Source organism: Nyctereutes procyonoides, unplaced genomic scaffold (assembly GCF_905146905.1).
Source record: "Nyctereutes procyonoides isolate TBG_1078 unplaced genomic scaffold, NYPRO_anot_genome, whole genome shotgun sequence".
NCBI lineage: Eukaryota > Metazoa > Chordata > Mammalia > Carnivora > Canidae > Nyctereutes > Nyctereutes procyonoides.
The window spans coordinates 19,608,862-19,669,809 of NW_026575020.1; the positions used below are offsets into that span (position 1 = coordinate 19,608,862).

Below are 60,948 nucleotides of genomic sequence, written 5' to 3' on the forward strand. Positions count from 1 at the left end.
AATGGGGACTATTAAAACCATAGAATATGTATTTACAGAATTATACTGAATAATGATGTGGAGAAAGTCTGTGAACTAGCTATACACTTTGACAATGTAAACATAATATACCTATCAAAAATTGGGGAGGATGGAAAGAACATATAAAAAGTAGAGTAAATGTGATGAGTATCTTAGAATGATTAAATGAGAATGAAAAAAATGTGACTTCAAATCAGATGCAGGGGGTCAGGGAGTGAGGAAGAAGGAGAAAAGGAAAGTTTGTTATTACTAATATTCATAGTAGGACACCTATGGATAATAATCCAAAAAGTGTAGGGACCAAGGGTAATATTTAAAAGTCTTGCTATAAGGTAACTATTACAACAAAAATATAAACCTTTTTGAATACAAGACATACAGTAAAAGAAAAAGAGATAGAGGGAGAGATTATATAAATGAGTGAAATAAACTAGTAAAAGGCCATATAAATAAATAGAGTATAAAACTATACCAGTAAATAATAACAAAAAGGATAAACCATTCAATTAAAAGGAGTTCCCATCTTTTAGAGATACATACAGAAATAATATGTAAAGAAATAATGTCTGAAATTTGCTTCAGAATAACATGGGATGAGGAGAAGCAAGCAGGATTAGAGATGAGAGAATGATCACCCATTGATAATGGTTGAAGCTGGGTAAGGGCTACAGGGTCTATCCTAAAACTAGGGAAAGTAAAACTATCCCAAAACTAGGGAACAAAAACTGTTCTGTTTTGTGTTTAATATTTACTATAATAAAAAGTTTAAAAATAAAATATGTTGAGGGATGTTCAAAACGTTTTAATGAGCAAACAAAGTGTTTGTACTCACAAACTAACTGTGGAAACATATACATTAAAAGATGAACAGTAATGTTTCTCTGGGCTGGAATTATATTGTGGGTGCTGTTTGTATATTTGTTTACACAGTTTGGGCTATAGAGTCTTGTTTTTCAACCATAAATATGTATTTGGGAGCGATGGAAGTTAATTTTAAGAAAAAGATTTTATTTATTTACTTACAGAGAGAGAGAGAGTGCACGCAAGCAGGGGGGAGGGCAGAGGGAGAGGGAGGTCTTAGGTAGACTCCATGCTGAGCAGCCCTTGCTGGATCTCACCATCATGTCCTGAGCCAAAATCAAGAGTCGAGGACTTAACTGACTGAGCCACCTGGTGCCTGAAAGTCATTCATAAAAAAACAAGTCCCGTCCTGAAAAAAATTGAGAGTGGCTGAATGCCATGGGAATTGTGGCAGAGGGGTCCAAAGAACCTGGTTTTACTTACATTCTCTGATAGAAACTTTCAAATCCATACTCAAGAGTTCATTACTATTTAACACATTTCTGGAAAGATTGAGGACCAAGCACATGTTCCCACTGGACTGAAGAAATCAGGCAGGGCTCTTACCCTCACCTCTTTCCAGGGCTGGTGAGCACACATGGCCACTCCCGTTGCCGATGCCTGTCCTCCTGATCCACCATAGTCCTGGTCTTGGGAGCACTGCTCCACACAAATACTTTCATGATCAAAAAAGACTCAGCTGAAATTCAGGTGATCCTTGTCATATAAAAGTTCGAGAAATACTGCTCTAATCAGGACAACTGAGTAGGCCAATTACATTTGTCCTGGAAATAACCACGTAAATGAGGTTTTCAAGGGTTGGAGGCAGAAGTGGGGAGGGAAGTTGTCAGATGAGACATTTGCATTTTTGGGAAAACAGTAGCCTGATTGGAGCTGCACTGTAGGAAGCACAATCTCTCATTTATGTATAGAACTGGCTGGAATTCAATACACAACACATAATTTTACCGGACAGAGAAAAAGGGGAGGATTGCAATGGTCTGGGTAGGTAATCAGGGTGGTAGCAGTGGATATAGAAACGATGTAAAGGAAATGTTGAAAGAAGAAATGTTGACAAAGTCTGGTAACTGCACTGTGGAGGTGGGGTGTGCTAAGGCAGCCAGAGAAATCATCTTTGGCTGTGAGCCCATAAGTTTCAGACAGTACAAAGAGGAAGAAGAGAAAGCAGAAGACAGAGAAGAGAAAAAGCACAGAGTTAGATCACAGGAGAGTTTCAGGAATGAAAGGATCCTGAACAATGTCAGATACTGCAGAGATATCAAGGAAGTTGACAGTTGCGGGAAATTATTAGATAGTCCACCAGGAAGTTATAGGTGCCATTGGAGGCAGTGTGTGTGTGGTGGGGGGAGGTAATTGGTGGTGATTGTAATGATGCTGGTGGTGGGCTGAAGTTATCCTGAAAGGGCTCAGGAGTGATTGGTGGTGAGGAAGAAAGACACAGAAGACAGAGGCAGGCTTCAAATCAGAAAAATGATTTCTCAGAAATGAGAAGATGTATCAGGTGACGGGCATCAAGGAGGGCATTTTGATGGAATGAGCATTAGGTGTTCTATGCAACGGATGAATCACTGCATTCTACCCCTGAGGCCAATAATACACTATATGTTAACTAACTTGAATTTAAATAAAATCTAAAAAAAAAAAAAGAACAAGAAGATATATCTGTTTGTAGGTAGAAGCTAGTGGAGAGACGCAGTAACTGATGGAGCGGGGTCAGAGCAGGAGGTAAAGGCCTAGAGAGTGCAGTTGGAGCGGCTGGCTGTGGCAGAAAGAGTGGAGGAAGGTAGGGAGGCACAGAGATACCAGCACGATGATGGGTGGTGACAGTTTAAATGTGCCCCAGTATCTCCTGATCTGGACTGTTCTCCATGTTTATCCATCTTCATTTCTGTCCCTTCTTTTATACTGCACATACCCAGCCCTGGATTTCTCACTTTGTGACTCTCTTGTTCTGAGATGGGTGGGGGGCTGGTCTTTGCCTGGACTTACTGACTCTCTGGAGCTCTGTGCTGAAGACAGGGAGGACTGCCAGGGAGGAGGACACCGAACTTCAGGTAGCTAGTTGAAGACATCATTTGGTGATAATGCAGCAATGTCAAAGGAGCTGAGATTTACACCCTCCTGGACAGTGAGCCAGGCCAGAATTCAAGGTCATCATCGGCATCTAGGAACCTTGAACCTTGGGCTTGCAAAGTAGCTGACTTTGCTGGAAAAAAGACTCAACAAAACAACACAGACCATGTGTGTTTTCCAGACAAGTTCTTTGAGACAAGGGGACTATCTTCTCAGGATAATAAAGACATCTACCAGAGAGAGAGGAGGAGGGAGGAGGAGAGGTTACTCAAAAACAAGTGTGTGCAAGGTACTTTATTAAGCACCACAACTGAGGTGCAACAAGATTAGTTTGTTCAAGGATAGATACAGAGCTCCTAAGTAGGATTCAAACTCAGATATTTTTGGCTTCATATTTCACGACTTTTTTTCTATAATGCTCTGTCTCTTCATTGGGACCTCGGCCTGAGCGTCATAGTGCATTTTTGATACTGAGGAGGCACTTCAGGAAAGCTCTTCACCGGAGATGTATCAGCAGAGGCTCTTGGCTCCCATGCTGCCCAAGAAATAGTGTCAAGGGAAGAGTCTGGCTGCTGGGTGCTACTGGCTGCTGAGCACTGCAAGAGCAGAGCCCTGGGGGAACCACCTGCATTACAGGGTTTGGAGGTCCTTGGCTACATAACCATGGTGTAGCTGCAGAAGCTTCTGGCTATTGGGTGCTGCTGTCTCTGTGCACAGCAGGAGCTGAAAGCTTGAGAAGCTGCCAGCACAACAGAAGCTGAGTGCCGCAAAAGCTCCAGATGCTGCAGGAAGCAAAACTCTCCCTCCTGAAATATTTCGCTAGTGCCATCTGCTGGTGAAGCTTCAGTGCTGACTGGCAAAGGAAAAACTGTTTAAAGGGCCCAGATCCATTTCCATGGAATAGCCTAAAAGGGTGAGTTTGGAGCCAAGAGGCAATAAATCAATAACTGGCACAGACAGTTTGTGTCTTTCAAGGAATTTGGCCATTTCATTGAAGTTGTCAACTGTACAACAGAGATAGTACAGAGAATTCCTGTATACCTCTCACCTGGTCTTCTATTATTAATTCATATATAACCACGGTAGTTTTGTCAAAACTAAAAATTCAGGGATGCCTGGGTGGCTCAGTGATTGAGCATCTGCCTTCAGCTCAGAGTGTGATCCTGGAGTCCTGGGATCGAGTCCCACATCAGGCTCCCCTCGAGGAGCCTCCTTCTCCCTCTGCCTATGTCTCTGCCTCTCTTTCTCTCCATGTCTCTCACAAATAGGTAAATGAAATCTTAAAAAAAAAAAACCTAAAAGAATCAATATTGCTATTAGCGAAGAGTACAGAATTGCTATTACAAAAGTAACCAAAGTACAGAATTTATTTGACTTTCACAAATTTTCCCACTAATGTCTTTTTTAAGGTCCAGGATCCAGTCCTGGGTACCATGTGGCATTTATTTGTTACTATTCCTTACTCTGGTATGTGACATCACCCTAATCTACTCTGGCTTGATATTTTGTAGAACATCTGCCAATATGTATTTGTCCGACGTTTTCCTCATGATCGGACTGGGATTATAGGTTTGTTTTCTCTTCTAGATTTTACATTTATTTCTTCATGAGAGACACAGAGCAGAGAAGCAGGCTCTCTATGGTAAGCCTGATGTGGGACTTGATCCCAGAGCCCCAGGATCATGATCTGAGCCACTCAGCTGCCCCAGGATTGTAGGTTTTGAGGAAAAATATTGCAATCAGGAGATGGAGCCCTGGGGCCAGGAGTGGCTGGTGAGTTCCACATTCACATGGCCTTGCAAAGGGTCAGATCAGGACTAAGAAGTCAGAACAGTAGAACATTAGAGGCTTATCCGTGTTCAAAGGAGAGACATCCCTGGAAATATCGGGGAAGCTAGGGAGGCAGAGGAGGCAGAGGAGGCATAAAGGAACCAGCAGAAGGTTGGTCAGTAAGCAAAGCGTGGACCCATGCAGGGCCGAGGAGCTGGCACAGGACACAGCACCAGGGGGCGCTATTCCCATGGACCACAATGTCCTGGCTGACCCTGGAGTTAGGCATCACAGCAGCCCTGAAAACATAAGCATACATGCGAATGTGCCTTCATCTCCCCACCCAGGCTGTGGGGCCTGAACATGAAGTTGTACATCTGTTCTAACCATTGTGCTAGAAAAGGAAAGGAGAACAAATCCAAGATCTGAGGGCACCAGGCTCCACACTAAGACTGCCAAATCCAGGGAAAAGAAGGGAAGCAGCATGTACTTAAGTGAGCTTGCACAGCTTCACAAACCACCAATCAGCCCTGTTCCAATCACTAGCTGGAGAAAACCTCTACCCCAGCGGCTCTGTGTGGCTCATACTTCTGAGATATCCCAGCCACTCCAAAACCAGCATCTGCAAGGCCACAAGAACCAAATTCTTATAGAACTTGCTTAAAGTTCCAGGTTTTCAGAAAGTCATAAACTGTATGACAGTCAATGAGCTAATGCAGGACAGTCATTCACTACCTGGTTTTCTTGACATGTCCTTATAAAACACCCAACCCTAGAACAAGGGAGAACTCAGGACCTACAGTTTAGGTGTCAGTCCCTAAGCCTCTTGCCTTCTTGGGGTTTCCCTGGTGGAAGAGCAGTGACCAGAACTGCCCTTCAAGCACTGAATCAGAGTCAATTATTTGTTTTGTAGTGGGGCGCTATAGCCAAGGTGGAGTAGTAGAGAGATCGATTTCAAGTCTTAGCTAAGGCACTTAATGGTATGAGTGCCTGGCTAGGGGGATGTTGTTTCCTTTACACTCAAAATGAAATTGTATTCTCAGTTAAAGTATTCTTAACTATCTCTGCCATGGCCTATTGACTTCCTTTTCCCCAGAGCATTCACCTTCTAGAATTCCAACTAATTATATGGCCTACTGATCTGTAGATCCCAACATCACCCATGTTGGAGTTAAGAAGCTCTTTCTTCTTGGGCTCAAGAGGAAAGAATCTGGCATAAAGGAGAATTGATGTTGCATCTTGAGTCCAAAGGCAGTCTGAAGCAGAATTCCTTGTTTTTTGGGGGATTTTTTTCTTTTACAGCCTTCAACCGATAAGATAAGGCCCACCTACATTGTTATATCAGCTTTATTCAAAGTCTGCTGATTTACTTGGCCAGATGACTTGTATAAGAACACAGTCTACAGTCACAGCCTAGAAGGAGCTACACTGATAATACCTGTGCAGAGAGAAGGATTCTCTTTGCCTTTGGCCAGGAAAGTAGACCCAAATGAGTGCAAGTAGCCTGGCTTAGAAGATGTCAACAAGAAGGGACTGGAAGGCAGGATGTCTTCTTTGCCCTGTTGGCATCTCCATCACCTGAAGGAAGAACTCTGCCCGCATGGTACTCAGTATATCCTCACTGAGATGCTGCTGATTATAGGAACTCCCGTACACACCTTAATTAGTCTCATGACCCAGGATGGATAGCATCAAGCAAGAGTGTGTTCAGAATAAATGTTCTATAAAAGGAGCTACCAGGAATGCAACCCGAAACCTTCAGAAATCAAACATTTATTGTATATTTACATCCAGTGCAATGGTGCAGATGTAGAGAAAGGAGCAGTTAGTAAAGGACTGTGGCTGAGCCTCCCCTTATTCTGGGCACACACTCCCCTTATGCTGGAGTCTTCCAGAAGAGTTTTCTGGGATGAGTTACTGCTCAAGGGAGACAGGGTCTCATCAATCACTCACTACCACCAGAGATGCTGTTCTAAAATACGAATTTGGTGGCCACCTGGGTGGCTCAGTCAGTTAAACATCCGACTCTTGATTTCAGCTCAGGTAATGATTTCAAGATTATGAGATAGAGCCAGGTATAGGGCTCAGTGCTTAGGGGGGAGCCTACTTAAGATTTTCTCCTCTCCCTCCCTCTCTCCCTCTCCCCTTCTCCTCAATCATGCATGCTCACACTCGCTCTCTCTCTCTCAAATAAATAAATCTCTTTAAAAAATAAAATAAATTTAAAAAATACAAATTTGGTCATGGCACTTTGCTGACTTGACTATGCCCAGTGGATTCCTATCCACCTTGCTTGGCATGGCAATGAAGTCCCTCTAGAATTGGCCTGGAGCTCCTGTTAAAGCCTCCTCCAGTCCCCCTATACTGGTATCCTACCTCCCCCAGTGCTCCAACCCCAGCCCTCCCCACCACCAAGGCCATTGCATGCTGGTCCTGCTGCCTGGATGATTCACCTGGCTCCCCCACCACCTGGTGACCTCAACCTCACCCCTCAGCTTCCAGCTCATGTACTTGGCACCACCTAAACATTTTCCCAACTTTCTGGGCAAGAGCTAATAATTTCCCTTTCTGCTCCTGTAGAACTTTGCACAAATCTCTGCCATAGCGTCAGGCAGGTTATATTATAATGGCTTACATGGTCTGTCTTGCTGAACTTGCCTTGTATGTGTTCTTATTCCAACACCAAGCATGGTGCCTTGGTGGCCACCAGCAATCAATAAATGCTTCCTTACTCTAATTTTTATTCTCCATCCTTTACCCCAACCTGCCAGAAGGGTCTCATGTCTAGGAGTTTTAATCAGTGCCTTGGGAATCCAAGAGTGTGGTCCTATGTCTCTAGTCAAGCAGTTGGAAGCAGCTGCATCCCTCCCTAGGAGGAGGGTTCTTTATTCCTTCCCATGTCCTGTGTTAGGTAGGACAATTCCAGCTCTCCTGCCATTTGCAACCAACAGCTCTTCCCCAGGGCTTCCGAAGACTTCTGCGTGTAGAGAGTGGGTGGGTGTTCTTTTTGCTTGAGATGAGGACTGGGGGGCTATCGCTCACCCACAAGCAGATCACCAGTGTCCTTCCACTCATTTCTCAGCCAGCAACCCTGTAAACCAGTCCACACATTTAATGTAACATTTCTTATCCTTTCAGATTGTGGCGTCCCTATAATACATTATCATTGTTCTAGAGCCAAGGCTCAAAAGAAACCCATACCTCCTCACAGTAAGAGATCCCTATTCTGTCCCCAATGACAACAACTGCAATAAAATTTACTCAACCTACGAAGAAGCTCAGAAAGAGAACATCCATATGGATATAATGAACAAAAACCCATAACTGAGAAGTTTTTACTACTGCTGTACAGATAGTACCTCATTCTGTGAGCTTCACATAGGAAAACCAGTCTCAGGTTAAGGTTGGGTTACCTCTTATTTTTAAGATTTTGTTTATTTATTTATTCATGAGAGACAGAGAGGGACATAGGCAGAGGAAGAAGCAGGCTCCCCTTGGGGAAGCCTGATGTGGGACTTGATCCCAGGACCCCAGGATCACGACCTGAGCCAAAGGCAGATGCTCAACCACTGATCCACCCAGGTGCCCCTGTGTTACCTTTCTTAATCTTCCCCAAGGCTGGCTGCTGGAAAGCCCTCAGCAGACTGACCTGCTGTACCAAGTCTGTGAACCCTGGCACCTTTACCCTCCCCAAAAAGAAAGCCTCACGTTGGGGATAAAGGTGATGCTTAGCCTCACATTGGCAGGCAGAGTGATGCACACACACAGAATCCAACCCAGTTTATCACCTTCCATCATGAGGGAATGTGGCTGAGCTGTGCTGGGTATATGAATGGTACTGAGTAACTTCTGATACCCACATAGTAAACTGGCTCCTTTATTTTCATTATGGAGGGAGAATTTTCTGCCTAGTTCAGATGCCTCTTTGGAGAGATAAAAACACAAATCGATGTATAGCTAGAAAAGTTGTCAGCCAATTTCCTCATCAGTGTCTGGTTATCTGACACAAAATTCCCTGGCGCCTTTGAGAATTATGTTCGAGGAGTTTCTCATAAGTGTCAAAAGTAAAAGTCTAAGCTATGTAACATTAAAGCCTGTTTCACATTTGATAAATAAAACACACCACTCTTGGATTTTCCATTTCAAGTTCCCAGAATGGCTCATCCACCATTCCCCTTGCCATAATTGTATACTTACATAATTAGGGATATAGTCTTGGTTCTTAGCCTATCTTTGCACATTTGAAGGGTATTTTTTCAGTAGAAGCTAACCAAACCTAAGAGCTCATTAATTAGAAGTCCCATTTGTCCTTACAAACAGAGCTTAAGTAAACAACCTCAGATTAAAACAGAAAATGTGGACTTTCTCACAGATCCTGTGGGGTCTGTGCTCAGAGTGTCTACCTCACCGAGAAAGTTGTTCTGAAATGAAATATGTTTTCCAAGTCTGTATCCAGCGCTCCCAACTGGGGCCACTAACAATCTCCACAGCCTCTCCAAACAGTTTATACTGTACATATGCCTTACACATGAAGGTTTGGTGAAATGATTATTTGGGAGTAGGGGCAAGAAGCTGAAAACTAGCCAATCTTCTGTGTAAACTGCAGGGAGCTATTAAGTACACTGTTAGACTGGTTTTTATGGGTTTATTGGTTCTATGGGCAATTGTTTTTCATTTTCTCAATCACTTTGCAGTGAGTGGTTATGGCTTCCAAGAGAATAAGGCTTTGGGTTCATTCCACTGAGATTAAGGCCCTTTAAAGATCTGTGATTTTTCCCCCCTCAAAGTCAAGAGTTCATTTGGAATTAAACAAATTTGAAAGATGCTACCTCCCAGATGATACCTTCCTACAACAAGGAAGTCTTCCTTCACAGACTTCCCAATAGTCAAAACCAGAGCAAGGGGAGCAGCCCAAGGAAGCCCAAAGCTACCCTTTCCTACAACTTGTGCCTGTGATATGGAATGTTCTGCTTTGACATACTCAGAAACTTGGCATTCCAAAGAGGCAAATCAAATAATCACACGGTAAGGAGTACTTGAAAAAATCTTTTCCAGCATGGGTTTCTTAGATGGCTTTCATTTCTAAAGGATGTACAGACAAAATATGAAGGGAGAGACTCACAACCACCCAGCCAGACTGGAATCAGAGCCTCAGAATCCTGTGAACCTGTAACACACACATTTATGCTTTGTCAGGTGGAGTCAACCATACCTCATACACAGGATTGAGGAGTGATGGGTGGTCAGGAGATGACATGTATAGGCTGTGGAGAGCGGCAGAGACTCCAAAGATGGTGAAAAGCTTTGGCCAATTAAAAAGTGCTGGAGGTATCACAGTCCCAGATTTCAAGATATACTTACAAAGGTCTAGTAATCAAAACTGTATGGAACTGGCACAAAAATATGCACATAGATCAATGGAATAGAATAGAGACCAGAAATAAACTCATGGTTTTATGGTCAATTAATCTATGACAAAAAGGCAAGAACATACAATGGAAAAAAGACAATCTCTTCAACAAATGGTGTTGGGAAATATGGTCAACTATATTTAAAAGAATGAAACCAGACCATTTTCTTATACCATACACAAAAATAAATTCAAAATGGGTTAAAGACCTGAATGTGAGACCTGAAACCATAAAATTCCTAGAAGAAAACATAGGGAGTAACTCCTTTGACATTTAAATAGAAACATTTTTCTAGATATGTCTCATCTGGTGAGGGGGGGAAGAAACAAAATTAGACTATTGGAACTATACCAAAATAAAAAGCTTCTGCACAGTGAAGGAAACCATCAATACAATAAAAAGGCAACCTACTGAATGGGAGAAGATATTTGCAAATGATATATCTAATATGGGATTAATAACCAAAATATATAAAGAACTTATAAAACGTAAACACATACACCAAAACCGCAAATTATCCAATTAAAAAATAGGCAGAGGACCTGAGTAGACAGTTTTCCAAAGAAAACATACAGATTTGGCTAGCAGACTCATGAAAAGACACTCCTCACTCATCATCAGGGAAATGCAAATTAACCCCACAATGAGATTGTTACTTCACACCTGTCAGAATGGCTAAAATCAAAAACACGAGAAATAAGTTGTTAGAAGGTGGAGGAGGGACAATAAAGTATCCTCCAAACTGAGAGGACACTTTGAGACCAAAAAAAACAAAGCAAGCCACTCCATAAAATTCACACAAAGTTTTACTCAGCGTAACTTATTGACTAGGGCAGGGTAAAGGGTGGAGAGAGGTGGGTAGTCAGGTGGGCAACAATGCAGGTGCCATGCAGCTTTCCTCTGCCCAGTCTGGACCTTATACCACAGCTATTATAGAACAAGGGGATGGTGGTAAGGTCACAGGGTCGTTATCTAAAGTGACCATCTATGTGTCAGAGCGCTCTACTAGTTATCTAAAGTGGTGCCTTCTATGCACCATTTCAGGGAAGATCAGTCAAGCCTTCCTTCATTCCAGTCATGGCATACATTAACCTCCAATGGGCTTAGAACACATAGCCCTGAGGGAGGTCATTGTGCTGGCATGAATAAGATAGCAGGCCAAAGATGGAGTCAGTGTTGTCAGCCATCCTACACAACTATTGGTGAGAATGTAGAGAAAAAAGGACCTTCTGACATTGTTGGTGAAAATGCAAACTAGTATAGCCACTATGGAAAACAGTATGGAAGTTGCTCAGAAAAAATTAAAATTACCATAGGATCCAGTAATTCCACTACTGGCTATTAACCAAAGAAAATGAAAACAGAAAATAAATAAATAAACAAACAAACAAATAAATAAGTGATTGGAAAAGATATATGCACCCCTATGCTTATTGCAAATTATTTACAATACCCAAGATAAGGAAGCAACCCAAGTGTCCATAGATAAATGAATGGATAAAACAGACGTGATACACACACACACACACACACAGCCACAAAAAGAATATTATACAGCCACAAAAAGAAACAAACTCTTGCCATTTGCAACAACATGGATGGATCTAGAAGGCATAATGCTAAGTGAAATAAGTCAGAGAAAGACAAATACCATATGAATTCATTCATATGTGGAATTTAAGAAACAAAACAAGTGAACAAAATAAAGAGACAAACAGACAAAAAACACTCTTAAATACAGAGAACAAACTGGTGGCTGCCAGGACAGAGGTGGGCAGGGGGATGGGTGAAATAATGAAGGGGATTAAGAGTAGACTTATGATGAGCACTGAATGATGTGTAGTATTGTTGAACCATTATACTGTATACCTGAAACTAACATAATACTGTATGTTAATTATACTTAAACTTTTTAAAAAAGTTAGTCACTACAAAATAAATCCTTTTTGAAATTATAAATGTGGGTGAACATGTGGGCATCACAAAGGACTCCGGGCAAACTTTGTTTTTTAAGCTTATATAGCCCATTGCTAATGACAGTGTGGAAAGAGCAAAGATTCAGGCAATGCCCCTCTACCTTCTCTTGTTCCTTGCATTAAATACAAAACATACGTACGCAACCCATACATGCCTTTCTATTGAGACTTAAACACCTGCCCACAAGAAGGCTGCCAGTGAAATGAACATCTTCTCTCGTTGGGACAGAGTATCAGAGCAGTATAGACATGGAGCATTTACCTAAAAGCCAAGATTTCTTCTGGATGGGAAGATTGGCCACTCCACTCACTAGGAGTGTAGCATTGGGCAAGACATCTAACTTCTTGGCCTCTTTGCCTATTCATCTGTAAAATCATGATAGTAAGATTTATAAAGATACTGTAAAGTTTATAAAGATATTCTAAAGTTGGTAGTGAGTATAAAGTGAGATGGTACATGTGCACCGGCCTATGTATGGTGAGTGTTAACTATCTTCCCTTAATGTATATGGTTCTCCAAATCTGGGTGACCACAGAATCCGAAAGCCCCAGGTTTCTCTGTTTTCATTTCTGTCCTCCTGAGATTAGCAGGCAGCTGTTACCTGTGATCTCTTGGGCTTCAGGGAAACTCTAGTTCCATGCTTAGAGAAGATATCCAGTCCATGCTGTTTAAAGCCTTGGTTCTGTGAAGGTGAAGCAGAGCTGAAGGAGACTGACCTCCTTCATGCCCACGGAGCTTGGCCAGAGTGTGTCTCTGGAAACTGAATCCCTCGGGCAACTGGCCCAGGATAACACACACCTGTGTGTGCCGCCTTCTCTAACAAGCTCTTTGCACCAACAGCAATAGAATTCCCCATTCAACAGACAAAACCACTAAAGATTAAGGGCTGCCACGTGAGCAAATGAAAGAACACAGAGTAGCGTGGGTATCATATAGAGCACCTCCCATTCACAGATCAGGACTCAGACATAGCTCACTGTGTTCAGAATTACTGAGGAATTTAGTTGCAGAGGTGGATAGGAGATAAACTAGTTCTTTCCAAATTCTCAGGTCATGCTCTTTCCTCCATATCACCTGCCTTGCCCTTTCGTCTACTGCTCATCCCCAGCAGGACTCAGGTGCACCCGTCATGTTGCAGGGGTCCAGGGTAAGGAGGAGCTGGCATTCTCTACCACTGCCTCCCAAATTCCTTAACTCCACTCACTCACTGAAGTTTTTCACTTGGCTATACCACCTGAGAGACCGCTGGTCAACACTTCTTTCTTATGAATCAGTCTCTTGCTGTTATTTATAGGGGGCAAGGGGAGCCATGCCTAGATAGGATGATTTTCTTCCCCTGTTGCCAGCTTTTATAAAACATACATAAAATGAATTAAAAGTCCATATTTCACAATTACATTATGATCTTGATTACTTTGTTCACTCAACTCTTGCCTATGGACTTGCGCTGTCTCCTGCATAGCTGCTGGTGGGAATATTCATATCTTAGGAGGCTGACTTTGTGGAATGTATGGCCATGCAGCTTAGGTCACGTCGAGCCCGACCATGCTGAGGAGAGGGGAGGCTGGATATAGGATGTGCAGGGGAGGAAATATTCTCCCCATCCTTTTGAGCCTCTGGCTGGACCTAAGAACTAAACTGACATATGACAGATTCATGGGAGAAAAGCATACAAACTTTCCTAAAATCTTTACATGTAAATGGGAGCCTTCACAAGAGGATGAAGACCCGAAGTGACCAGAGCAGGAAGCTCTTATACCATAGAAACAATAAATTTGTCAAGAATTGACATGACAAAGGGGTTTGAGTTGAGGTTAGAAATGGCAAGAAGGTGACTAGGACGACAAGGGTTAGTTCACGAGGTTTGTACAGATTTCCCACATTTTCTACTCTGATGAGAATGTCTTCCTTCCTACTGGTATAAGGAGGGTACCTTTCATATGGCAGTTTTATCTCCTGCTCTCAGGAAGAAAAAGGAGGGTCAGAGTACACATTCTGTCTTGATAATCTCCTTTCTGGTGTAAGTGGAGTTGGACCTCTGTAGGTTATATTTGTAGTTTAAGGAAGAATGTAAATGCATGAATTTAAACATAAAGATTTACAATGAAGAGTAATTTCTCTCTCTATCCCTGACTTTCAGGCTCTTCCACCCTGTTCTCTCTCCAGAGGGACCACTATGTAATTTCTTGGGTTTCCCTCTAGAGATAGTCTTTCTCTCTCTCTCTCTCTCTATCTATCTATCTATCTCTGCTTCTTTCTCCCTATGTACACAAGAATATTTTGAAAATATTTTAAGTTAATGCATGATTTAATGTCAAGATCATTTGGAATGTATATTTGGACTGATACATATATGGTTAATTTCAAGATACATACCTGAGCTGTTTTTTGATCTCCTGATTATACAACTTTTTTTTCTATCCTCTTTATTTCTGTTCCTTGTTTTACCATATGTCATATAATCTTATATTAATTGCAGAGATGGGCAATTAAAAGCTTGCGTTTCCTAAAATCAGGAGTCTTTTTTTTTTTTTATAAAGTAGGCTCCACACCCGATGTGGGGCTTGAAGTCATGACCCAGTGATGGAGTCATGACCCAGAGATCAAGAGTCCCACACTCCACCAACTGAGCCAGCGAGGCACCCCAGAAGTCTTTTTCTGAAGGGTACACATAGTTCCATGAATGTCTATTCATCAGGAATTTACCCTCAGTCACAGGCACCTGCATGTCCTTCCTCTGATACATGTTGGTAGAACACAGTGTGGCAGGGAGAAAGCAAGAATTGTGGATTTTTGCATTCTCTCTGCAGAGTTGGAACCATTCATACCTTAGTCCCGCAGAAATAGTAGATGGATTGCTATATTGTACTTGCATTTGAAATTTCTCCCTCTGTGTTTACTCTGGGCATTTATTTCCCATCAGCTTATAACATTGTAACATTGGTTGGTGCAAGTAATGTAATATTTGTGTCATCTGATTTCCATTTCCTTAGTGCTGTGGACATTAGTATTCAGTCTAAGGGGATACAATTATGTCAAGAATTCTCTGGTGTTGTTTTAGATTTGTTTCATATTCATGGAAGAGACGTCTTTTGTACAGCAGATCTCTTTGTCAGTGTTAACTAGAATGAAATAAGAAAATATGAGATTACAATATAAACATAACCTTTTAAATACTTTTTTAATTTTACAAATAATCATTGTATAAATTTTGGAAATTTTGGAAATGTATAAGGAGGAAAATGATAATCATCTGACCGGAATAGACATTTTTCAAAGGTAGACAATACAAATGGCCAACAGGTACTTTAAAAGGGCCCAGTATGACCAGTCATCAGGGAAATACAGACCAAAACCACAATTAGATATTGCCTCACACCCATTAGAAGGTCTATTATCAAAAAAGAAGTAAACAGAAAAAGACAACAAGTGTGAGAGAGGATGTGGAAAAAAGAAATCCTTGAGCACTGCTGGTGGGAATGTAAATTGGTATGGCCACTATGGAAAACAGTATGGAGGTTCCTCAAAAAATTAAAATAGAGCTAGCATATTCCAGCGATCCTAATTCTGAATATATACTCAAAAGAAAGGGAAACAGTATCTCTAAGAGCTATCTACTCATCTATGTTCACTGCAGCGTTACTCATAATAGTCAAATGTCTGTCTACAGATGAATGAATAAAGAAAAGGTCACACACACACACACTGGACTATTATTCAGACATAATTGCTTTTTTTAATATTTTTGTTTAAATCTTTTTGCAAGGGGAAGGGAAGGATTAAAACATGCTACCAGAGCTAGAAAATCTGTGAATCTGTGAATTCATTTGTGTTATACTGTAAACCATAGTTTTCTGAAATAATGTCTTTCTTCATTTTTTTGGATCTAGACTAAAGGTCAACAAATATCTTCTGTAAAGGGCAGATGGTAAGTACTTTAGGCTTTGCAGGTCATTTTTTCTGTCACAACTACTGAATTCTGATGCCACCAGGCAAGAACAGCCAGAGACAATGTATAAATGTAAGTATTCAAATAAAACTTCACAGATACTAAAATTTGAATTCCATATAATTTTACATATCACTAGGTATAATTCATGTAAAGTGTAAAGACCAGTCATAGCTCATGGGCTATCTACAGAACCCGATGGCCTATGGGCTTTAGGTGGCTAGTCCCTGATCTAGACTATCTAAAAACAAATAAAATCAAAGTTGTCATTACCTCTCAATTTTGGGGTAGTTTAAAAGTAAACATATTTGAAGAAAGAGTTTGAAAATGTGTTTTCAGAGAAAAAACTCCAAACTTGCTTTCAGATATTATTTCATTTGTCTACCTTTCCTCCTTACTGAGACTTTCCCATGGCCTTGGCCCCTGCTGAATCCCTGCAGGCTGCTCAGTCAGGTGTGGCAAAGTGCAAACCAAGAGCTGTTCAGGGTCAGATGTCCTGGAAGCCTGGACAGAATGTGAAAATCCAGTCTAGGGCAGCCTGGGTGGCTCAGCAGTTTAGCACCTGCCTTCAGCCCAGGGCCCGATCCTGGAGACCTGGAATCAAGTCCTACATCGGGCTCCCTGCATGGAGCCTGCTTCTCCCTCTGCCTGTGTCTCTGCCACTCTGCCTCTCTCTCTCTCATTCTCTCTCTCTCTGTCTCTCATGAATAAATAAATAAAATCTTTAAAAAGAAAGAAAGAAAGAAAGAAAAGAAAGAAAGAAAGAAAATCCAGTCTAAGTGGCAAAAGCCAGAGTCAGCAAGGAGGACCACAGGAGGAGACCCCAAGTTCCCGCAGGGCCAGTCAGAATCCTTGTCAGGAGTAAACCTTGTCACATCCAGGTTCTAGAGCCATTGTGTTGTCAACTCAAACTCTTGTCTTTGCCTTTTCTGGAAGGCCCAAATTTGATTTAGGAAGGTTTGACTTTGCTCATTCTCTTCAGTCAGTCCCTGAGCTCAGACTTGGTGCTCATTAAGTCTACCCTATATCTTCCTCCTTCCCTGAGGAGACTGAGCTAAGAGTTCTACTGGTCCCCAGAACAAACACTTGTAGAACCACTCACACTTAGAGACTCTAGAGTAATACCAGTAGTCATAAAAGACAGAGGAAGGAACCTGAGAGAGACATTTCACCTTGTCCTCTCAGAAACCCCAGAATTATTTTCAGTGCTCCACATGCAAGCATTTTAGTATTTTATGCTACTTATGATGCCACTAGTCCAGAAGGGACCCCTTAGAAACTTTAAATAGTGAAAAATTCAGATTGGATAATGCCAGCATAAAAGTATCCTTGTTCTGGATTAGGGATTTTCAGATAAGGATTTTCTGTATAAAGCTTTACCCCTGGAAACTTCAAAGCTTGAACAATTAAAATATAGCATTTCTCCCAGGGTTGTAGTTCCAAAGATGAAGAACAACCATGAAAGCCTTGTGGAAGAGCCTGCACTTCTATGGCTTGGAAGATATGTGAGGAATCTTCCAGGGAGGTGGCCAGAACCTTTTGTCAAGGTGTTTCCTTCCCTCAACATGATCATCATTGCTACTGACAGAAAACACAGATTTGTCAGGACTCTTCCTCTGCTTAAAAACCTATCCTAGAGCCCCATTCACACTCTGTGCAGGGGCTTAAGTGTTTAAGATATGTTTAAGATGTTCCAGAATCTGTCTTGATCCTCCTTTTGTAGATTTCTCCCTGCCACTACCCATAGCAAGTCTCCACTCACTCCTGTGCTCTAAACCTCCATCATTTTGGAACATCTGAGGCCAAGTCCCACTGCTCCCTCTGCATACCTTGTCCTCCTTTTCTTTCTGTTAAATCCTGCTCTCTATCAAAATCTAGTTCAGGGATCCCTGGGTGGCGCAGCAGTTTGGCGCCTGCCTTTGGCCCAGGGCGCGATCCTGGAGACCCGGGATCGAGTCCCACGTCAGGCTCCCGGTGCATGGAGCCTGCTTCTCCCTCTGCCTGTGTCTCTGCCTCTCTCTGTGTGACTATCATAAATAAATAAAAATTTTTAAAAAAATCTAGTTCAGACTATTACCTATTTTCTGAAGATGTTGTTGACGCCCCTTGATAAAGATGCTGACTCCTTCCTGGCTTCCTCAGAACTTTGTTCCCTTGTTCCATAGTTTTTCATTTGTTTTGTGGTTCCACCTCCCTGACTGGACTGAAAGCATTTGAAAAGAGTGACATTGCCAGATTTAGCTTTGCATTCAGGAATGTAACACAGGACAGCTGTTCAACAAATGCTGGTCCCTTTTCTCTCCCCATATCTCCCAAACACTTGCCCTATTGCCAGCCTGAGATAAGCTGAAAGTGCACAGGAGTTGGGAAGCTGTACTGACATCTGGGCTAAGCGCTAAGAAAACTTCACTCTCTGTGTACCCAGGATCAAGCTGCCTCTTCTGAACTCAACTGCTCAGCATGGTTCTCTTCAGGGAAGTCAGGACAACAGAAGAGTTCAGATAAGGTGGACTGAAATCCTAGAGTAAGTAGGACAATTCTGCTTCTCCCACAGTTATCCTAAGGAAGACCAGGGCAGCGTTTTCGCCTGGGGACATCTCTGAAACTGGCTTGTACTCACTTTAGGGACAACACTGTACACATGGCCACAGCCATGGCCACAGCATTTCTGTCCCATGGGACAAGATTCATCTTCTGGGTGCATGTTAACACAAATGCCATAGGTTCCTATGGGCAGTTCTGGTCAGGCACCTATTTCAAAAGAGATGAGACTGGATGCTGTTCAGGTCCTATTTACACTGTAACATCGTCCTCTACCACCTAAACCACCAGGTCTTCCACGTAGGAATCCTCCCTACACTCAGGCATGTCCCCTCACGCCCGTGTTAGTTGAACATCAGCTTATTGTTTAGAAGCAAATCAGGCTTCAGTGCATACTGTGGACATTATTGGTCATGAAAATTCACTGTGAGTTTTTTTCCCCTATGAACCAAGAGATTCTAACAATAGGGTAGAAGTGGGTCCCAGTAGAAAGAAGCCAGGCAAAAAACATTTGGTCCATTTGTATGGTAAGGCCTGTAATTTCAAGAGATGCCTTAACGTCTTTGACCTCACAGGGCCCCAAAGTTCTCACTACTGGTTCTTCTGTTCTTTCTCTAGACACATTCCTCACCAAGTAGGAAAGGCTCCTTACATGTTAATACCCCTAGAAGCCAGATCAGCTGTACCCTTCCAAAAAGACCTTTCAAAAAGACCCTTTTTGAAAACACACTTAAAGGAAATATTTCAGCAAGAAAAGAGGGGAAAAGATCAGGAGGGTGATATGAATATACAGGGATTAAAGGTAAATATATAACCTACTAAATTTGGCTAGTATCAAAAGAAATGACAATTTCTTAAAGTACAAGCATAGAATCCAGAACTAAAATTCTATGGGATATCTGCTTGGTTACTCAGAGGAATGGGGTTGAGGACACAAGTCCAAAGAGAAATGAGGACACATTATGGTAATTGCCTTGTTCTTAAAAAGGAGAAAATAGTAATAAGTTTTAAAAATCTTCAAGGGTAAATTCCAGAAGAATAAAAATAGAAGTATGGCTTCCATTTGGCATATGGGAATCTAGTCCAGCTAATAGAAATGGTAAAGAAAAACAAAAACAATAAGAAAATATAGTAATGGAAATATGAAAGATAGTGACAGAAACAGGTCTTAATTTAACAGTGAGGGTCATAAATATAAATTGGTTAAACTTAGTGATCAAAAGACCACTCCAACTGGATAAAAATGAGAACAATCAATCAATATATTGCTTTAAGAAACATATGAAAAAATTTAAATAGTAAAATAAGGAGATAGGAAAATTTTACTGGGCAAATATGAACTAAATGAATGCTGAATTATCAATCTTGATATTTGGTGAATAGCTTTTACTGTTGAATATATGAGGGAAAATATGTTATTTAGTGTTAAAAGGAATAATGGATTAAGAAGATAATTATGAACATGGACATATATGCTTCTAAACATTTTACCTGAAATATATACTAAGAGACGACTGATAGAGAAGTGTAAGAAATACATGAATGAACAATTTTAGTTGGAAATTTTATCATTTTTCTCTCAGAAATTGAGGGATAATACAGACAAAAATAAAGAAAAATGAAGACAATTTAAATTATAAATATTAACAAAATCAGAGAACTTTATACTTTTCAACTCAGAACATCATTTTTGTCAGGGCTTTTTTGGGAGATCTAGGTTTATCCTCTGCTTCAGGTAACCTGAATCAAAGGCTCTACCCGCAAAACCTACCTCCTAACTGTATCCTTACCCTTCATCACTCCAGGCAAGAGATGGCACTTCCTGACTCATATCACTCAAAGCCCCACATCTCAAGAGTCAGGGTCACTCTCCTGGGTTTAGGCACCTAGTCCTGCTAGATATTAGTGTGTTGCCTTAGAATGGAATATTTCCACACTTGCCCCTGGCCATGCCCCTTCTGAGTCTTGCCCTAATGAAGGCCGCTCCAATAGGGTTGTGATGTGCTGCTACCTGGTCATTAATTTTTTTTTTGCCTGGCAAAATTTGTATTCATAGGATGCTGGAGAAAATATTCTCATGCCACTTGCTCGGTCTGGAGTCATGGACACAGAAGAAGGAAAGGAACTATCTGGGAGGACCTTGCCCCTGATCTATTGGTATTCTGAGTGCCTCTTAGTTACGAGCTCGCTGCCGATACACACTTAGGGACCTCCTAACCTACAGGGAGTCCACCATGATGCCCAAAAAGGAAGGATAACACACCCTGAATAATGCCACAGTTACAGTTTATTTTGGACACAAGCTCTTTAGAAAACAATCGCTCTACTACTTTAGATATTCTTCTTCTAGGGCTGTAATTCCAGGGATAGGTAATAGCCAGGAATGGATTGTGGGAGAGTCTTGTTCTGCCAAGCATCGGATTCATGGATCCATGAGAAATCTTCTGGGGCTGGTATCCAGACATGCTTAATAAACATCCTGTCTATCTTTCATATGGACACCGGAGCCACTCGTCTAAAATACAAATTTGATCATGACATTTCCTCTGCTGAGCAACCACTACCAGTTTTCCAAACTCTTCAGCAGGCTGCTCATTCCTCTTTAGACCCTGGCTCAGATGACCCTCTACTAACCCCCTGAGATGCTGCAACTTCTACCTACCATATCACTTTCCCATCCCCAACAGAGAACCCACACTTTTCCCATCATCTGAACATCCTTCCTCTGGCAAACTTTATGCATCCTTAAAGCTCTCCTGTAGATATTCTTCACTCTCTGACAAATTGTCCAACTCCCCAGGCAAAGACACTAACTCCTTCCTTTGCTGCCGTGGAACTTAGTAGAAATCTGTAAAAAGCACTAGTACTTCTGGATTATAGTACTTTATATGGGTTTGTCTCCCTGACCTGGTTGTGTTTACCTTTTTATCTCAACTTTAGCACAACGCTTGCTTGACACAGGAGATACTCAATAAATTGTGGTTCCCTGTCCTTTCCCTCCTCCTCCCAAGATCACCCATTTTCTGGGAATAGTTAAGCCTCTTTGCCAGGGGAGGGGAAGGAGGGTGAGGAACCCTTGGTTAATAATGACCTGTGATTGTAGACTCAGGATGACTTGTCCCACTTGAGCCCCTCGGGGCTGTTCTGGAATAGGCACTCAGCCTCTTTCTCTTGGAGTTATCCAGACATCTGTGTGCAATGGACATGTGAGCATCTGTCTACCCCAGCAAAGTCCACTGGGGAGTTGTCCATCCCCTTGGACACCTCTTGACTGATTTATACTTACTTGGGGGACAAGATACTTGTAGACATGACCACATCCATTGCTGCAGCATTTCATGCCCTTACGACACAATAGACCTCCCAAGCACAATTCAGCACAAATCCCAGAGAATTCTTTAGGCACCTCTGGACAGATGCTGGGTCTTTCTTGCTCTGCAACATACAATGGTTTCTGTGGGGTCTGGAATAGTTCCTAAGACAGAGAACTAATGCTGGAGGTCTGAAGCTCTCATGCCTGGTGGGACTCCCACCTCTTCCAGTTCTTCCTTCATGTTCCTGACATCTCCTTCAATGTACAAGCTCACTCTTAGGCCCGCATTTTACAGCCTGGTCCTAGGGGGAATGTTTTCCCTGCTCCAAAGCCTTCAGAGTCGGAGGGAGGGGCAAGATGGCGGAAGGGCAGGGTCCCCGAGTCACCTGTCCCCACCAAATTACCTAGATAACCTTCAAACCATCCTGAAAATTTACGAATTCGGCCTGAGATGTAAAGAGAGACCAGCTGGAACGCTACAGTGAGAAGAGTCCGCGCTTCTATCAAGGTAGGAAGACGGGGAAAAAGAAATAAAGGAACAAAAGGCCTCCGAGGGGGAGGGGCCCCGCGAGGAGCCGGGCTGAGGCCGGGGCGAGTGTCCCCTGGACGGGAGAGCCCCGTCCCGGAGGAGCAGGAGCTGCACCAACCTTCCCGGGCGGAAAGGGGCTCGCAGGGAGTTGGAGCAGGACCCAGGAGAGCGGGGATGCCCTCGGGCTCCCGGGGACACTAACAGACACCTGCGAGCGCAGGAGAGTGCGCCGAGCTCCCTAAGGGCTGCAGCGCGCACGGCGGGACCGACCGGAGCAGCTCGGAGGGGCTCGGGCGGCGGCTCCGCGGAGGGGGCTGCGGGGCGGGAGCGCAAATCCACCAGCGCAGGCCCCGGAGCACAGGGCGCCGGGACACAGCCCAGGATCCGGCCTCCCCCGGGACAGGCAGAGGCCGGGAGGGCCCGAGACAGCGAGGACGCTCCTGCCCCGAGCTGAGCAGATCAGCGGCCCCGCCCCGGAGCCTCCAGGCCCTGCGGACGGAGAGCCGAGAGCCCCGAGCCCGTAGTTCCTGCGGAGGCTGAATCCAGGCTTCCAGAGTTGCCATAGCAACTGCGGCTGTTCCTCCTGGGGCCCCACGGGGTAAACAACCCCCGCTGAGCCCGGCAGCAGGCAGGGGCAGAGCAGCTCCCCCAAGTGCTAACACCTGAAAATCAGCACAGCAGGCCCCTCCCCCAGAAGACCAGCTGGACGGACCAGTGATACTCCCCCGTGTTCCAATACAACTTGTTTTTGGCCACTCTGCACTGAGCAAAATGACTAGAAGGAAAACCTCACTTCAAAAGAAAGAATCAGAAACAGCCCTCTCTCCCACAGAGTTACAAAATCTGGATTACACTTCAATGTCAGAAAGCCAATTCAGAAGCACCATTATACAGCTACTGGTGGCTCTAGAAAAAAGCATTAAGGCCTCACGAGACTTCATGACTGCAGAATTTAGATCCAATCAGGCAGAAATTAAAAATCAATTGAATGAGATGCAATCCAAACTAGAAGTCCTAACGACGAGGGTTAACGAGGTGGAAGAACGAGTGAGTGACATAGAAGACAAGTTAATGGCAAAGAGGGAAACTGAGGAAAAAAGAGACAATCAATTAAGGGACCATGAAGACAGATTAAGGCAAATAAATGACACTCTAAGGAAGAAAAACCTACGTTTAATTGGGGTTCCCGAGGGCGCCGAAAGGGACCGAGGGCCAGAATATGTATTTGAACAAATCCTAGCTGAAAACTTTCCCAATCTGGGAAGGGAAACAGGCATTCAGATCCAGGAAATAGAGAGATCCCCCCCTAAAATCAATAAAAACCGTTCAACACCTCGACATCTAATAGTGAAGCTTGCAAATTCCAAAGATAAAGAGAAGATCCTTAAAGCAGCAAGAGACAAGAAGTCCCTGACTTTCATGGGGAGGAATATTAGGGTAACAGCAGACCTCTCCACAGAGACCTGGCAGGCCAGAAAGGGCTGGCAGGATATATTCAGGGTCCTAAATGAGAAGAACATGCAACCAAGAATACTTTATCCAGCAAGGCTCTCATTCAAAATGGAAGGAGAGATAAAGAGCTTCCAAGACAGGCAGGAACTGAAAGAATATGTGACCTCCAAACCAGCTCTGCAAGAAATTTTAAGGGGGACTCTTAAAACTCCCCTTTAAGAAGAAGTTCAAGTAACTCTGAACGTGAATGGGCTTAATGACCCCATCAAAAGGCGCAGAATTTCAGACTGGATAAAAAAAACAGGACCCATCTATTTGCTGTCTACAAGAGACTCATTTTAGACAGAAGGACACCTACAACCTGAAAATAAAAGGTTGGAGAACCATTTACCATTCAAATGGTTCTCAAAATATACCCTAAAAACTACAGAACACTTCTGAAAGAAATTGAGGAAGACACAAAGAGATGGAAAAATATTCCATGCTCATGGATTGGCAGAATTAATATTGTGAAAATGTCAATGTTACCCAGGGCAATTTACACGTATAATGCAATCCCTATCAAAATACCATGGACTTTCTTCAGAGACTTAGAACAAATTATTTTAAGATTTGTGTGGAATCAGAAAAGACCCCAAACAGCCAGGGGAATTTTAAAAAAAGAAAACCATATCTGGGGGCATCACAATGCCAGATTTCAGGTTATACCTCAAAGCTGTGTTCATCAAGACAGTGTGGTACTGGCACAAAAACAGACATATAGATCAATGGAACAGAACAGAGAACCCAGAAGTGGACCCTGAACTTTATGCTCAACTAATATACGATAAAGGAGGAAAGACGATCCACTAGAAGAAAGACAGTCTCTTCAATAAATGGTGCTGGGAAAATTGGACATCCACATGCAGAAGAATGAAACTGGACCACTCTCTTGCACCATACACAAAGATAAACTCAAAATAGATGAAAGATCTAAATGTGAGACAAGATTCCATCAAAATCCCAGAGAAGAACTCAGGCAACACCCTTTTTGAACTTGGCCACAGTAACCGGAGAAGGACAAACAGTGTATGTTCTCATTCATTTGGGGAATATGAATAATAGCGAAAGGGAATATAAGGGAAGGGAGAAGAAATGTGTGAGAAATATCAGAAAGGGAGACAGAACATAAAGACTTCTAACTCTGGGAAATGAACTAGGGGTGGTGGAGGGGGAGGAGGGTGGGGGGTGGGGGTGAATGGGTGACGGGCACTGAGGGGTACACTTGACGGGATGAGCACTGGGTGTTATTCTGTATGTTGGTAAATTGAACACCAATAAAAATTAATTTATAAAAAAAAAATAAAATAAAACAATAAAAAAAAAATAAAAACAAAGCCTTCAGAGTCCCAGCAGGCAAGAAACCTGTGCTGTACTGACATAACCCTCTTTTTCCACCTGATTAGAAAATCTCTGATCACAGCCATCTCCCTACCTCACACATACCCCATGTTCATCCAGAGCTACTCCTCATTGGAGTCCCCATCCATGATACATCTCCTAACTAGAGAGAAGCCCAGCTTCTAATCAGACCCAACCCAATCTGATAAGAAAAATGAGAAATGCAGGGTGATTGTTCCTGTAGGTCAAAGGAAACAGATCTGATGAATGCCAAATCTCCATTCTATAGCAGACACACTGCCTGCTTCTGTGCCAAACCATCCCTGGGTTGGAAGCTGGGCTCTGAGTCTTCTCTGTTCTCAAGTAGGATCCCCTCAGCATCTTCACCTCTCAAAGTTTTCCAAGCACAGGCCAACTCCATCCCCACAGTGATGAAAGCCACCAGAACAAAGACTGCACCCTTCTTCATGTCGCCTTTGATGTGATGCACACACAGAGCCTGGTCCTAGTTTATACCGTCAGTGTCAGCAGCAAGGAGAGTGGGGCAGGAGGCAGTAGAGCAAGACTGGTCTGCAGAAAAAGTAAGCTCCCTAGGGAACACCCTCAGAAGCTTTAGTTCCTTCGTTCTGTTTCATAGCTGATTTCCCTCCAGTTAGGTGGTTTCTTAAAGATGCAAATGCCAAACAGGAAAGTTTAGGGACACTTCTTAGCCCTTTGCTCATTGTTCTATTGCAACTTGGCACTGGTTTTCCTGGTGCTCTTAGGAACTGTGGCCAAAGAAAACAATTGTGAAATTTAGATTTCAGAGTGAGACCTTGAACTATGAGAGCATGAAGTATTGTTTGTCAGGGCCCATCTGGGGCATCCAGGGATCCAGATATGGATACATGCTCTTTGTGGGAGAGATGGTTAAATGTATGCTTTGGAGCCTCCTCTAGGGGCTGAAATCCCTGAGCAGGTATGAAATGTGGGCCACCCCTTAACCACAAAGGTAGCAACAGGTGGTAGTGAAGTTACTCTTCCAAGGAAAAATCAATGTTCAAAAATCACAGCTGGCCAAGCCCTTGGGGGTTGAGAGACAGGATCCATCCTGATGACTGATGATCTTTGACCTCCCCTGCTCTGTAAGCAGAGGTTCCTGGAAACAGGGCTTGCAGGTGAGCAGGCTGAGCTGAACTATAAGAGGAGAGTACTAAGTGTTCATAGGAGCCTGAGTAAGAGGCCCACCCTCTTTCCTATTCAGTTACAGAATCTCAGAGAATGGAGTGCAGGGTTAAAACTCCAATGACCATGGGAGCAAAGACAAAGCCTGCTTTGTCCTTGGTGGTCAGAGCTGGGACAACCACCTCATGACCGCCTCTGGGGAGGCCTGGACAAGCTACCCTATGAGCAGAGAAATAGTAAGCAAACCCAGAAGAGGAGGGCTCTGAATAACCCAGGTAGTTAGCTCACACCCAGCATCTCAGAATCTTTGGATACAAAAATGGGCACCAGCACCAGCAATGACTCTAAGGTATGAAGGAGGGATAAGGGAACCTGGAGAAGGCAGGGCAGCTCAGTACATGGCACCCAGGCAGTGCACTCAGGTAGTGCAGAGCACAGGCAGGGCAAGACCAAATCCAAACCAAATGAGGCTGGCCAGATTCCAGGCTGCTGAGTAGCTTGGCCTGGATGAGTGAGTGGAGCCAGGCCAGACAGCCCCAAGGAACTTGCAGTGGAAGCCTCCAGTACCCTGTTGGCCAAGGGGAGGACACTCTCTATAGTGTCTCCTCTAAAAGGGAGACCTGGACGTGACTCATCATCTACCAACATAATCTTTAAAAGTTCATTTTTATGCAACAAACACATGCACTAATTCTTATGATCAATAATTCAAAAATACAGGGATCCCTGGGTGGCTCAGCGGTTTGGCGCCTGCCTTTGGCCCAGGGCGCGATCCTGGAGTCCCGGGATCGAGTGCCACGTCAGGCTCCCGGCATGGAGCCTGCTTCTCCCTCCTCCTGTGTCTCTGCCTCTCTCTCTCTATATGTCTATCATAAATAAATAAATAAATATTTTAAAAAAATAATTCAAAAATACAGATATATCCAGAATAGTAACCTTCCAGGAGATATGCAAATGTTAGCAGTTTGTTGTTTATTTTTCTAAGGTCTTTTTCTATGCTTTTACATACACATATATGTGTATATACAAACATATCATTTTCTTTATAGAAGTATGTATTATATGTATCTACATATATGTACATATATATTATTTTGCTTTCTTCAACTTAACATGATGTCTTAGAGAGCTATCCAGATACCTTTTTTTTCCTTTTCTAAAATAACTATTATCTAAAATTCCATTAATGAATGGTTCATAATTTATTTAACCAAGATTCAATTGTTGAACATTTAGATGGGTTTTGGTGGGGTTTTATTATTATTATTATAAACATTTTGCTGTGTACATGCATCATGTACTTTGTATATATTTCTTTGTTTATGCAAGTCAGTATTTCCCCCAGAAGAGATGCCTTAACATGGAAATAAAAGGATGCATCCACTCTAGCATTGTAAGATATTGTCACATTGTCCTTCAAAAAGACTGTAAGACTTACACTTTCTCCTACAGTGAAAGAGACAATTCCTCCCAAAGTGACCCAATACATTTTTAATCTTACTTCCTCAAGTTAAATTTGTAAAAAAAAATTTACTTGCTTTTATATTTGACAGACAGAGCATGAGCAAGGGGAGGGGCAGAAGGAGAGAGAGAGAGAGAAAATCCCAAACAGACTCTATGCTGAGCACAGAGCTGACTCAGGGCTCGATCTCATGACCCTGAGATCATGACCTGAGCTAAAATCAAGAGTTGGAAACTTAACCAACTGAGCCACCCAGGCTCCTCCTCAAGTTCAGATTCTAATGGACTAGTTCAAGCTGTGTATTCCCATACTCCCCATTGTATGCAGCCCAATTGGGAATGTAGAGGAGGTAAGTCTCACCACAGTTACGTAAATAAATTTAATTAACAGAAATTACATAAGACAATATAATCTGGTGTTTACTATTCCAAGTTTCCAGAAAGAAGCAAAGGATAATGATTACCTATGACAGTTCTGCACAAGCACACATGTCAATGTTGGCAGCTGTGAGGTTGCTAAGGAGAGCCTCTTCCATAATAATGGGAGTACTTGACCTTTTTTAAGCATGACAGTATGTCCGGCCCTGTGCTTGTTCTTCACACCCATCCTCTCACCAAAGCCTCACAAGCTTGTGAGGTTACTTCCATTGGCATCCCCATGTCACGAATGAAGAGTCTGAGACTCAAAGTCCATGCCTTGCAAATATCCAAGCCCACCTCAGACCCACTGCTGTGGAATCTCCAATGGTGGGGTCCAGAAAAGCTTCCCAGGTGTCTTTCATGCATGTGAAGTGAGGAACACATCACTTACCTGATAAAACCTTATTTCTTTGTGAAAAACAAAACAATGTCCATATGTAAAGCTGCTTTCTACTACTCTAGTGATGATCAGAAATCTGGGTATTTGGCAAGTCTTTGTGACATATTATTACCACTTGAAAGGGCCAGGTATCTGCAGAAGCTGTCAGACATACATAAGAAATTAAAGGAGAAAACTGAGTCTAGATATTGGGAATTCTCAGATTTCTTCAGTCTGCAAAAACTATCCTTTACACCTATAGCCATCAGGGTTTTATTCCTTGGTGTGTTTTTTTTTTTTCAGGATGGCATGTGAGACCTTGGGGTACAGCATCTATATCTAGAATCCTAAATTGGCTGGAAGTCCATTTTTTCCTGGAATTCCATGCCCCAAAGAGTCATTTCTCATCCCTGCCAGATCCTTCAAACACCTAACTGCATGCTCAGCCCACCAGTCCCAGATCTTGCTCATATTGCAGCTTTGTCCTATGGCATGACAAGCCAAGGATGAACACCAGGACATTTTGTTATAAAGCACGAGACTTGGCTAGGTCAGAGATGATGACATTTAAAGTCAGATGGCATGGATCCAATACAGATCTGGCCAAGGAAATCCCCTTACAATCCCCTTAATACAGGCAGGCCTGTATGTCTGTCCGCGGTACTTTAAGTACCATATTTTGAGAAATTAACAAGGTATCTTCCCTCTCTTCCCCATTTCTCATACTCACTCCTATTTCCTTGTGGGACACGCAGTGGATTATAACCTAGACTCAGTGCCTTCCAGGGAGAGTGGACACAGTTTAGAGACAAGTTCGTTAAGTTCCTTGGTGGGTTTTTCTTAAAATTCTAACTGACATAATAATTCTGAAAGCACGGACTTTCCATTTCAAGATCTGGGCTTTCTGAGAGAAAAAGGTTTGTGTTGGGGAGAAGGTGTTTGCAAGGCAAGGCCCAAAGGAAACTGGGAATAGGGTTAATATCATAAACAATAGATGTATTTCTTAAGTTCATGATTTAAGAGCTAGTTTTCCATACACTGGGAGAGAAAACAAGATAGACACTATTAGCACAATATAGTGAAAAGCATGAGCCTAAAATTAGCCATCTGAGAATGACCTCCCCAGTGCTTCCCAGGAAGTGGCTGGACTAGGGGTAGAGGAGCAAGAGAGAGGCACAGTCCAAGAAGGTTGACAGCCTTTCTGAGAAGTCCCAAGCCCTGTGGGCTCAGAGAAGCTTAGAGTGAGACATAAAGGACAGAGTCATAAGGACTGACCCTGGAGGCCATGGCAGGACAAGTGACATGATAGAGGGCCAGATGCCCAATGGCCAGAAGGCTGAGATGCACTTCTCTAGATGCCAGCAGAGGCCAACGGACAAGAAACAAGATTCCTGCGCCTTCCTGTGTGATGAGCCTGATCACACGGTAGCCCTCCACAATGAAGATGGACCCTAGGAAGAAGGGGAAGAGAGAATAGGAAGAAGTAGGCCTCATGAAGGATTCTCAATTGGAGGAGAAAACATCAGGAAGTAATCGTACCTTGTAGTCAGATTAAATTTTCTACCACTAAAAGGAAGGGGCACTGGAGGGTTGGGTTCAATTATGGGGAAAAAAGGTAACATTTTTTTGTAACTCAAAGCCTGAGACTTTGACATTTACAAGTATCCCCAGCTGTAAGGAGGCTTATGAAGTTTACCAAGGCACTGAGGGGGACACTTGATGGGATGAGCACTGGGTGTTATGCTATATGTTGGCAAATTGAACTACAATAAAAAAAAAAAAGAAATTTACCAAGGATGTTTCTAGCAACCCTTTGTATAGGGAATTGAGTAAAGGAAAGAGAAGGTAGCATATTCAAAGCTCAAGGAAGTGTTTTATGCTGCGATTAAAGTTGTACAGCTGACAAGAACTTTATAAACCAGGTATGTAGGGGCACTTGAGTGGCTCAGTCGGTTAAGCATCAGACTCTTGAATTTGGCTCAGGTCATGATCTCAGGGTCCTGAGATCGAGCCCCACATCAGCCTCTGTGCTCAGCGTGGAGTCTGCTTGGGATTCTCTCTCTCCCTCTCCTTCTGCCCCTCCCCCTGCTCTCTCTTGCTCTAAAATAAATAAATAAAATCAAGAAGAAGAAGAGAAGGAGAAGGAGAAGGAGAAGGAGAAGGAGAAGGAGAAGGAGAAGAGAAGGAGAAGGAGAAGGAGAAGAAGAAGAAGGGAGTCCCCAGACCATCCTGTTAGGATCAAGCCTGTCCTCCCCTGCAAAAAAAAAAAAAAGGTGATTTTCTCTTTTCTTCTGAATGTCTGTATTTCATACAATTTTCATATTTTAAAAATGAAACTTTAAAATGTAGAAAAATGCATTCACAACTTTTTCTCTTAATTCCTACATCTTTTAACATTTTCCTGTCTGCCTGGACTCAATGGGAGCCCAAGAAGAGACGTGTTTAGATGGGGGGGGCAGGTGGAAAAGGGAGAGAGGACACGTCCCTCAGGTCTGTGAAGGGTGTGTGTGGAAAGCAGCTCAGAACCATCAGGTGGCCGCTGGGCTCAGCCACCAGGAAAAACTGTGGTTTCTTCCACTATTTGTGGCTCAACTTATATCCTAGGTCACTGTTTCTGCTGGGTCAGCTCCTGGTCTCCTAGGAGGAAAATGCCTATGTCATGGGAACATGGTGGAAGGCTCTGGGTTGGAGTGAGATGGGGGTGAGAATGTAGAATTTCATGAATCAGAACATGAAGAAACAGAGCCCCTCTCCCCCCAGCTGGGGAGGGAAATGGGGGATGCAAATATTGCAAGAGAATAGAAAAACACAGGGCTATGTTTTTTCCAGAAGTTGCTCCACAAACTGTAGCTCTCATTTCCTATCCTGCTTCATCTGTTCAGGTTCTAGTCTCCACCCAGAAACCTGGAGAAATACGTGGAAAATCAGATACCAACATCCTGGCCTCAATCTAAGAAAAGGAAGTTTCATAAAGAAAAGGGAAAAGGAGAACAAGTGTCTTGTTGTGCAACAGGTGAAGTTCCACATTGCCCCACCACAAGGATTCCACTCTGTCGTCGGGAATTCCTGACTGAAGCATTTATTCGCGAGGGTATTCAGGTCTCCTGCAGGCTTCCCTGGCACTCTGGTCTCTGAGATGCTGAATTCCTCCCTTCCAATTTGCTCAGGGCCAGGGACATGTGGGGCAAAGGGCTTCATGTGAGCAAGGACACCCAGATTCTAGCTCTACCCCTGCCCTCTCTAATGGTGAAACCAGAGACAAGCTGTGGCTCTCCTCCAGGCTTCATTAGACAAAGGAGAGGATGGACTCCTTCTGAGAAGAATCCAAGATCACCGACTCCCACCCCCTTGAAGGCCCCCAAGAAGAGTCAGGCTTCCTCTTAGCTTAACTCATGGGTTTGTACCCTTGGTGAAGCCTCAGCTTTGTACTTAGCTGCAGACCCTCCTGCTTAGGAGCAGACCCTCCTCTTGAGATGCCTCACTTCATTATAGTCCATTCCCTTGGAATGTGCCCACTTCACCTTGGGTTTCTCCTGTAGGGAAGTTTGTCTCACTTTCTAGAATGTTCCATTTTCTTCCACACTGAGGAAGGGGTGACTCTTCAGTTGGTGATTGTATTTGTTTTCTATTTCTTCTATAACAAATTAATACAAACTTGGTGCCCTAAAACAACACACTCTTAAAGTTCTGGAGTTCAGAAATCCAAATCTGTTTCACTAAGCTGAAATCAGGGTTATCAACAGGGCTGCACTCCATCTAGAGGCTCTAGGAGAAAAGACATTTCATTGTTTTTTCCAGCTTCTAGAATGGCAGTCTCGCATTCCTTGGCTCCTGCACTCTTCCTCCATCATCGAAGTCGATGGCATAGCATTGGTCATCATATTGCCTTCTTCTCTCTGTAGTCAAATCTCCCTCTATCTCTTCTTATAAGGATACTTATAACTACAATTTGGGGTCCAGTCAGATAATCCAGGAAAATCTCTCCACCTCAAGATCCTTTACTTGATCATATCTGCAAAGTCCTTTTTGCTGTATAAGGCAATCCTCACAGGTTCTGGGGATTAGGATGTGGACATCTTCATGGCCATTATTCAGCCTACTATGGTGATCTATACCTTGTCTCAGGCCCAGGGATTATCCATTTTCTCTCCCAACCACTTTCCTCAGAACAGAGTATATGTATCTTTCACCAAAGTCCACACCCTGCTTTCCAGCCTACTTCCAACACCCCTTCCCTTCACTACTTTAGGTTCTGTGTCTTTAGGACAGTGCCATCCAATGGAACTTTCTGTGATGGTAGGAATGCTTTATATCTTCACTGTCCAACATGGCAGCCATGAAGCATATGTAGCTAATGAGCACATGGACTGTGACTAGTGCTACTGAGGAAATGAATTTTAAATGTTATTTCCTGTTTATGACTGGGACAAACTACAGTTTCCAAACACAATAAGGATGAGCAATTACTGAGCCACTTGTGGCTAGTGGCTAATACACTGGACACTTCAGATGTGGGAAGATGAAAAGCAAAAGCCAAGCCCCATCAGGCTCTGGGATGATGAGGGTGGCTAAGTGCAGAACGAGGAAGGGAATTCTTTGTTGGCTTCGGAAAGGTACATTGTCTCAGTTCTGCTTTTGCATTGGACCAAGAACACTCAAGCGATTTTCAAGGTCAGCCCCTCTTCATCCTACTTACACAATGGGTCATTCCTTTGTGTGTGTGTGTGGGGGGGGGGTGGGCACAAAGGAATGTCACCAGGAGTATGGAAAAGGGATTAACCTGGGATTTGGAATTAGCTAAAGTCATCTGTGACACACTTGCTGAATTGCCTCTAGTAAGTCACTTCTCAGTCCCTCGCTCTTGGTTTCCAAAAAATGAGTTGGACCAGATGGTCTGAGAGGGTCCCTGAACTTTTAATAGACTAAAATTCTAAGTCCCATGAATCAAGACTTGATCGTACATGTAATTCTATTCTAGACCCATGTTCTCTCTGACCCATGTATGAGAATTTTTTTTAAGATTTTATTTATTCATGAGAGACAGAGAGAGAGGAAGAGACAAGACTCTGAGATCAAAAGTCAGATGCCCAACTGACTGAGCCACCCAGCACCCCTGTAAGAAGAAGTTCTGAGGATGAATTAAGGAAATAAGCTGTGGCTCTAGGTTACTCCTGCCACCGTCCAGAACTAGATCTGATATTCACTCTTCTGTTCTCATGATAACATTTCACATTTGTGTTGGCCTTTAGAGAGCTTATTCACTAACTAAGCTAATCCTCATGATGACCCTAGGAGGATAGGCACCATGCCCATTTTAAGTGAGAATGCTGAGGCTCAGAGAAGGAAAGAATCTTCCAGATGTCAGGCCCCCACGATGGGTAATGTACATGTCACCTTACAATAGCCCTTTGAAACTCTCACTTTCTAGGTGTGAAAATCGAGGTCCAGGAAGGCAAGATGACTTTCCTAATGGTATGCCAATAATAAGTCATGCAGGCCCACTTTTCTGACTCTGAACCACTTCCACCTTCTACATTGTGCTGCTGCTACTGCTATTCACAACTTTCCTACAGAATATTGATATGTTACCTTTTAGCATATAGCTATCCTTTTGGATCGTCCTTCCATGATGCTACTACCCCAGCAGATCCATAAGGTTTAGCAAGTCACATCACCTCTGTGCCTCTGTTTCCTCATCTATAAAATTGGAGATAGCCAGTTCCTACTTCATAAGGGTTTTAAAATCCCAATGAAATTGTTGAGTGATATCATATCTTTAGACATATTAGCCCATATTTTTTTTAGAAGGATGGGACTCCATCCTTCTTTTTTTTTTAAATTTATTTATTCATTAGAGACACAGAGAAAGAGAGAGACAGAGACACAGGCAGAGGGAGAAGCAGGCTCCATGCAGGGAGCCCGACGTGGGACTCGATCCCAGGTCTCCAGGACTACACCCTGGGCTGAAGGCAACGCTAAACCACTGAGCCACCCGGGCTGCCCCATATTAGCTCATATTAAAAGTACTCAGTAATTGCTTGTCCTTATTGTGTTTGGAAACTGTAGTTTGTCCCAGTCATAATATGAGGCAATTCCCTTCACCTCAAGTCAAATTAAAATGCAAAGAAATTGTCTATAATTTTTTAGAAAATTTATTTTGAAAACATATGGAATCAGTTGCATTATTCATATATCTACAATAGCAGAGAAACAATGATGGTAGACTATCCCCATGGGGGACAAGTAAGTGTCCTTTGGCAAAACAAATAATAGAAATAAGTTCAAATACAATAACAACCCATAATACGATTAAATTAAGAGAAGGAACAGTCTACTGAGAAGAGTCTTGAGTGTGGAGAAGGTGCATCTCATGAGAAGCATTGGGCTCAGGTGACCTTCCCTGGAGACCTCCTGCACCTTGACCTGGAGCAGCTCAGTTCAGTTCCAGATCATCCATGTATTCCTGGACCCAGGGCTCGCTGGGATTAGCACAGACTTGTCTGCCCTTTCTGGTTTGGAATCTGTGGAACAAGGAATAGACAGATTAGAATCCCATGGGACCTTGCCTGTGGTAGGTATCTTCCTCTGCTTGACCATTTGTTTATGTTGGATTTATGTTGGATAGCTCTAATAGGTGGGAAAACTTCCTGGGGTGGTGCTAAAACTGGACTCCTTGCAACTTCTACTCTGGATTTAGCTCCACCTCTTGGGTTGCTCAGATTAGGAACAAATGAGTTTTGCAATCAAAATGGATACATCACCCTACTTATTCTCTATTGCCCCTAGCAATGATTTTTCTGCATGTTTTTCTAAGCACGGTTTCTAAGCACATCTCATGTCATCTTTTTTAGTTTCCCTGGTTTCCTGGCCTCTGGCTAAATTCCTCCCCCAGAAGTCCCCTTGCCTTCCCCTGGCTCCCACCCAACCTCCCCCAGACTCAACAGGTAACTTCATGGCTTGATCCTCACTGATTTCTGGAAGGGCTTCAGCCCTGAGACCTGTCTCCCTACTGTTTGCTTCCATCTTCTGCCAGTAGGCCCCATTTTCTAATCCTGCCCTCACCCCTGCCTCCTAGAACAGACCCAGGGTTGATACTCACACCACAGCTGGCTGGGAGCAGAGACTGCTGGTCTCAAAGTAATCTGTCACAAAGTTGCGAGGAATCTTCCGCAGGGTGTAAGAGAAGCAGCAGGCGGTAGGAGGGTCTGAACCCACTGGAAAGAAAGGCAGGGGTGAGATAGAAGCTCTACAACTTGTTAATTTTGGTTTCTAATCAATAGATATTCAGTGGCCATCTCAGTAGGACTACCGGATCCCAAAATATGGTCCCTTTTTTCCAATCCCACTCACCCTAAGTAGGAGTATTATTCTGAATAGAAGATCATAAGAGAAAGTCACAAAAGAATTTTGGAAGATTGGAACTGGACTGAGTCTCAGGGCATGTGTCTAACTCCCTTCATTTTATAGATGGGGAAACCAAGGCACAGAAAGAGGCAGGAACTTGCTTAAATGAGTCTACTGGTTGTTATTTCTTAAGAAAATAGGAACTTGACTCCTACTGAATGTCTACTAGATTCTACATTTAACAGCAGGCTACTTGGAAATCTTCCCATCTCCCTTTTGTCCCTAGATGCCGTTAGATCAGACCCAGCTAGAAAAGCCAGCACTATCTACACCATGACTCTAGAAGTAGCGGCTGGAAGAGTGGCCACTTACTTGGTGCTGAGAGCGCCGGGGAACAGAAGGCAGCCACTAGCACAAGGAGAGAAAGGACGGTCACACAGAGCTTCATGGTCTCGGCAGAGGAGAGGCTTTCCAGGAACTGAGACTGAAGAACAGTGAAGCTTCAGAGCCCAACTGTGTTCTGTGCTGAAACTGACTTGGGAACCCCTCTTTATAGGAACTCTGAGGCCTCAAACAGATATGGAGGCACAGGAGGGCAAATGGAATTTCCAAGGTAGAGATGATGTCACGGTGCCAATAAGGAAACTGAAGCTAGCAGACAGAGAGCAGCCCTTCACAGCTTCTCTTCCCCAGGGCGATGTCATCACGGGAGGAAAGCGGGGTAGTGGAGAAGAAGTGGGCTGCGTCATAGAGGGAAGTGGTACACCAAAGACAGTGATCAAGACTATAGAGAGGAAGGATGAAATCTTCACATCTGCCAAAAGAGGCTTGTAGATGAGAAGCGTACTGCTCTCAGTGGTTGGCACCTCCAGAAACTTGAGACTTCATGTTTTTCCAAAGCTGCTGCAAGCCTGGCCTTAAGAAGGAAGGGGTAGCCAGGAATCCATGTCCCATTCTTGGGCCTTCTTCTACTGAGCTGAGTGACCTTAGTGCCCTGTACATTTCCTTAGGTGTAAAGAGAGAGTCCAGCATTGAGTGTGCAGAAAGACCCAGCAGGGCACCTGAGGAACATCTATAACTTCTACTTATTGGAGATTTACTAAGGACCAGGCACTGGGCAAGCTTCCACATACACATGACATCTAACCCTACCATACCCCTGAGCAGGACTATGATTATTCCCTTGGGGCAATGAGGATCACACAGGAGAATTCATTATCTCCAGGACACATGGTTGGTTAAGGGGCAGTGCCAAGATTTGAACTAAGTCATCTGATTCTAAAATCCATTTTCTTTCTACCTGTTTGCCTCAGTACAAATATAGAATATGACCACAAAGAGAGAAAATGTTGACCACTAGAGCCTATGGCACACACAAAGACCCATCTCATTAGGGCTGAAATCAGGAAAGGAGTTTGGGTCAGTCTGTTCTAGAACAAGAAGGGAACAGAAAAGAAATAAAGATGTTGGTATGTTTACTTGGACTGATAATAGAAAAAGAGAAAAAGGAAGAATCAAGTTTGGAAGACTCAAATAAAAAATGTTCCTCTAGTGTAAAAATGGGATTGGATAGACCTAGCAATGGGCTTAACCATGTTATGGATAAAATGTGTAGTATAAGCACGTGGGTGTTCCCCAGCCATCCATAGGGAATTCCTTACATTCATGGAAAGCCCGACCTGGTTGGGCACTGCTGTTGACCTAGAATAAAGTCAACCAGGAATACAGTAGTGTGTGGGGTGGGACACGTGGGGGCAACTAGAGTGGTTGGTCAAGATCTCTATCCACCATTAGCTCATCCACACTGACCCATTTGCTCACCCCCAGCCTCACGTGGCTATCTGCCTCTGCCCTGAGAAAGAAGAGTGAAGAGGGAAAGGAGAGAGCCAGGCCTCCTGGGTGCTGTAGAAATGTGGGCTAGGAGAGAAAAGAGGAGCATTTTGGAGTGCTTCAGGGCTACAAATAAAGTTCAATGTCATCCTACCTTATCACTCCCCCCACCCATATGCCACCTACACACACAAACTGTACTTCTCTCCTCTCTCTTGTCCTTACCCTTTTCTTTGTGTAAGTCTTGCTCCAAATGTTCCAATATTTACCAAGACCTCCATCCCCAGCTCTAAGTTTCTGTGATCCCTGTATCACCTATGCTAGTATCTCTCATGGCCTCTCCTGGTTGATGGAGTTTCATGTTCATGCATTAAGCACCTTGCTTTAAGGGAAAAAGGATGTGTCTTATGTCCCCCCAAATCTATAGACTTTATTTTCATGGCATTTCCATCCAACTCAGTTGAGTAGTCATTTGCTGTTTGTCAGGGCAGACAAAACTGAGTGAAACCCCAAATATGCCCTCAAAGAGTTCTTAGGCTAGTGATGGTATTGACAGTGACAGAAATAACGATGCCATGAGATGGAATAAAGTAAGTGTCACATCAGAGGTAGAAACAAAATGTCAGAGAAGGCCATTCCTTGACTGTCAATGAATGGTTCCCAGTCAAATCTAAACCCCACCATGCACTAAGAAGGAGCACTTGACATGGAGTCCTCTGTCTAAATGAGTGGGGTGTGCTGATCTTCAACCTGTGGAGGGATTATGAAGGTGTCTGCTCTGGAACAATAGGAGAATGATGATATATAAGAATGGGTAATTAATCTGCATTGAGCCACACAATGAGTTTGACTGTTGACTTTGGCTTCGTAGCCTTGGTTTGATCTTTGGTTCATAGAGATAAAATGTTTTGTTTGTGAAGGTCTCACCAATCACACCAGTGAAATTCCACACCAAAAGTACCAAGGCTTCTGTCAACATGTTAAGCTGAATCAATGGCCTCTGAGATTCATACATTGAAGCTATTTCTAAGTGATAGTCAATAGAGAATAAGAACAAATCCCTCCCAAATACACTACAAAAAAAGTGCTCATTGTCTTTAGATAACCCTCCCTGACCCCTCTTCCAACTAAACTCTGAATCTCTCTCCATGCTCCTAGAGGAAGCCTCCAGAGCTCCCTCCATCTTATCACCTATAACATATCTATTTGTTTGTCTCCCTCACTAAAAAGGAGCACCTTGATGCAGAAACCATGTCATGCTTATCTCTGTGTAAACAGTAGGTGTTCAATAAACATTTGCTTAATATGTGCCCAGAGGTAGCCCAAACTACCAGTTTTAATGGGAGGGGTTGTGACAGATAACATGGACTCAGGATATGAATTCAATTTAGTTAAATGAAGTAAGAATAAACTGATTATTTTGAAAAATTCTATTCAAAGTGTGATTCCCCAGCTTTAATGGGATAATTTTCTTCCTTCTTCTGCCCTCAACCCATAGACCCAGTAGTTTTATCATCAAGGATACTATTCTAGACTCAATTCTTTCCAGCTTAGGGTTGTGAGAAGTGGTAGCAAGAGTCAACCATGGTCCCAGGAGCTCCATATACATTCTGTGGTCACCTCCTTACTCTTGAGCAGGAAAGCCCTTCACTTCCCCTCACTCGTGGTAACATTAAGGTTTCCACTTCTATACACTTGACTGGCACTGTGCTCATTATTCCATTTTGGTCACTTTCACATCTGTTTTCTCCTCATTTTTGTCCTCCCAGACTCCCCAGGCTGCAAACAGGACCACTAGCCACAGCAGTAATATGAACTTTCAAAGGTCCTAGTACTTCTGATTTCCCCCAGCATATCCACCTCCATGGTTTTATTTGATCCCTATATGTTTTGGCATTGTACAGATTAGGAATACAAATTCAGAGAAGTTCAAAGACTTATTAATCAAGGTCACATAGGATGTGTGTCAAGACTCAAGTCTTCCAAGTCCTGGTTCAGAGATAACCAGACTTCCTCTACAGGTATGACCTCTGATATTGCAAATACAGGAAGTCTCAGAAGATACCAAACTCTCCAAAGAGATTACAAAACTTCTGAGGAGCAGGAAACAGAAGTGGTCAAATCCTGACATTTTGTGCCCTCCTAGAAGGAAAGTGCAGAGATGCATGAGCATTGGGGAGACTATTGAGTGTCAGGGCCAAGAGTGCTAGCCACTAGCATGTGTAATGCCCAAAACTAGAGAATTTCTTGTGAGCAAGTGTTGAGACTGGAAAGCCAAAATGAGCTGGATGGTCACTTTGCCAGCATAATAAACCAATTAGGATAAATTATTTGGTCTTGCCAATGTTATAGCCAAGTCACTTGGGGGAAATGGGAGCAGAAACTGGGTTGTAGATTGAAGAAACAAGTACAAAATTGTCCAAAGCACGGGGTTCAGGATGGAGTCCATAGGACATGTTACTAATTGAAGCAGTTCATCAGAGACAATCACAATCCACCCCTCAAGCCAGCAGCCTCATTCTTCTTAAAGAGGAAATGAGTCTTCTTCACCCACCACTGCCTGCTCTTTGCTGTCAAGGGTGGAGGTCAATGAATTTAGAGTTGTTAAATTCCTGAGAGAAGGTTAAAGCCTCATCAGTGTTTGGAAAACTTCCAGTATTCTTTAGGAAACATCTCTCTTCCTTCAAACAGTGCTTTTATACCTTTCTTTCTTTCTTTCTTTCTTTCTTTCTTTCTTTCTTTCTTTCTTTCTTTCTTTCTTTCGTTTTCTTTCTTCTTTCTTCATGCGAGACACAGTCAGAAACCCAGAGACATAGGCAGAGGGAGAAGCAGGCTCCCCATGGGGAGCCTGATGACTTGATCCCGGAACCCCAGGATCATGACCTGACCTGAAGGCACATACTCAACCACTGAGCCACCCAGGGGCCCCTTTATATCTGTTTCAAGCTCTTTCCAGTTTGGTCACAGAGAATATCCAACAAGGGAAGAAAAATAATTCAATAAAACTTTACTGAGGATCTACTATATTCTGGGCACTATTTCAAGCATTGGGGATACATGTTTTGGAAGGTGGTGGTGAAATGTCAAAAAAGGTAATGCCTGAGTTTTGTTTTGTTTTGTTTTTCATAGAAAATATACATAGTCACTGTACAAAAATTAGAAAATATAGGAAAGCATAAATAAGAAAATAAAAATGACTCAACATTCTGTACATGGTTTTATATTTTACTATTGTCACTACTCTTTCTTGAACTAGTATATTAGTATATCTTATTTTTGTTACTTTATATTCTTCTATGTCATTAAAAACACTAAAGTTATTCAAAATTGGCATGTGTGATATTTCATTCAGTGAATATACCAAAATTTTATTTTTAAATTTATAATTAACCATTCTGTTACTTAGGTCAGCCCATTCGGGTTGTTCTAACTTTTCTCTATTATAAATTTAGCTGAGATCTGAAGAAAGATTAGCCAGGCAAAGAGTATAGGGCCAGGGTTAACTAGGCAAAGAACAAGAGACCTGTGCTTTTTAAATTTTTTTTTAAGATTTTATTTATTTATGAGAGACACAGAAAGAGAAAGAGAGGCAGGGACACAGGTAGAAGAGGAAGCAGGCTCCTTGCAGGAAGCCGGATGTGGGACTCCATCCCAGGTCTCCAGGATCAGGCCCTGGACTGAAGGCGGCGCTAAACTGCTGAGCCACCCAGGCTGCCCGAGACCTGTGCTTTTTTTAATACATAAAATAGATTGACTGGTATATTTCAGTAAAAATGATAATAGTAACTAACACTAACATAGTGCTTACAGGAAAAAGCTATTCACAGCCTTTCATAGATGCTAATGTATTTTACCCTCCCAGGAGTCCTCTGAGGTAGGTACTATTATCCCCTTTCACACACAAGGAAACTGAAACACAGAGAGGTAAGTAGCCTACAGAAGAACACACAGCTAATACATGTTAGATTTGGAAATGACGCCAAGGAAGTCTGGTTCCAAAGCATAAGTAAATCATAAAAGGGAAATGGGCTTATTATAAATTTATGTTAGAAGCTTACAAACCAGAGTTGTTATTGCGATATAGAATGTCTCTCAGTTTTGCATTCTGCATGTCTTTGAACAGTGGAGTCCATGGATTTCTCTTTTCCTTAGAAAAGTAAGGGAATTAATTAAATAATGACTTTCCTTATTTGTTCTAAACGTTAATCTCCACTGCTGTCATGGGACATACCCATGCTTCTAGGGTTTCACTCCGTCCTGTGATCTCCCAGGATGAGCTGACACCTTATTCATAGAAAGCAGAAGAGAGGACTGCACTTTTAAATTTTTTTTTTTTATTTATGATAGTCACACAGAGATAGAGAGAGGCAGAGAGACAGGCAGAGGGAGAAGCAGGCTCCATGCACTGGGAGCCCGACGTGGGACTCGATCCCGGGTCTCCAGGATCGTGCCCTGGGCAGGCGATCCTTGCCACCCAGGGATCCCGAGGCCTGCACTTTTAAAGAATTACATGTCGTTCAGAGGGCTGACTAAATTTCCAGGAAGTCTGAAGGTGGCAAGAGACAGACCAAAGAGGGAGGCAGGGATCAGAAAGGTGGACTAGTCAAAATATATTTGAAGGGGAAGCTTCCATTCCATGCTGGAAACCATGCAGAGTATTTGAAACATTTTCAACAGACAGAGATAGACAGTGATTTGAACTTTAGCAAAATCACTTCGGGTGCCATGTGATGAGACAGATCAAAGAGAGGCAAAACTAGAAGGAAACACAGTTGACAGGACACTCTTACAGCTGTCATGGCAAGAAATGATGAGGGTTGGACCCCAGGCAGTGGCAGTAGGAACAGTGAGAAGGAGATCTACTTCATTTCAAATATGCAATAGATGCAGATGAGGGGGAGGGAGGAATCAGGGTGATTCCCAGGTTTCTGGCATGGAAGCTTCATAGGTGGGGATGGTTTTTACTGAGTCAAGAACATAGAAGGGGGAGCAGGGGCACAAGGATGAATCTAATCCAATACCAAGAGGTATGCCCTGATCTATTGCACATACAAATGGCCAGAGGAGAATGACATGAAGAACTCAAGATTGCAAAGGGCCAAGCTGCAGAAAGAAGGGGCTTCAACATTGTGTCTCTAGAATGTATAAAGAATGTCTCTAGAATGCTATAAAGGGGCCTCCAGGACATAGTTTCCGCCTACCTGAAAGGTGGGGCCACACCTGAAAAAAGGGAGCCAAGGCTGGGTCAAACAAGTTGTCATTGCCAGCCAGCCCATCATTTCCCTTGAGCTGGAACTGATGCCCAAGGAAGCGGAGCCACAGAGCTGGAAACTGGAGGAAAACCAATCCAGCAGGTCCAGGGCATGGGAAGCAGTGAGGATGTGAGCAGAGCAGGACAGCCAGTGACGTTGCAGAACATGAATTGTTCTGCCCAAATACCTTGTACTCATGGCTAGGATACTCTGGTGGACAGGGGTGGGACCTCAAAGAGGCTAGAATGAGCCAGGGAAGCTAGGACACAATGTAAGCCCCCTCCAAACTGCAAGATCCACCATGCTGACTGCTAGCTACTTTCTGTCATCACTAAGAGATTTTGGGTGCTCTACTACCAAAGATCAAGACTTCGACATCAGGACCTTTCTGATTTTTTCCTCCCTGTCAGTCTTTCAACTCCACATTGGGACTTTGGGCATAACACACACTGTTAGTCAAATTAGCACTGTATTCATTCATTCACCAAATACGTATTAAGCTCTACTATATGTCAGGCATTGTGGTTATCACTGGAGATAACCTGCCAATTAACAGACAGTGAAACATAAAACTGACCAATATCATCTATGTGATCCCGGGAAAGTCACCTGAGAACACCAATTTACCACCTGGGAAATTTTTTCTTTCTTTTCTTTCTTCTTTCTTTCTTTCTTTCTTTCTTTCTTTCTTTCTTTCTTTCTTTCTTTCTTTCTTTCTTTCTTCTTTCTTTCTTCTTCCTTCCTTCCTTCCTTCCTTCCTTCCTTCCTTCCTTCCTTCCTTTCTCTCTCTTTCTTTCTTTCTTTCTTTCTTTCTTTCTTTCTTTCTTTCTTTCTTTCTTTCTTCTTTCTTCTTTCTCTCTTTCTTTCTTAACAAGACTTCAGGGATCCCTGGGTGACTCAGATGTTGAGCTTCTGCCTTCGACTCAGGGTGTGATCCCGGAGTCCTGGAATCGAGTCCCACATTAGGCTCTTCACACGGAGACTGCTTCTCCCTCTGCCTGTGTCTCTGCTTCTCTCTCTCTCTCTCTGTCATGAATAAATAAATAAAATCTTAAAAAAATAAAAATAGAAAAGATTTCACTTATTTATTCGTGAGAGACACACAGAGAGAGGCAGAGATACAGGCAGAGGGAGAAGCCGGACTTGATCCCGGGACTCCAAGATTACAACCTGAGCCAAAGGCAGACACTCAAACATTGAGCCACCTAGGTGCCCCCGCCTAAGAAATTTCTAAGGCCCACCCAACCAACAAAGCCACCTGAAGATCCCCTTATATTAGTCATTCAACATATACATATTAAGACATACTTTGCACACAAGTATATTATTTTCCAATCCAATAAAAGCACAACAACAAAGGGCTATTTTCTGATTTGAGGGTTGATATGGAAAGGCTTACAAATATATAAACACTAAGATAAAATTTTATATTCAGTAAAGCACCTTTATTAAAAAGAACAAAAATATAAGGAATAGCTATAATGGCAGACAATTCATCCTGTTATAATCATCACGGGCTAGCATTTGGTTTAAATTAACCAACAAGCCATGATATGAATTTGGTTTAAAATTAACAGGACATGGTCTAAATTTCTGGAGAGAAAAATTGCATAAGTAACTAATTACAATGCAGTGTGGCAGGTTCTGTAATTATAGAAGAGGATATAATAAGGTCCATTATTAGCCAAGGGGTTGATTCAGCAGTTTCCAGTTCCTTTTTCTGGCCCTCCCAACTCATAGCATCCAACTCTCAGAAACTGAATCACAAATGTGAGGGGGGTTCCCCAAGAAGTGAACTGAGGGAGTGCAGTTCAGGGTGTCAGCTGAGAGCTAGTGCAAAGGGGGCGGGCTGAGGAGGAGGCAGGTCTGTGATCTAGAGTTTCCACTGAAACTAGTGATAGACTCCTTTTATGGAATTGACAGGAACAAAGGAAGACACTTGGATGCTGAAGCCCCAGGGTAACCTGCCATTGTTCTTGATCCTGCCTTTGCCTCTCTCAGAACCAGCATTAGCAATCCTAGGAATGGGATGAGAAGAGAGCCCATGCGTTTTAAGAGCAGGAACCCTACAGACCCAGGAAGGGCAGGATTCCTAAGATATGATCTCACTTTGCTTATATCTTATTTCCACCACTGTGCTAGCCCCTTTTTGGGGACTTCAAAGATCTCCTGGTTTAACCCCCAATTTAGCTTCCTCATCCCTGTTTGTTCCACCACTATGCAGCTACACTGACCTACTCACTCCTCCCTCTGAACTGGCAAGTCCACACCTTTGACTACGCTGGCTTGACCTCTCCTGCCAACCCCACCCTCCATTTATATGGGTTTGAAACCTGTCTACCTTTTAACACCCAAGCAAAGCTCCATCTCGTCTGTGAAGCCTTCCCCAAATTCTCTTGAGGGAGGTCATTTCTTCCTCCTAGGAATCTTAGCACTTTCTGCTAAGTGCTGTGGTTACCTGTTTATATGCTCTACCCATTCCTATCAGACTGAGAGTATCTAGAGTCCAAATGTGAATTTGTGAATTATGTTTATTAAACACTAATAATAAGATAATAAAAGATAGAAAAGAAAAATATGTAGATCTGGCTGAAAAGGAGACCCTTTCACACCACTGAAATTATGAATTAAAAAGCATAAGAGAGAGGGTCACCTGGGTGACTCAGCGGTTGAGTGTCTGCCTTCAGCTCAGGGCATGATCCTGGAGTCCTGGGATCAAGTCCCACCTCAGACTTCCCACAAGGAGCCTGCTTCTCCCTCTGCCTGTGCCTCTGCCTCTCTCTCTCTCTGTCTCTCAGGAATAAATAAATTTTTTAAATCTTTTTTAAAACAGAATAAGAAAACTCTTTGAATTTGCTATTATTTATGTAAGTATCATACAGGTTCCTTAAAATAGTTCAGAGAAATGGAAATCAAGACTTCATTTTAGCAAACACCATTTAACAGAAACTTTCGTATATCAAAAATTTCAAATTAGACTATTGATAGCAACCTACTTTCCAAATGGTAATGTTGTGAATGTTTTAAAACAAAATGTGGGGAAATGTCTCTCTCTCTGTGTCTCTCATGAATAAATAAATAAAATCTTTAAAAATAAATAAATAAAACGTGTTCATAAATTGGTAAGCTGATTAGGAAGGTAAAACATTCTCATTTTTTTTAAAGATTTTATTTATCTATTTATGAGAGACAAAGAGAAAGAGAGACAGAGAGAGAGAGAGGCAGAGACACAGGCAGAAAGAGAAGCAGGCTCCATGCAGGGCACCCGACATGGGACTCGATCCCGGAATTCCGGGATCACGCCCGGGCCAAAGGCAGGTGCTTAACGCTGAGCCACCCAGGGATCCCAACATTCTCATTTAAAAAAAAAATTTTTTTTAAATCCAGAAAAAGGGGAAAGCAAAAAAATTAATCACAAAAAAATTAATCACCTGTAGACCATAGACACAAATATAGCTACTATTGGTTCTTTGAGACCTTTATTCCCAATGCTTTTTATTTTTTCCATGCCTAGTGTTTACATATATATGTATATATATGTATATATATATATATAGTTACAATATTTGCTATTCATGTGTGGATGCATATATATATATATAATTCTTCACCTTGTACAATTTTTCATCTTACTTTTTTTATAACTGTTGTTATGATATATTTACGCTATTTCACTTCATTCCATTTAAGGGCTTAATAATAAACAATCAGGCATTTACTTTATAATTCCCTAATAAAGGAGAATTTAGATTTTCTTATTTTAGAATCCTAAATGATGCTGAGTCTGATATCTTTATGTTTAACAATGCCTCTGTATTTGGGTTTGTTTCTTTAGGACTCTTTCCTAGAAATGCATCTCCTAGGTTATAAGGTAGAAATATTTTTTAGGTTCCTGACATGTGAACACTCACATCTAATGTGTCTTTCTGATCCTCATCTGGTGTTAATCCAGAGCTTCGAGTCATTCGGTCACTGTCTGATGACAGGATGAACAATGAAGATGTGATCTCATGCCTCCAAGTCCCCTAGTGAGGACCCTTGGTTCAGTTCCTTGCATCTAAGGCAGGTATGTGCCATCCTCTGCATCACCACATCTACCCCATCCGTGTGGTTAGAATAGCTGAGGAAGCACAGAAGTGTCAGCTCTGTGGAAAGGACAGGGCTGGTGAGTTTGTGTAAAGATCAGGTCTTATGGGAAGGGACCGGCTAAGAATAGCCTTGGGTCAACACATAGCTCTCTCCTCCTGCTCACGGGGGAAACCATTTCCTCACAAGAAACCAGAACAAGTCATGGGTCTCAGGCTGAAACTTATAACTCAGAGAAGCTATTCTTGGATATCCTGAACCCCTGTGGTACCCTGGGACCCTGAGTTGTGCAACACTCAGCGTGACAACACCACTGTGCTTAAAAATTTCCCTCCACACCCCCAGATTCCATTTCCCCTTCCACCAGGGCTGCCTATAAAGAGCAGGGGAGATCTGTTCACTCTCCAGAAGGACACAGGCAGCAGCAAGTGCCCAGGCCCACCTCTGCAGACAAGCAAGCCCTCGCTCCATCCACAGCTCAGCGTCATGAAGGTCCCCGGGGCTGCCCTCGCCGTCCTCCTCTGCACCATGTCCCTCTGCAGCCAGGTCTTCTCTGCACCATGTGAGTCTCTGTTGTTGCTGCACATGTCCCCACGCTCTGTCCCCACAGCCGGACCACATCCATTTCTGTCTCATGGCCTCGGGAGCCCCCAGGAGAAAATAGGGAGCTTCTCAGAGGGCTAGAAAACATCGTGGCCTTTCTCTTCAAGACTTTTATTTTCATCTTCATAGAGGGATCTTAGCTTTCCCAGTCCCCAGATCTGAGAGCCAGGGTGAGGTAGGGGAGTTACAGTCCCATTTTTTCAGATGGAAAAATAGGGACCCTAAACAAATGAGTCTGCAAGAGGCTCGATCCAAGCCTAGTGACCTCCCAGTGGGGTCATTCTTCCCCTCACTCACCCTAGACCTCCCCAGAGCACTGTCCCCTGGATGTCATAAGAGAGATGTCCAAGGTTTCTTGTTTGCTGGGGCAGGACTTCTTGAACCAGGCAAAATTTCCAGGGGGGAGATGAGACAAGAGCAGTCTGCTTAGATGTTTGGATCACATCAAGAAAGACAGCCCATGACAAAAAGTCAAGGAGAAAGAAGACACAGACAGAAACCAGGACAGAGACAGGCATATTTCTAGGCAAAGATGCCCAGTGCCCTCCAGTGATCCTGTCCCCCAGCCTGCACTCCGAGCAAAGCTGTTTTCCTCCAAGTCTTTCTCACCTTCTCAGGGATCCAATCTCATTTTTCCTTCCAAACTGTGACTCGGGCTCATTCTCTCTCTTCCTCCACAGTTGGTGCTGACACCCCAATAGCCTGCTGCTTCTCCTACGTCTCCAAGCAGATTCCACGCAAGTTCATAGTCGACTGCTTTGAGACCAGCAGCCAATGCTCCAAGCCCGGTATTATGTAAGTGCCAGTCTTCCTGCCCAGCTCTGGGGAGGCAGGGAGGGTCTACAATGGGAGCAGCACCCAAGGGCAAAGACTGGCCCGGGGTGCCATCCTGGAATGGCACAGCCCTCTGGGGCCTATGAGGTATGTAGGACCCCGATCTCTGAGGTGTGACCTGACCTGCCAGGGGCTTGCAAAGTCAGAGAGGGTTGATCTAGCCCAGAAGGAAGAGAGAAATAAAGGAGTTGACAGCATGGTCCCCTGGATGCACCCCGACCACCCCAAGTCAGTGAGAGCTGCTCTCTAGACTGAGGTGGGCAGAGAGTCTCTGAGAAAGTAGGTATGCCCCCAGCTGACCAGGACAGAGAGTGCGGCAAGGGGCCACAGTGGACTCAGCATCCTCTTGCTGGATTCCTTGGTATATAATCGTTCCACTTCTCTCCATAGCTTCCAAACCAGAAAAGGCCGCCAGGCCTGTGCCAACCCCAGTGAGGCCTGGGTCCAGGAATATGTGGCCGATCTGAAGCTGAAAGCCTGAGTGGCCTGGAAGCTTGGAGAACCCAGTGACCTCAGTGGGCTGACAGGGGAGCAGAAGTCCGAGCCTTGGAAACACCCCTCTAACCTCCACAGCTACCTCTCCTGTGGGTTGGTTGTTGCCAAACAGCCACACTCAGGGACTCTTTCTAACTTAAATTTCAACTTATTTATACTATTTAATTTTTGTTATTTATTTTCAATGTCATACTCTGGGACCATTTGCTCCGAGAGACCCCAAGATACCTTCTTCATTTGCACTGTCCCTTCATTTGCACTGTGGATTGGAGTCAATTGAGTGACTGTCATGGTTTATTCTAGGCAGAAGTGGCATGCAAGCCACCAGACTGACATGTGTGTATTAAGATGTTTCTGTTCAGTGCTGTGTTCAGCCTAGAGAAATAATAAAGATAGTCCTTTGAAAACTGGTATTGAGTTTGGTTTTGTCTGCAAAGTCAGAATCGCTGGTCAGAAGGAATAATAGGCAAAAAATAGGCAGGTGTGAAAAGGAGGGAATTGGGAAAGATAAAAGAGTAGCTAGCCCAGAGATACTCTGCTTTATAATGGAGCCACATTTCTGGATCATTGAAATTATGAATATTTCATAAATCAAATCATAATATACATGCTTCAGGAAAATTTACTATGGATATTAGTAAGAAGAGTGTCATTTATTTATTTATAATAAATAATAGTAAATAATAATAAATAGATTTATTTATAATAAATCAAACTTTCTTAATAACAATTACTAACATATTGAGACCTACTTCAGGCTGCATGCTTTTTAAGTAGGGTCCATTTGATCTTCACAATGAAACAGTACAGTTTAAATACTTATTAATATCCTCATGTGATTCAAGAGTAAACTCCAGCCAGGCTCAGAGAGGGTAAGTAACTTGGTTGAGAGCACACAGCAAGTAAATGGTACAGCTGAGTTCTAAAACTAGACTTTGATGTAACTACTGACCCTTAAACACTAGCAAAGTTATGTCCCCAAATATCATCCACTTGTCCTCAAATCACACGCCATGATTGGTTAGGACACTCATATCAGAATCTTTAGGTGTGGGCCTGGGAATTGATAGTTCTACAACCTCATCAGGTGTTCAACATGCATGTTTAACAGCTGAGGACCACGGCAATAGTCAGTATGATTCACCGCTTTTTTCCAAATGCAGTGTATATCTGCATACAGTAACAGGGATAGCATACATTATTTCTGTAGATTCCATGCCCTACAGAGTAAATGGCTAATGTTAGAGGAGGAAAAGACAACCAGCCCATATGTGGGGCTATAGATTTATACTATATGCCAGTTTCTAAGTTCACTGTGAAAGCTGAGCTATTTAATAGATGGGTTATTCAGTCATAGTTATAACTATAAGAAATGTATACTGAGCCAGATCCCCTTCCGCAGAAGGGAAATTCAAAAGGCTGTGCCAAAACCAAGCATGTGTTAATTCTATGAGCCATGAGTTTTCATTTTGTTTAGAATAATCTAATTTTTGATCCAAAAATTTGGTTTAGAATTACAGTGATCAAATTCTTTAGAGTACAATTAAATGCTACTATGAAGCAAATGTTAAAATGCACATAGTATTTGATCTAGCTGCCATTTGCCAGGATTCCATTTCTAGGAATGTATTTTGTAGCAACACTACTAAGAACAGGAATACGTAGGCAGAAGAATATTCTTTGCAGCACAGTTTGCAAATAGCAAACTAATGGAAACAACCATCAGCAGAGGATTAAGTCAACAGAGGATTGAGATGCCGGTCAATGGAAACCTCTGCAATCAGTAAAAAGAGTAACACACATCCATATCTATGGAAAGTATGCGTCATGTTAGGTGGAACAAGTGTCTGTGTTTACATGAAGTATAGGCATATATACTCTACATGCATGCTACAGAACTGTATGTATAGAATAATATTACTCCTGTTTCATTCTTTAAAGCCGTATACACATGTGTATTTACAAGAGCAAATATTTGGAAATATATATGTCCAGTAGCTAACTGTGGTTTCTTAGAGGAAAAGAAGACTATTATTTAATTTTGTCATGGACACTTCTCCTTTTTATTTTCTGCACTTCTCTTTTGTTTCTTTTTCAATGAGGATGCATTGCTTACTTTGCCTCTCTCATTTGACCCTACCCACTGATGGGTGATGATACTCCATCCATTGGAATAACTTTCTGGTGACTCTGAACTGGCACATAAGACAGAGCTCATCGTTGCCAGTCATAACAGCTTGAATGCCATCAGGGCTTTTATATAATGAGGGCAATGCGACAAGTCATTTGCCTGAGACTTTCATATCACACACACACACACACACACACACACACACACACAGCTCCTCTCAGGCAACATTTTACAATCCCCTTCTATTACAAGTCGCCCCATTCCCTTAACACCATTACCAGCCACAGCCATGGTAAGTGTGTAGGTACTATCAGGAGAATGGGAGGAACAGCCCTTGTCTCCAAAGAAGCAGAGAAACTGTCACTTTTCTCTATTGGTGTCCTGAGTCTTGAGACAAACAAAATCTGCTTATTTACACTGAGTGATTTCTCAAGGTCCAGTGACCCAAACCCAAATAAGAAGCTTAACCATGTCCAACTTTCCCTAAACACAAACATTGTGAACAGCATAAATAGTACAAGGACCCCTGTGCTGGAAAGTGGAGAACAGGAGTAGCATTGTAATTAGCATACGGTGCATCGCAGAGCAGTAAGATGTGACTGAGCTCCTTGGTCAGCCTCTCTGGTTGGCCGCCCTAGGGAAGGTCCTCCCTGGACTTGTCTGAGATATGCACTGGGGAGGAACCCTTCACTGGGGGCAGCCTTCTCCTGTCTGCATGAGCTAGGAGCTTGGCCTTTGCTTTGGGCATTGAGCAATCAACAGCCATTTCTGGCTGGTCTTGTGGTTTCTTTGGCAAGGTAACACCCTTCTAACGATTGGAGGTTTTGAATCTCTCTGTTTCTGATCAATTCCACGGATTGTCTAAGAGCAGAGCAGAGAGTTTGTCCAGTCATACATTTTGCATGTTAACTTGGGGGTGAGAATGTGAGCTTCCTAGCACAGGCTTCAGTCCTGAGTCCCACCCCTACACCTCTGACTCCCAGCCTGTTGGGGACAGACCTCTGCCTCCACATCGCCCCTGCAGAGGTGGGGCAATGTGGGGAAGTGACGAATATCTGATACCTCGCCCCAAACCCTGGCCTCCCTGCACCTTCACACAAAGCTGACTGTCCTCGTTAAGTGAGGGAGATAAAAATTTCATAGGAGAAGGTGGGGAGGGGGTTGAGGGGTGCAGTTAGAACCCAGATTTCTCTCCTGTGAAGTTTCTTACCTCCCTGCCTCTGCTTGCACTAACTTTAGCTTCAAGTAGAAATTCCAGATGACTGGCTCTCAGTTGGCAGGTTGAAAAAGCCTTTCATAACAAAGTTATGTTCTCCTTTTCTGATTTCAGATAAGGCCATATCAAAATCGTCTAAACTCTTTCCTAAAGTAGCTCACTGATGGATGCAAGAAGTAGCTATTATATTCCGATACTTAAGACACTTTCCTATCAAACTCCTCACTGTTGCAGACTTAGTATTTGGCACACAGTCTTAGCACCAAGAGATGATAGGGCTCAGTTCAACCAGTAGCAATACCACGTAGGGGTGGTTCTCAAAAGGTGGTGCTCAGAAAACAGCATGAATATCACCTGGGAACATATTAAAAACGCAAGTCCTAAGCAGCCCCTTCTCCTCCCTTTAGAGGATGGAGCCCAGCAATCTATTTTCACAAGGCTCCAGGTAATTCCGATGCACACAAAATTTAAATGCCACTTCCATTTAACGAGATCCTTGGCAAATATCCTCCTACTTGTTCAGTTCAGCCGATCCCACACTTCATTTAGGGGCTGTTACTGTTAAAAGACTCTCAATCTCTCACAGACATAGGTCTCTGCATTTCTCAGGATGCCGATAGTTTGAAGGGAGTAAGCGAACAAAGCAATCTAATTCAAAGAGGCTTGAATAAATGAGCTTTGTGACCCCAAGACTAAAGGGCACTGGCTCCAGGCAAGGCTGCATGTGGCAGCCCTATGGTATCCCCCAGGTCCTATTTTCTTCCCTGACCTCCCATCCATGTCAGATCCCAGGATGGCTGCTTGTACCTCCCAGCATTACATGAATCCTTGCTCATTGTCTGTGTTCCCATTGAAGAAAATCACTAGGTTCTTTCCGATTTGACCCATCCTTAAGTCAGAAACCCAATTTGTAATCAATCACTGTGGCTCTAGGGTTGTGTTCCATTGATTTGCTTAAGCCAATCAACGCATTCCTGGATCTGTGAAGTGCATGAGTGTCACATAATCTTAAAGTCTGAGAAATAGGCGTAAGTGTGGCTTCCCAGAGGAAATGTAGGTTTCTGGTATCAGGAGGGATGCTGGTCAGCAAAAACACATGTTCACTGTAATATGTATGCCCTTTTCCAGTGGACTTTTTTCCTACTATCTAAAAGGCACTAACTCTTTGTAGGTGATAAATGCTTCATCTCCTTTGGTCTCTGGGTTAGAAACCTTTAGTCTTCCATCTTCTTGAATGACTTTATTTGTAAAAGCATGCTGACTTGTGTACTTCCTGTTGCCTTATAATTGGCTATTGCTCAAATCTGAGGCTAAAGAGACATTAAGCTCTTCACGATGCCAAAACAACCACCAAAAATTAAGGCTCTATGTCCACTCCAGGACATACTAAGTGGGGTAGAACTGGCCCTACCACAGGCACCACCAACCCTGCTTCATAGAAACAGAAGCCTGAGGACAGGGAAATGAGCGAACTCCCTGAAAAATGAGCTAATATTACTGAGCTTGCCTGTAGTGAGGAAGAGAGGAGAGTACTTTAATATTAGATGGACAAAAGCACAGATGACGGGAGATACCTCATACTTACTCCTTTCTTCTATTCTCTTTCTCCTTCTATTCTTCCTTTCTGGGAACAGCAATTGCAAAAAATATCACATGGATTTGACCACATCCCCACATACTGAGTGGGTCCTGATTAAAATAAGGCAACTTACATTTTGTTTTGTTTTGTTTTAACTTATCATAACATAAGCATTTCCCATGACATTGCATGGTTTGTAAAGCCTCCCTAACAACAAATCAAGTGAAGATACCATGACTTTTCTCATTATTTCCATACTGTAGGTGATTTAAATTGGGTCCAAATTTAAATTGCTATGAATATGGTGGAGACCAAATGTTCTTTTTTTTTCCGTTGAAGTTAATTTTTTAAAATTTTTTATTGGAGTTCAATTTGCCAACATAGAGCATAACACCCAGTGGCTCATCCCGCCAAGTGCCCCCCTCAGTGCCCATCACCCAGTCACCCCAACCCCCCGCCCACCTCCCCTTCCACTATCCCTTGTTCATTTCCCAGAGTCAGGTGTCTCTCATGTTTTGTCATCCTCACTGATATTTCCACTCATTTTCTCTCCTTTCCCTTTATTCCCTTTCACTAATTTTTATATTCCCCAAATGAAAGTGACCATATAATGTTTGTCCTTTTCCGATTGACTTACTTCACTCAGCATAATACCCTCCAGTTCCATCCACGTTGAAGCAAATGGTGGGTATTTGTCGTTTCTAATGGCTGAGTAATATTCCATTGTATACATAGACCACATCTTCTTTATCCTTTCATGGACACCGAGGCTCCTTCCACAGTTTGGCTATTGTGGACATGGCTGCTAGAAACATCGGGGTGCAGGTGTACTGGCGTTTCACTGCTTCTGTATTTTGGGGGTAAATCCCCAGCAGTGCAATTGCTGGGTCGTGGGGCAGATCTATTTTTAACTTTTTAAGGAGCCTCCACACAGTTTTCCAGAGTGGCTGCACCAGTTCACATTCCCACCAACAGTGCAAGAGGGTTCCCCTTTCTCCACATCCTCTCCAACATTTGTTGTTTCCTGTCTTGTTAATTTTCGCCATTCTCACTGGTGTGAGGTGGTAACTCATTGTGGTTTTGAGAGACCAAATGTTCTAATGTATAAATATTCTTTCCATATTTGAATTCATCTACATAGGAAGGATCGTCTACATAGGATAATTCATTCTGAGCTATAGATTATCAAGGTCAAAGGCAAAGGTCATTTTAAGGTTCTTTATGTGCCTCAGTGCCCATGTCCAACATGTCCTTATGCTGTTTGCCTTGTATGTTTGGGGCCCTTGATGAATCTCTCTAGAATGAGCAGTGTCTGAAAGACTGCCTGCGTGTTCAATTGCTTCTGAAGCCCAGGCTTTGCTAATACAGCTCTTTCTGCCCGGGTGTGCTGGTCAATATTCATGGCATTGTTGCATGTCACGCCTATTAGTAAGAACAGCTATGGAATCACACAGAAGTTTCTGCCTTGCTGGGGGAAACTATGACTACAGAGCTCTAATGAAAAGGACCCAGCTAAATGTGGTCCTGGGATGACACCAACGTCTCACCTCCTCTTACTGTGGAAACCACTTCCCCATAAACAGCCCTTGTCAATTGAACACTTGAACCATTCTTGCAAATACCCTGAGCCTTGTGGTTACCCAAGACCCCTCTTGTATGTACAAGGCAACAAGGCAACACTGTGCTTAAAAACTTCCTCTCTCATCACCCTAAGTTTCCATCTCCCCAAGGTCCAGAGCTCACATGTTGAAAGAATAGGGGACCCCAAAAGAAAGTTGAGTCTCATTCTGGCCCACCCTCTTGGGCCTCCACTATCCTCCTCACCACGGCCCTCTGTTCTGAGGCTACCTTTCAGGAGTCTCCTGCCATTTCCTATTGTTGTCCATTCTCTGCTGGAGTCAGACCACAACGCCAAAGTCCTATGATACCCAAGTGAAATAGAGAGCTTCACAAGAGGTTTTCAAAATGCCATGCATTATCTGTTCAGATGGCTATTCTTTCCAAAGGAGTTATAGCATTCTAGTCTATGTATCTGGAGGGCATGATGGGGACTTGTCTTATTTTGAGAAGGGTAAAACTAAGTAGGTGTTCAACAAGAGGCAGAATCCAGTTTCAATGGCTTCCCAGGGATCAACTGAGTAACAAACCGACCCCAGTACCACCTTATAGGTGGTATTTGCAGAGGCAGTCTCTTGCTGGAAAAATTTCTTATTTTCCCCAATAATACTGGAACGAGCACCAGACTGTTCCATTACCTGCATTCCCTGCAGAGGGAGGTAGAGACCAAACTTAAGACTAGACAAAAAGCTTGAGATAGAGGAGGTGGTCCATCCAAGATGGTGCCATAGAAGAATCATGAACTCATCTCCTCCCACAGATACACTGAGTCTACAGCTACATGGGGACAACTTCCTCTGAAAAATACCAGAAAACTAGCTGAGCAGCCACTTTACATGAGCAAATGAGAAAAGAACCCCATGGAGGTGGGTTGGAAAGACAGAGCAGTGCTCTCACAATAACCCTCCCTCCTCCCCCTCTTACCTCCATACTGTGATGCTCAGTCAGGAGCATCTCGCTGAGGAGCCAAGGGACCCTACCCCACATCAGGCACCCCAACTGTTAAGAACTTCACCTGAGAGACGAGCCCCCAAACATCTGGCTTTGAAAACTAATGGGACTCGAGACCCAAAGTTCTGAGTAAATTAAGGAATCTGGTGAAGCACCCAGACTGCAGGGCCTATGGAGATTCTCTCCCAGATTGAGGTACTATTTTTGTGCTCTCCCTCTGCCTCACTCCACAGCAGCAGTATCTTTGGGAGGGGAACTTTCATACACATCTGGTGCCCCAGTTTTTATGGTGCATTTCTGGGTCCCATGGGACTGTAACATCAGAGACTACCAATCAGGGAGAGCAGGCTACCACCCCAGGGCATTGCACAAACAGCAACTGACACATATCCTGTCTCTCTGTGAAGGACCTGGTTCCTCACCCTGGCTTCCCATCAGCCTGAAGCTAGAGGCTGATGCAGATGCTGGGATGCTGACAGGTCTTGGCACACCTTCAACAACTGAGAGCTATCAAAAATAAAACAGGCTGCTTGAGCAATCACAATGGTTCAAGAGATACCAAGAACTGGGGTGAAGTTGAACTCTAAGTTTCATCTCCTACATGCCACTCCCTCAAGACTGGGAGAGGTGGCTGCTTCATCTGATATGCAGAAACACAGAGTCCAGCAAAGTGAAGAGACAGAGGAACACAACTCAAATGAAAGGACAAGATAAAAACTCAGAAAAAAAACAAGAGATAGAAGTTTCCTACTACTGAACAATGCTATCTCCATCTTCTTTCTTCTGACTTTATCATTGGGCAGAAGGAGCTGGCTCACTTATTCTGATGAAAAATGGTTCAGGCTCAGGCGGCCCCTTTCCTTAGAGTAGACAAAGGCTCCCAAGGATCTACTGCTTTTTCTATGTCCCCCAGCAGATCCCTAGCAAAATAGTAGATGTCTATTAGAAGACCAGTAGCCAGAGCCATATAATGGCTGGTCCTCTTGTCCAGGAGAGGTAGGACACGCCAGAATGGAGCCAGTAGGACTTTGGGTTCAAAGGCATCAGCAGGTGGATAAGAGCCATTCTAGGAAATCCAGAGCCTCAAGGTCCTATTCAGTGGCAGGACATGAGGAGAAGCCATGGGAGTGTTCTATAACCTGGCCTAGGATTTGGGAGCCAGGGGAAAACTGCCCCAGGCAGAGGGAGACTTCCTGAAGATACTCCCTCAGTCATTGAGGAAAGGCCTAGGAATCTGAGGTTGGGGAAATAGTGCCAAGGAAGTAGGCAGACTCTGAGCTTCCCAAGGCAGAGAGGTCAGCAGAAGCAATGTGGCACCAGGAATTCTCCTGCTGACTCCTCAGTTTTTATAATTCCATCCTTCTTCACAGCTTCCCACCAAACAGGACAGGAGGTCTGTGCCAGCTCCACGGAGTCCTGGGGCCAAGCCCTTACTGACCATGGGGCTGAATCCCTAAGTGACCTAGAAGCAACAAGAAACCAATTACATCTGTGGGCAGATTAGGGAGCAGGGACCTGAGCCCAGGGAATGCTTCTTACACTCCTGAAGCTATCTGTGCTATGTGCTGATTGTCAAGCAGTTACACTCTGGGCTTCTCCTTGACGTAAATTTAAATTTATTTATACTCATGTTTGTAATATATTTCCATGCATTCTTGACTGACTGCAGGGAGAGATCCTGCAACTCTCTTCACCACGCCCCAGCGCCCCTCCAATCACTCAGCGGTTGACACATACTTAAGTGTGTAGGTGAGTGCTTATGTTTAGTTTTTTCTAGGGGAAATTGTTTCAAAACCATCAACCAACAAATATTTATAGAATGCTATTTACCACATCTATGTTCAGCTGCATGAAATAATGGAATTTCTTAAAAGCAAACCAGTCCTTGGGGTGATTCAATTGGTTTTGTTTTGTGACAAAGTTCTGGTTAGAAAAATGATTAGGGGCAGAGAGTAAGAGGATCTGAAGAGGTGAAGTCAGCAGAAAGGAAATGACAGTAATATTTGTATCTACATATTCTTGAAAGTTAAAAATAAAACATTTTAGAAAGCAATGATTATAAAATATTATGTACCTAGCATATAATGTATATGTACTAGGCATATTCATTCTTCATATTCACTAAGCATTTAAGTTTTTTTCTAATGCATCAAGCTTTCTTAAGAATTATGCATTGTTGGGACATCTCAGTGGCTCAGCGGTTGAGCGTCTGCCTTTGGCCCAGGTCATGATCCTGGAGACCCAGGATCAAGTCCCACGTCAGCATGGAGCCTGCTTCTCCCTCTACCTGTGTCTCTGTCTCTCTTTCTGTGTGTGTGTGTCTCTCAGGAGTAAATAAATAAAATCTAAAAAAAAAAAAATAATTATGCATTGTCCTTTAGATCCTAACAATTTCACCAAGGTTTCCATTTGACAGAAGAGGGAATTTTGGCTCAGATAGTTAAAACAACTCGCCCATGGTCAACCATCTAATAAATAAAACCTGTGATAGCATTTCTCGGGGCATCCTGGAACCACCAGGGATGGTTGTTTAAAATGCTGACAATAGAATTTCTTGAGTTTAGATCTGGAGACCCAGACTTTTACCACACCCTCAAGTGATTTACATGCAGACAGAAGACCAAAAAGCAGTGAATTCATCAATAAGGATTTACCACTCATTTCTTAGTAAGGTGCATGTATCAATAGACATGTTACCTAGATATCCATTTCCTAGAATCCATGCTCCACAAAAGCAGTGGCTGACATTAGAGAGGGGAAAAATAATCAGCCAATATATTCAACAATACTTCTATCGTGAATGCCAAATTATTTATCAGACTAATTGCCTAGATCAGGGTTAGAAAGCTATAGTCCTCAAAACAAATCCACTATGATGCCAGGTTCTGTAAATAAAGTTTCATTCTATTACATAGTGTCTGTGGCTGCTTTCCCACCACTGTGGCTGAATTGATAGTTTCAACTGAGACTGTATGCCTACAAAGTCAAAAACATTCACTATCTGACCTTTTATAGAAAAATTTGCTGACTTCCGCCCTAGGTCATGTTTTTAAGAAAGGTAGACTAAGCCAGGGTGTCTGTTGTAAAATTCAAGAGGGAGGAATTCAACATACTTATAGAAATGCAAATGTATATTAATTTTTTGATAAGGTGTACTTACTTCATTTTGTTTTAAACTATATTTTTAGTATCAAAAAGTGGAATTTTGATTGGGTTTTTAAAGAGAAATAACATAGTTCCTATCAAATTTTTTAAAGTACATATTCTTCAGTCCAGCTGTCTTATTTCTAGGAATCCAGTGGAAAATTGGAAAACTCAGTCCATTGTGGTGGGAACACAGCTCCAACACTCCTCTCTTCCTCTTCTTCTCCCTCTCCCTCTTTCTTTCTTTCTTTCTTTCTTTCTTTCTTTCTCTCTCTCTCTCTCTCTCTCTCTCTCTCTCTCTCAGAGCATCTCTCTGTCTTTTTCACTGTCTGCCTCTCTCAGGTCCTCTGTCTACATAGTTCCCTGATGAACCATATTATTTGCTAATTCTCAGGGGGTAGTGAAAGAGAAAGAGAGAGAGAGAGGAAGGAGAGAGAGAGAGGAAGGAGAGAGGAAGGAGAGCCTAGTGGGCTCCACCTTTGTGGAGGTAAAGTCATTATCTCTCATCCTCTTGAAGCCCAGTGAAGGGGTCTTGAGGGGTAACTTGTAAAATGAAGGGGTCTCACAGGGGTAACTCATAAAGCCTGTAGTGCCTACAAGCAAAGTGACTCATTTTACAGTGGGATGTCCTAGGATGAAGCTCTCAGATTGAAGGGAAATCAGAAATTCAGAAAGAAACATGGTTTATCATCATACTTGAGGACCAAATCTCCAAAACTTTGGGTCAAGCTTTGCTTGAAGCTAATCTACTTCTTGAAGCTTCAGTTACATGAGCTATCATGTTTCCTTTATCCCTTAAGTCAGCTTGAATCAGTTTTTCCTGGTACAATAACTCAAAGTATCCCTAACTGATACAGACTACAGTGTTGTAAATAGCACACCCCACAAAGTGTAATTGGCTGAGGGCAAAGCCAGTGAGGACACCTCCACCTAGTCTAACAGCTGGTTACCTCCATGGCCTGTTATGTATTCTTAGTAAGGCCATCTGCCTAGCAAATTTGCATCAAAAAGGAAAATTCAGGATGTTGAAGACTAATTTTTGCATAAATCAGTAAGGCCCACTAAGAAAGAGATGAGCTCACTTTGAAATTGGCTTGTCTGATAGAGAGGGGAAAAATATAGTTTTCTTAAGAAAAGCCCTTTTTTGCTTGCTGCCTGCATTCCA

The 60,948-nt window shown here is 43.0% G+C and overlaps 2 protein-coding genes across 2 annotated transcripts; one reads left to right on the forward strand and one right to left on the reverse strand.

The window, feature by feature from the left end:
• Nucleotides 1-34,891: 34,891 nt before the first annotated feature.
• LOC129514367 (C-C motif chemokine 4) lies at nt 34,892-36,569 on the reverse strand. Its single transcript, XM_055332948.1, has 3 exons — nt 36,418-36,569; nt 35,801-35,915; nt 34,892-35,222 (listed from the first exon to the last, which is right to left on the reverse strand). Exons 1-3 carry the CDS (start codon nt 36,491-36,493, stop codon nt 35,135-35,137), a joined length of 279 nt encoding a protein of 92 aa, XP_055188923.1. The 5' UTR covers nt 36,494-36,569; the 3' UTR covers nt 34,892-35,134.
• An 11,072-nt stretch (nt 36,570-47,641) lies between these two features.
• On the forward strand, nt 47,642-49,474 carry LOC129513937 (C-C motif chemokine 3). The gene is made up of 3 exons (XM_055332402.1): nt 47,642-47,775; nt 48,497-48,611; nt 49,041-49,474. Exons 1-3 carry the CDS (start codon nt 47,700-47,702, stop codon nt 49,129-49,131), a joined length of 282 nt encoding a protein of 93 aa, XP_055188377.1. The 5' UTR covers nt 47,642-47,699; the 3' UTR covers nt 49,132-49,474.
• Nucleotides 49,475-60,948: the final 11,474 nt, after the last annotated feature.

Coding starts and splice junctions, on each gene's coding strand:
- LOC129514367 (XM_055332948.1), bottom strand. CDS start 36,493: ATGAAGCTCTGTGTGACCGTCCTTTCTCTCCTTGTGCTAGTGGCTGCC. Junction 35,916..36,417: donor CCCGGCGCTCTCAGCACCAA/GTAAGTGGCCAC, acceptor CTTTCTTTCCAG/TGGGTTCAGACCCTCCTACC. Junction 35,223..35,800: donor TGCTCCCAGCCAGCTGTGGT/GTGAGTATCAAC, acceptor CTTGTTCCACAG/ATTCCAAACCAGAAAGGGCA.
- LOC129513937 (XM_055332402.1), top strand. CDS start 47,700: ATGAAGGTCCCCGGGGCTGCCCTCGCCGTCCTCCTCTGCACCATGTCC. Junction 47,776..48,496: donor CCAGGTCTTCTCTGCACCAT/GTGAGTCTCTGT, acceptor CTTCCTCCACAG/TTGGTGCTGACACCCCAATA. Junction 48,612..49,040: donor TGCTCCAAGCCCGGTATTAT/GTAAGTGCCAGT, acceptor TTCTCTCCATAG/CTTCCAAACCAGAAAAGGCC.